We start from the raw sequence: 64,343 nt of genomic DNA, 5'->3' as shown, positions 1-64,343 counted from the left end.
TTGCATAGAAGCATCAAAAATTGTCTTGCCTTAGTTTGATGGCAACTGACTTCAGAGTGGGAACTAGAGATTTTACTCCAATGGAAAAAGCACTCATTGAAGGTATTGCACCATGTCTCAGTCCATGGAAGGGCTAATGCCATATGCAAAAGGCAGGAAACTTGAAAGTATGCAATGTGGTGCAGAGTAAAAGAATATCAGAAAAAATTGAGTGCAGTTTTATTTGCAAGGTGCTCTGCTTACAGGCAGGTTGCAATTGTTGCAAAGTCATTTACACATAAGTATGACCATGATCCCATAAGGGGGAAAAAGTTGAAGTAGATTTGGTCTCTGAATTAAAGGTTTCAAATTAACTGTTTAGAACAGCAACAATACGATTTACTTTGAGGGAATTTAGTTTATAAGGAAATTGCGTCTTCCCATACCTATTGGCAGTATAGTCAATGGACCACATTGTGGAAACAGTCTCAACTACTGTGTAGCATTTTGTTTTTAAACTCAGAAATAATGCTAATGTGAACAGAAACCAAAGTTTTAGATTTCATTGATTAATTGTTACTATGTTGTCTTTTTTACATTTAAAATAAATGTCCTGATATGTGGACATAATTATTCTGAGCAGCTACATCATGTGAAAATAATTTTATATTTGGGATTGGGAGCTAATGATTGCAAAAATCAAAGAGGATTTAATAATACATTCCATGGTAGAGCTCAGGTCTTAGGAGGTTAAAGCTGTTTAGCAGAACATTAAGCTGAAGATTTCCTGAAAATAACATAAATTCCTTTTGCATTTAGAAATGGAGGAGCTGTAGAATTGAAGAGAGAATGCCAGTTGGTGTGTGTGTGAGGCTAATCCTCATAGAAGACTGGACTGCATTTAAGACTCCTGAGTCCCAGAGTCACCTTTCCCACGTGCTGTTCCTATAGGCGGAACCTGGGAAGGCTGATACGTACCACGCCCCTGGTTTCAATAACACGCTATCCGTTAACACCGCAAGGTGGAACTAGCATGCCCAGGAAGCAGAAGCGTTCTCCGTTGATTCTCTGCCGGTCTGCTTCATCAAGTGCTGAAAAAAAAACAACTTTGCCAAGCTAGCTAAAGTGAACTGTGCACCAGCAGATCTCCATCGGACTGGTACGGCTTCCCATGCCATAATGCTCCCCAGGAGGATGAGCAAAAGCAGCCATAGCAAGTTATCATCACCCAGCCATTTTCCCAAGGAAGAAGAACCTGGACCAGCCACAGCAAGCTGCTGCATTCCAGATCTCTACGAACCTGATGGGATTCAAATGATAAACCCTGAAATAAGAACAAAAAGTCATTCTAGTGCCATCATACACCGCAAGACCTCTAGAATGCTCTGTTCCAATTTGTCCCAATAAAGATTCATAACCACATTAATAAAGTGAGGAAACTTACCCAAAGCAGCCAGCAGGAGGTCTTCAGTGATAGAGCTTGCTGCAGGCAGCAGTTCAACAATGCACAGCCCATTCTGACTCATGGTGCCTATTTTTTTTACAGGTTTCCAAATTCATTCGAAGCCATCTAGTTTGACAGAGGAGTTAATTCTGATGACAACTGTATATGGTTTGTCAGGGTTGCAACAAAAACAGCTGAACTAGAAGCTAAAATATGAAGCTCCACCATGCAATGTATTCTGGGTATTGCTGAGGTGCATCTTAAAGTCCATTTTTGATGTTCAGAACAGTGTTAATACATATTTTTGGCACCTAGCAAGAGCTCAGCAATGCAAGTAGAAGCAGAACTGTGATTTCTGTCTTGAAAACAGTTTCAAGATTAATAAAACAAAACATGGGTAAAATATAAAACTTTTAAAACTAAATTCAAGCCTCTTCAGAGCAGCATCTGTTCAGTGCTTCCATTCCAAAAAATTATTTAAAAATGTTAAAGGACAGAAAATTAGTTTAAAATTGACTTTTAAAGCCAATTCCTGGTGAGAAGAGCAGCATCAAGGCAAAACTCCTTCATTCAACAGAAACTAGCCTAACTACCGTAACTATGACCTAGTGATGTTATGTGATGAGCCGAGGCTTCGAGGCGTGTGTCGAGTAACGGAGGGGGCGTTTCCGTAAAGCGCGTATCGAGGCTTGCTTCATTTAGGGGAGGAGCTGAAAACGATGACGTCCGAAGCCTCGCTGCCCGGCTGTACCACGTAACTGCTTCGGGAAGTGGCTCAGATTTTGTCGCGGGGTTTATAAACCCCACAGGCTCCATTCAAAATGTGGGTTGTTGTAGGCGAGTTGCGGTCAGTTGAGAGTGGATAGAGTTTTGATAGTTTGGATAGCAGAGTTTGGATAATGGTTATTTAGTTTGAGACAGTTAGTTTGGTGTTTGGAGAGTTTAGGAGAGAGATAGATAGATAGGACATTTAGGAGCGCGAGGACAGGATAGGAGTAGGATGGAGCCAGCGAGAGGTAAGGTGAACTGAACATTTGCAGATGCATTAGGTTTGCTTATGAGGAACTGTATTTTTCACTGTTTCTTATTTTCTGTAAAGGTGAGGTGTTTATTGTGCACCAAGGAGTTGGGGTACAATAATAACACCTCATCCATGCTAAGACACTACCGTGCCTTGCATGAGAATAGGGAGGAAACTGGAGCTTCACCCAGCCAAGGTATTTCATTACTATACTATACTATAATCATCGGTCACTGTACCCCAATCTGTACAAACTTACACTTATTTATTTATGCACCCCGGCATTATCTGTGCCATGTGAGCGTGTCTTTTCAAAGGCTGGAGAAGTAGTGTCAAAAAAGAGAAATCGTTTGAAACCTAAAACTGTGGAGAAATTGTTGTTTCTTAATAAAAATGAATGAAATCATCCAAGTTACACAAGCATTAGCCTATTCACTACCCCCTCCCTACTTCCACAAGCACTTTCACTGTCCTCTGCCTGATTAAGCTCATGCCATTTTTCTAGAGTCACAGAAAAACATTATTACACAACATGCCATATCACATGACACTATTTTGGGAATAATTACACACAGAGAATACATTCAAACAATATTTTATTGTTCAAACAATATTTTATTGTACACCTTTTGTGAAGTCATTCCCAAGACCCATAATAGACAAAAATTCAATGCATCACATGTGTTAAGATACAGCGGGCTGTGATTGTACACCTGGCCACTAGGTGGTTTCGTGTGCACATGAAGCCTCAAGAAATGAACCCTTTCTCGAACCATTTGGCTCAAGTGGTACAATGCCTCATGAGGCTTCATCTCACCATCACTACTATTACCCTAGTTTTTAAAGCTGTAACAAGATGACCTTTTGCGGTTTGATCTTACAGTGAGGATGAAGCTTTGAGGCAGAGTCAGGTGGAGAACAGCAGTGGTTTATTCTTCACACACAAAATCAACAATACTTCACAGGTGAAACTGCAGCCTTAAATAGTCTCAGCTGTGACGGAGCAAACCACCTTTAATTGAGAAGGGAATCTCAATTCATCAATCTCCTATTTAAATAAAATAAATTTTATTAAATACAACATTTCCATTTACTTTTTAGAAATATTTTCTGTTTTATCACTACACCATAATTAAAGACCACAAAACCCATAAACAATCCCCCGGCCCCTTCTCTTTTCAATGGCCTCTCCCAGAAGCTATATATGGTGTCTGGACCCCCAGTGCAGAATTTGTACAAACACCCTGGAGAGGACACAGAAAAGACAGGTGAGTTAGGGTTAGGGTAATTTATACTAGTACTTTATACTAGTATTCCACACTCTACAGATTATGCACATTTGATCAGTTTTTTTTACCAGCCAGTAGCTTGTTGCTCTGAGTAACAATTATCCTCTCCTCACAGGCAACCAACCTGACTTCTCAATGAGAAGCAGCTGTGCAGAGCCCAGAATAAAAGGCTACATTCTAATTACTAAAATACTCAATAAATATAATTAAAACTTGTGTGCAAATTAGTATTGTTGTGCAAATTATGCTTTAAGTGCAATGCTAAATAAAGTGCAAAATAATTTTAAAGTGCTATACAGTGATATATATAAAAATAGTCCACAAGAGCTGAGCTGATTTATTTTAAAAAATGGAGCTCAAAAACAAATAAAAATGTATTTAAATCTGGTTATGTTGAGGTAAGAGGCCACTGAGGATGGGACTTAGTTCCAGCTCGATAGGACATTCCTAGTCAGAGTTTAGGTTGAAAAATGAATGGGAGTCTATGCCAGCTAGATGAAAGGAGTGGGCTAGGGCAACCAAATATGGTGGGCACCTGCAGAGAGTGACACAAGGAATTTAAAATTTGCCATAGTTTCAACAGGTTGGTCATCAATGAAACTGGAATCACTTTCAGGTCTTGTTTATCTTATTTAATTAGCTCTATTTCCTTAAGAAAATGAAAAGGTATGTTCTTTTGTGAGGGAATTTATATTTTACTGTTCCAATAATGCCAGAATTAATAATAAATAATAAAGAGTTTGGGGTTTTCTGATTTCGTAATGTCATTAGATTAGTTGTGTTACCACACCCACGCCACTAGAGGCAGTAACAGGCCCGAAAGGATGTGACTAAAGAGCAGATTTAGAAGTACACAGAAAGCTACGAAATGTGAGCTGAGCTGAAGTAAATAAGAGAGAAGTTTAAATGCATGCTGAGTGAAAATCCTTCCTAAAGGTGAAGATATATCACAGATTTAAAAAGAAAATAAAAATGGAAGGCCGCGGATAATATAGGAAATAGCGCCCCCTTCACTTCCGGATTGCAATGGTGCCATTTCCAAATAAGGTATGAGACTGACATTGGTCCGTCCCGCCCCTTCCTGTTTGTTGCAGCGAGGTGGCCTGGCCCTGTTTAGGTTGTGGGCGGAGCAACATCTGCGGCTGCGCGGAGTCGTAGCTTCAGTCGTCCAAGGAATATGACTGGCGGGAAGAGTTGCAGGAGCAACAAGGACTCGGAGCCCAGCATGGACGTGGACGTGGATTCCAGCCGGACGGAGAGCGAGCGGGGAGACCTGGACAGCAGCGTTCCCGTTGCGTGCTCGTCCAACGGCAGCGGCGGGGAGGAGGACGAGGGGGAGGGCCTGGGGAGGCCCCGAGAAGCCGGGGGCTCGAGTGACCAGCTCACACCGGAGGAAGGCGCAGAGATAGGCATCGGCAAGGAGCAAGAAGTGTCGGTGGAAATTGGAGAGACGTATTTGTGTCAAAGAACCGATAAAACATGGCGTAAGTGAAAACACGGCTTAATCTTTCCCTGATTTAGTTTTGCTGAAAACTTTTCATTGTTTGACACAGAAATATGTAAAACGAGAATAATGTATATTTAAGTTATACGAAGCTAGAGGTGTTTATGCTTTCATAGAAACATCGCTCTGAACAATAAGGTTATTTCAAATATATAACGGTTTCGATTTTAGTTGGTGACGAATAAAAATGTCTTTTGAAATAAATTGTTTTTGTTTATGAGGCTGAAGTTGGCGTCCGATTCGTAGTCTAACTGACGAGCTATTCCGCTGCTTCTAATAAATCTGGACCATAAAGCTGCAAAAAAAAATTAAATGGTGCTTAGTTATAGAGTTAGGGGTTACTGAATTAAATAACAATACCTAATAACTATTTACAAGTGTAAATGTACCATCAATTAAATGTATATACATCATTAAATAGTACATTTCACCAATAAATTAAATGTATCAAGAAATTTTGGAATATGCAAATAAATAATTACATATCCCTTGACATAATTAAATCTACCTATTTAAATATAAAAGGTTCCTTTTTAAAGGAAAGCTTTATTTATTTCAGTTATGGAGTGTGTTCAGGTGTGTCTGCCTGTGGGGAGTGTCTAATGTTCTCTGATGTTGCTCCTGCATTGAGGCAGAGCTGACTGACCGTGTTGCTGTTGTAGACATGGCCGAGGTGATCCAGTCCCGCCTCAACGAGCAGGAGGCCCGGGAGGAGTTCTATGTCCACTATGTAGGATGTGAGTATCTGAGCAGAACCAGCACCATCACCTGTCCTTCAGATGGACTGAGGGTTTGACGTTTGGACTGCAGTTAACCGGCGCTTGGATGAATGGGTGGGGAAAAACCGGCTGGCACTCACCAAGACGGTGAAGGACGCCGTGAGGAAAAACTCAGAGGTTGGAGGAGTCGGAGACCTCGGCGATCAGCCCGAAAGGAAGATCACGCGCAACCAGAAGAGGAAGCATGATGAGATTAACCACGTGCAGAAGGTGGCGCCTCCTGCTGTCTGCAGAGATGCCAGTATCGGTTTCACCTAACACAAATTTTCTCCTCCACCCAGACCTACGCCGAGATGGACCCGACTACAGCTGCTCTGGAGAAGGAGCATGAGGCGGTGCGTACCTCCCACTACCTGTGCTGCCCCGATAAGCTGCTAGGGTGGAGGTCTCCTCCTCACTCCTCCGTCTCCTCAGATCACCAAGGTGAAGTACGTGGATAAGATCCAGATTGGGAACTTTGAGATCGACGCCTGGTACTTCTCTCCGTTCCCAGAGGATTATGGGAAGCAGCCCAAGCTCTGGATCTGTGAATTCTGCCTGAAGTACATGAAGTACGAGAAAACGTTCAGACACCACCTGGTGAGTCCAGTCGTTGCTTTGACCCTGGTCACATGACCCTGTTGGGATCAAAGTAAGTTCAGCCTGGAGAAGCTGCAGTTTCATCAGCACAGCTGAGCTTTGATCTCTTCCTCAGTCTCACTGCCAGTGGAGGCAGCCTCCAGGGAAGGAGATCTACCGCAGGAGCAACATCTCCGTCTACGAGGTGGACGGCCGGGACCACAAGGTGAGCTCGCCCTCTGGTGGTCGTCCTGGGGACGGCGGTGTCTTACTGGACTGTTGTCCTCAGATCTACTGCCAGAACCTATGCCTGCTGGCCAAGCTGTTCCTGGACCATAAGACGCTTTACTTTGACGTGGAGCCGTTCATCTTCTACATCCTGACCGAAGTCACCAAGCAGGGAGCGCACATCGTCGGCTACTTCTCCAAGGTACGCCGCTGCAGCAAACGGATGATTAATGAATAAAATCTGAATTATGATGTGAAATCGCCAACAGTCTGCCGGTTTAGGATTCAGCACGCCAACATGAAGGCTCTGCAGGGGTTCTGGTACCAATGGGTCCAGTGGTTCTGCTCAGATCTTTGAATGATTAAGACACCATTATGGTAATGATCAGGTCTGATTGTTTTGTTTCTGCAGGAAAAAGAGTCTCCAGATGGGAACAACGTGGCGTGTATTCTGACGCTGCCGCCGTACCAACGCAGAGGCTACGGGAAGTTCCTCATAGCTTTCAGTGAGTCAGGGGTCAAGGGTCAGGGCTGGCTTTAGGGTTCTGTCTACCTGAACCGTTGGTGCTACAGAGCCTCCCTAATAGTGAAATATATTAACAATTTAACTTCTTTACCTGAGAAATGTAAAGTTTATAGTTCTGAAGGTTTTATGGATCATAAATTAATTTCATAGCGAACAACAAAACCAACCAGGAGATGGAGACTACTGACCTGATGCTAGCACTGCTACTGTTAGCGCTGCTGCATTTAACTGGAGTACTGTCTCCAACCATGTGCTTTGGGTCAAAGGTCGTCGTAGCATTAATGACATCAGGTCAACCTGCTGCTGAACTGCTCCACTCTGGAAGGAAATGAAGATAAACATGAAACATTGATGTTGAGGTTCAGCTTCTCCCATCACAGAACCCACCTTTGGTTTTGGGTCCATTCAGGGCCGGGTAGGACTCTACCCTCTGGTTCTGATTGGTTCAGGTTCTGGTTTTACAGGCTACGAGCTGTCCAAGCTGGAGAACGCCGTCGGCTCACCTGAGAAGCCGCTGTCGGATCTGGGCAAGCTGAGCTACCGGAGCTACTGGTCCTGGGTTCTGCTGGAGATCCTGCGGGACTTCAGGGGGACGCTGTCCATCAAGGACCTCAGGTTGGTACCGCTCCGGGAGGGGGGTCCGAGACGCGGCCCGGGGACCGTCTTTGTGCATACGGAGACTTTCAGAAAGTTAGCACACCCCTCAAAGATGAGACGATCACATGACCGCCTGTTTGCTGCAATCGAATGTTTACATGTAAATAGTTTCCGTTCTGGTCCGAGCGACCCAGGTCCCAGCAGAACCAGAACCGGCTGACCCGCTGCTGTCTTCCAGCCAGATGACCAGCATCACTCAGAGTGACATCATCAGCACGCTGCAGTCGCTCAACATGGTGAAGTACTGGAAGGGGCAACATGTCATCTGCGTCACACCCAAACTGGTGGAGGAGCACCTGAAGAGCGCCCAGTACAAGAAGCCTCCCATCACAGGTGAGCTGGGGGGGGACCGAGACAGCCCCCTGTAGGAAGACTACCCTCTGACCTTCACAATAAGAGCATGGACAGTGTCTGCTGGGAGAAACGCATAGAAACATCTAGATATGTTTCTACGCATTTCTAGACCTGATGGTGTCCAGCAGGAGGACACCTTGTCCTCTCTGTCTGTCCAGCAGAGACATGGACAGACAGTAAAATGTCTTCAACGGTTTCCTGTCTCTGATGTCCTCTGTCTCTGTCCACAGTGGACACCATGTGTCTCAAGTGGGCGCCTCCCAAGAACAAACAGGCCAAGCTGTCGAAGAAGTGAGGAAGAGGAGCTGCTCGTCTTCATCTCCCAGACTGTAAATAAATGTTATTAATCTGTTAATATTTTCATAAAATAAATGTTCTCAAGTTAAACTCGGTTCTGGTTCCTTCAAGCTTCAGAATAAAAGTTCTTTCTTCATTTATTGATGCATTTCAGATGAAATCTTAATGTTTGTTTTCTTCACATTAATTATTATAAAGTGGAAGTAAGAAAACTTTCCAGTTTTTTTGGAACTGGAACTTTTTTCAGTTCCAGTTCCAATATGGGTGTTTTGCTGTTCGGTTACAGCAAAACACCCAGAACTGGACCTCCAGAACCGGACCCTGGGAGACCGCCCTCCGGTGATGGAGCAGTGGAGTCGGCCATTTTGGATCCCAACATGGAGGCCCTGGAGGGATTCGAACAGGCAGCGGCATTAACCCCTTCCTCACCAGGCAGATTTCTGGTTTAAAACTTAAACATTAAAATTTTTTCAAGTTCATTTCCAAATCTGCTGTTTGTCGTTAATACCTGTTAATGTCCAGCAGGGGGCGCTCTAGACTGTACCTGAGCTTCCTGCTGTTCTCAGTCCTTCAAAAGTATTTTAGCACCTTTTTCATAGTTCTGGGAATAAATACATAAAATGTGAAGGAAAATGATTCCTGGTTTTAAATAATAGAATCTGAAAAGTGTGGTGTGCATTTGGATTCAGCCATGATTCTGCAGCTGCTCTGAATACTGAAATGAAGCTGTGGGAGGTCAGAGGTCAGGGTTTGATCTTCTGGGTCATAAATTATGTAGGGAGTTAAAACATTAACATGATGGTTCAGATATTATTCTGGTTTTATAATGAACTGGTTTCAGCATAAACCAGTCGGCTTAAAACCAGTTGTGTGATCTGGGTTGATTTGGTTTCTGAAGAATGTTTCCACTAGATAAAGGTTAAAGGTTAAAATCCAGAGTAAACAGACTCAGAATTAGTTTATTCAGAATAATTACATGTTTACAGGAATTGTGACCCAGTTAAAGGTTCTGTGAACTCAGCGCCACAGCAAAGTCACAAGTTTACATACACCAACCGGGGAAAACCCAGATGATGATGTCATGACTCTGAAAGCCTCTGATTGGTTCAATTACAAAATCTGCAGCTGCTGCTTCCTCATGTGACATCATGGAAAACATGATACATCATCCCACAGATCAGAACCAGAACCCTCGAAGCCGGTCCGGGTCCAGAAGCCCAAAGGTTACCAGTCACCTGCTACTGGTTACCAGTTACTGGTTAACTGGTTTCTATTTGAATCCGTTTCAGCTATAGCTCCTTGTTCCCAAGAGAAAAGAGGTTTTTAATCTTAATGGTTTTTTGAATCCTGTAATATTAATTAAAGCCCGGTCCTCCAGCGCCTCCTGCTGGTCCAGAAGAGCAGATAAAACCTGGAGCGGGTCGTTTCCAGAGGATCACGATGTGGACTCTTTTTTTTTCTTTTCTTTTTTAATTCAAACTTTCTTTTTCTAATGAGTTATTTGATGTCATCTTTTTTCATTTTGAATGAGCTGGATAATTTATTCTCCCTTTAATCGGGATTTACTTTAATAGTTTAAATTCCTCTAATTCATAATTCTGCCAGGAGAAATGAGCCAAAGATGCTTAAAGGAAATAAAGTTTTACTGAGTAAACTTCTGACTTTATTAGACGTAATTATTTCTCTACAGGTGGAAACGCCTGATTTTAGCCAATGAAAGTTGATTTTATGTAATGATGTGACATGCAGTGACGTCAGTAACTGCATGTTAATTTGTAACGCGTTTCTGACGTCGGATCACTTTTTTCAGTAACGAGTAATCTAACGCGTTGCTATTTCAAATCCAGTAGTCAGACTACAGTTACTTATCAACTATCTTCTTTTGTTATTTAATCGTATTTCCTCTACTACAGAAATGTAAACAATGGAGGGAGATGCGCATTTTGTTGGTGGAAAAACTGGAACTATTTTGAGTTTCTGTCGCCAAGTCCGATTATTATAAGCGGCTTTGGGCTTCATTTTTTAAAAGTCGTTTGCAAATTTAATGAGTGGCGGGTTGCGCCTTTTTGGGCTCGTTTTTGAACGTGAAGTTTCTCATTTGGGCTTGGAAATAAGCAGAGACTCACAATAAATCCCAGAATTTGTCCGTCATTAAGGTAGTTTTAGTCAGTCTCTCCCTGTCCATCATTTCCAGGATGATCCGTCCCGCTGTGTCTTTGTTAATGTCAAGTTAATGTTTTACCTCTTCACGTTGCGCTCCAGAAAACTGCAAACATCGAGACCAATATGAACAGCGCAATAAACGTGAAAACAGCCACGAATAAACGTGTCCGTAGTTTCCAATAATTATAATGGAAACTTAACGTCATTCTAATTATTAATATTAAGATAAGTGTCACAAATCTGTGCAGTCATCTGAGTGGAGCAGAACCTGGGGGCTGGGGGGCGGGGGGGTGTTAAAATCCTTCTTAGAGTTTTCCAGACAACAGTGGACCACACAAATTACTCACGTTTATTATTTTTCTACAATCTCCTCTTCAGTTCAACCTTATCAGTGGAGACACATTGTTGATGTTGACATTATAAAATAACTTACAAAAAAGTATTGGCAAAGATCAAGCTGATGAAAGTAACTAAAAAGTTACTTTTAGTGTAACTTAGTTACTTTCCAAATCAAGTAGTCAGTAATATAACTAAGTTACTTTTTCCAGGAGTAATCAGTAGTCCGATTAAAGTTACTTTTTCAAAGTAACTATGCCATCACTGGTGACATGACGGTGAAGTTTGGTCGAAAATGATCCTGTGAGCTAAAAAGCCTTTTCAGATGATGACCTGTTATTTTTGCACAAACACTTGCTGTGATTGGAGATATAATCAGCTTTATTCAGCTGGTTGGTTCAGTCGGTCACTGGCTTCCATTCAGATCAGATCATCTGGATGAATCATCAGAAAAATACTTTTGCTTTAAGAGCTTCAGCTCAAACATGGAAAGATGTTTGATTTCTTGCCAGGAACCAGAGAAGTCGGGTCTTGATCCTCTTTTCAGAACCGTTTTTTATAGTTGGTTACTAAACTGGGCCCAGAGCTGGAAACTCAGATGCTCGGCTTTTCTTTCATGAATCGTCTTCAGACGTTTTCACACAGAGCAGGAAAATAAACATGGAACTAGAACAGGAGAGGGAATCTGTCAGTCAGGAGGTTTAATGATTGTTTCTTCATGCTCTGTGTGTGTGTGTGTGTGGGTGTGTAATAAGCAAGATGTTTACACTCCTCTCAGTGAATGACGTTGTGGTTCTGCAGCATCAAAATGCTGCGTCACTCTGACTGACCCTCAGAAGCTAAAATTCACACTTGTTTGTCTTTTGGAAGATGAACTTCTGAGCGAGTCTTTTGCTTTTAGCAGGTTTTCAGTTAGGTTTATTTTTCCTTTACTTCTAACATCTTCATGAAGCTGCCACCACCATGTTCTGGGTTCCTCCAGTGAACTTGTTAGGCCTGGTGGTCAGCCATTTACCCCTCATTGTTCTGAGATAAAATGTTTTTAAGTTGACTGAAAATTTTAAAATATCACTTGATAATTATGTGTAATCAGAAGATAAATACCTGAAAACCAACTATAAAGTCTTAAGACAGGCACAGATTAAAAGAGCTAAAATAAAGGTTGTATTTCTCTGGGAGAAACTCTGGATGTTCAGCGTTTTATACAATGAATCCCTCTGCTGCGTTCAGCTGGTCTGAGATCAGACTGATGAAGTTATTCACATTTAGATTCTCCTACGTTGATCCTCCTTCTGGTGTGTAAATAAAGCACTGTTTACCCTGTCAATAAATACCATATAGGCCAACATGTAGTCTGGAGCTGAAGTACGACTGCAGACAGGAAGTGGCTGGGAGGAGGGACAGGTGAGGGCGTGTTGTTGGCCAGGTGTTCTTAAAGGTGCAGCAGAGCAGCGGACGCCAACTTCTAGACATGGCGCTCTACAAGGCGATCTGCGTGGCGGCGCTGCTGACTCTGTTTACTCAAGGTAGGAATCTCACCTGCATCGACTCCACCAGTCAGCTTCATCTGTGACATGTCAGAAAACAGTTTTTAAGCGTCTTCAAAGGATTTTCCTGGTTATAAATAAGTTAAAGTTTGTTCCCACTGAATGAATTTTCCATCCATGAACATGTAGAGAAACAATTTTCTGGTTTCTAAATTAGGTTGAAGCTAAATTCTTGATTTGGTGTAAAAATGTAGTTTTTAACTCTTTGCATAACAGAATTTCTCTGAAATTGCATCAAAAGTCCCTGAAAGAATCTGAAAAAAGTTTCTCTGGACAAAAACTAAACTAAAAATAATCTGTTGGTAATAATATTATTAAACTGCTTGAATTTTCTTTATGTTCAGTTTTTTGTTGCTGCTTTACTGTCTATTTTATTTGCACTTTTGATATTAATTGTATATTGAAATGTTTTACTTGCTTAAATTTTTGTTCTTTGCTTTATAAATAAAGTCAGATTGGCTGCTTTTATTTTAACATGAATGTGAAGATTAATCATATTTATAAATGTACAGAGATTGATTTAGACAGAATATGAAAGTTTCTGCTGTTTTTGACATTTAAAGCCGAAGGAGAAACTCCAAGTATTTAGTGAACATTTGTCTCCATGACCACCAGATATGAAGCTTATTATGCTCTAAATAGGGTGTAGGGTAAGTTTGTTTAAACCGAATTATTACCAAGACCACATGAGAGACCAGCTGACGGACCCAAACCAGTTCTGTTGGTCTGTCAGGAACTGATTTCTATTTATAAACCAAGTGACTAAAACAAATGTTTTTCCTAGAACAGGTTGTTCCTCCCATAAAGAAACATTCCAGAGATTTATCTTTAGTCCAACAGGTTGATCCTTCAAAGATGCTGCAACTGCACAAAATGCCAGGATGGAAAGACATCAACAATAAAAAAGATGATTAAAGATTAATTAATGGTTAATTATATGCTCATTAATCTGGGATTGATCGCAGCAGTTAATGTTAAAATACATAGTTTACTTGAATATTCAGCACCACAATCAGCCTCAGCTGAGATCATTCTTTCACTTCACTTGAAATTAATGATTAATTGGATCCATTATTTTATTATTATTAGTTTATTTTCTAAAGATTGAACTAAAATTAAATTGATTCTAAAGACCATCACTATGGCTAAAAAGCAAAATTTCAATGCAAAAAGAAATTGGATTAAAGGTATCACTTTTATCAGAAGTATTGTTGGAGAAGGAGCCACCATGAGGGTCTGATTAGCCAATAGGAAGAGAGCTTGGATAAATCTATAGCATTCTAGTCAGAAGAACAGATCATGAAATATTTATGTTTATAACATTGGTTAGAGTGAAATCAAACTGTCGCTGTAGATAAAAGTGAGGGACCAGGTGGTTCTGACCCGTGGACCGGCCGATCCACCTGCTGTCTGTCTGCAGACTGTCCTGGATCCGAGCGTTGGAGTCATGTCTGAACCTCGCTGAGGTCCAGTCGTTAGTGCCTAGAGGGACAGAAAGAGCGTGGAGAGGACCCGGCCCTGGGGCCCGCTGGTCCTGATGGTTTTGGTTCCCAGACTCACTTGCTGCTAGTTTGAAGTTACTTGGTGGATCTTAAGGTTCTATTCACTGCAGGGGAATCTCCAGACATCTGAGGTCCATCATCCTCCACAAAGGAAAGCATCTCAGATATCCCACCAGATTCAGCTCAAGGTCAAAGGTCAAAGCATGAAGCTCAGAGGAATGACCAAAGTCTCTACAGGTCTTAGTTAGAGGGTTAAAGGTCAAAGTTAATCCATCCAATGTCTCGACCTTCTGACGTGTTTGCTAGTTGAAAACGTCCTGAGCGTTCAGCAGCACATCATTCTTCCACCGTGTTGAAGAAACTGAACTGCCTGACTGGGTCGGGTAACGGGCCATGACCCAGTCCAATGTTCGGATGGGTCTTTGGTTCAGTTCCTAATATTTCTGTAGGAACAAGAATTAAGTAAAAAAATAACTCCCTGTGTGTTTAACTTGCTGTTGTTTTTCATTTTTCAGAATCTTCTTCTCAGTTATCAGGTAGGAGAAATCTTCTCTGAGTTCCTCCATCATAACTTTCCTGTCTGGGTCTTCTTGGTGTTTCCTGATCGATTCCTTCAAGTGAAACCAGATTCAAACTCTGACATTCATGCAGAGGCGACTAAGTGAAGACCATCAATACTTTCACGTTAAACGTGACAAACCAAGAAAACACTAGAGATAAATAGTATTTGGCACCAAAGCTGTTGATGTACTGAGTGACTTAAGTATTACTGTGTAGCTCAGACAAAATATTACATGATCTTTAGGTTCTTGTGAATAAAAAAATATCACATCAATATTAAATAACAAATTCAGGCAGAAGAAACTAATCTCAGTTCATCACAACTGAGATTACTTTGAACCCAGTGCTTCCAGTAAACTTCTGCTACATCACTGGTTTGGACACCCTGGTTCTTCATTCAGTGCAGTAACTCCAGGTTGGTGGAGGAGTCAGAGATTGGACTCAAGCAGAAGTAAAAAAGTACATTACAGTAAATCTACTCCATTTATTTTAAAAAGTTGCTTGTGAACGTACAGTCACCTGGCTCTGCATTCATGTCAGGTTGTCAGGACATTTCAGTCGATTTGTGACTGTCCTGGTCTGCAGATCCTCCAGAAGTGATGAGATGTCCATGTGTCCTCAGATTGTGGTCAACCAGCACTAAACACCAAGATCGTTGGAGGAGCAGTGGCTTCTATAGGGTCGTGGCCCTGGCAGGTCAGTCTGCACGGCTCCTCGGGCCACTTCTGTGGAGGATCTCTGATCAACAACCTGTGGGTTCTGACTGCAGCTCACTGCGTCCCGAAGTAAGCAATCTAATCCATCTGATGTGAGCAGGAGTCTTCTGTCTGAAGAAAACAACTTTACTATTCAAACTGGTTTCCCGGGTTAGCTGTCGGTGACTACATGCTGAATCAACGTTATTGTTTCGACCATAATTGACACTATATCAATGTTGATTTAACCATCATCTGATTGTGGAGCTACATGCACATTTGTGTTGATACCAAACTAACTGTTAGCTGCTTAAAACAGATAGTTTTATGGGGAAAATCACGTTTCTATGAGTGAAATAGACTGATAAATAGATTAATAGAACATTTTAATGTGTATTTTTTGCCATCTTGGAAATATGACAAAGTTCACAGAGTGAGCTGTCTGTTGCAAAAATACAGAATAAATCCGTTTTCAAAAGTAAAGTTTGGGAATAATTTTGTTTCCCTGAACATGAGGGATTATACTGAATTTTCAACAAGTCATAACAAAACACATTTCTCTAACAAATATCTCCAACAAAAATACCTTTACTGTACATTTAAAAGTTAGCAGCAGGATGCTAAATAGTGACCAGTCGGCCATTTTGGATGTGACGTTATGACCCAGGACCGTTCTGTCCCAACTCTGACCCCTGACCTCTGATGTGACTTTGACTGAGTCCCACTTCATAGGGGGCGCTGAGAACTGGACCGGTCATTGATTCAACCTTTATCACATGTTGGAATTTCAGTTGTTAGAAATCGACCACAAAACAATATTGATTTAATGAATCTCGTCAACATTGGTTACTTGGCTAGAATTGGATGATTGTTTGATTCAACATCAATCGTCGACCTCAACCAAAACTCAACCTTTCTGACCACAATTCAATGTTGAATTACCATTGCTTGCTATCTGGTTTGTTTTTGAAACTGCTGACTTTTCTCTCTCTGAACATGATGGGAACTACAACTCTCCCGTCTCTAACGACAACGACATCGCCCTGATAAAGCTCTCCTCAGCCGTAACGTTCAACAACTACATCTCGCCGGTCTGCCTGGCAACAGCGGGCAGCACCTTCTACAGCGGCGTCGACTCCTGGATCACCGGCTGGGGCAACATTGGATCTGATGGTGAGATTTTAAATGGCTGATTAACGCCATAGTAGTCTCTCCTCTGAGTACTCGGTTAAAGTGCACCTGTGTTTCCTTGGCAAGATTTCCTGTGCGTTTGTTTTTCACACCCTAATGGAGGACATTCCTCACTAATAAAACTTAATGCTGTCTTTCCTGTTTACCAAACTGATAGTTCGAACCGTATTTCTTCCCTGGTTTGGAAACTTTTTCAAGGACTGAACCTTTAAACACTGTGGTAAAGCTAGCCGCCTCTTTGAAAATGACAGTAAAGCACACACTCGATTTTCACGTGCGTGACGGCACAAGACGTTTACGTGCTACTTTCACAATAAAAGCTAACATCCGGTTCATGTTTGATCTACTGCAAGTAGATTTCCAGCGGCTTCATGTTTAGACTTTGTATTTATGTAGCTGCAAAAAGAAATAATGTCTGGGAAATAATTGGGGACATTAAGCAACGCTGAAAAACTCTCTGTTTCCAGCGACTTCCCTCACTTCTGGGTGAGAGAGAGACACCTCTGGATCAAAACCAGCAAATGTCAACCACATCTGATGTTTAATTTCTTAAAGCAGATCAAACATGAACCGGATCGCCTTGAGCTGTGGTGCCGGTGCATATCGTGTGCAGGCCGCCTTTTCAAAGAGGTGGCTAGCTTTCCCGTAGTCTTTAAATTGTTGTACTCTAAATCTGTGTCTCCTCAGTTCCTCTTCCATCTCCTCAAAACCTCATGGAGGTGAAGATACCGGTTGTGGGCAACAGACAGTGTAAATGTAGCGGCTATGGAACGGCCGCCATCACTGACAACATGATCTGTGCGGGATTACTGCAGGGAGGAAAGGATTCCTGTCAGGTGATTGATGATCTTTGCTTGTTAGAATCTGGTTTCATCCAGCAGATCATCTAACATGTTTCTCATTTTAAAGGGAGACTCAGGAGGTCCGATGGTGAGCAAACAAAATGGCCGCTGGATTCAGTCAGGAATTGTGAGTTTTGGCACTGGCTGTGCTCAGCCAAATTACCCAGGAGTCTATGCCAGAGTCTCCCAGTATGAGAGCTGGATCAAAGCCCAGATCACCACCAACCAGCCGGGCTTCATCACCTACACATCAACCGGAACCAACAGCGACCTCAGCGTCTCCTGCACTGGCGTGCCACCAATCACAACCCCCACACCAAGTAATTCGTCCTCTATCCACAAAATTTCAGCTAACTCATCTTAACATGTACAGGTTTTGTAAAAATCTGCTTATCATTCATGTTCAGGAAGTTGTGTGAGTTATAATTAAAGACATTATCTAAAATGTGCTTTAATATCCCAGCGATATACTGCGGCCAGGCCCCACTGAACTCTCGCATTCTGGGCGGTAGTTCTGTGGCGACTGCTGGTGAGTGGCCGTCCATGGCGAGTCTGCAGAAGAACGGACAGCATGTGTGTGGAGGAACTCTGGTGTCCATGGACTACGTTCTGAGCAACGCTGCCTGCTTCTCAGCGTGAGTCATGAAAGATCCCACGGGTAGTTTTACTCTGATACAGTGATGGGCCGGTCTGGTACCGCTGTTTGTTCTGATGGGCCGATCTGGTACAGGTGTGTTTGCATTGGTTCTCATGTCCAGAACTCAGCCTGCTGAGAGCTGTGGTTCCATTTGGGCCAGCCAGAAAATTATTGAAAAAAGTGTTTCAACAGTTAAACAGTTTAACAAAGACCAACTGCTCTGACAACTTTCAGTCTGGTTTCCATGGTTATCACAGTACTGAGACAGACCTAGTCAAAGAGTTGATCAATGACATATAAACATAGACTGCAAAAGAACCACAGAGCTGGTTCTGTTGGATCAGAGGCATTAACCAGCTCACCTTAACATGAACACCTCACATGATAAAGATTTGTAAAAAATCTGCTTATCATTCATGTTCAGGAAGTTGTGTGAGTTATAATCAGAGATGAACAAACAGCACCCTGTAGTGGCAAGAGAAGAAGTCCAGCTTCTTTCTGATGAAGCTTCTGGATTTTATTTTTCTGGATGTCAGAAGCTACACCTGCATGTTTTCTACATTCCCTTTAGATTTACAAGGTGCTAGTATAAATCCAATGTTTTTAATTTTCAGTCCTAAGTCAGTTGATCTTCTTGCCTTAGAGCTCCTATTGTGTCTGAGTGGACGGTGGTTTTGGGTCGTCTGAAGCAGAATGGGTCCAACCCGTTTGAGTCATCGTTCAATGTGTCAAATATCACCATGAGCAACCTGACAGGGTCCAACATCGCATTGGTTCAGCTTTCCACGCGCCCCACCCTGAGCAACTACATCCAGCCCATCTGCCTGGGCGGCGGCAGAACCTTCCCGGTCGGATCCAGCTGTTGGGTTGCTGGCTGGAGTTCTGGGCGAGGAGGAGGTGAGGCTGCGAGTCTGCCAGATTCAAACACTAGATTTCTAGCGCGCTCATCTGAAATGACATTTTATGTCCCACAACTTCAGTCGAGGAGCTTCTGCAGGAGCTTCAGACGTCGGTGCTAACCTGTGAAAATGTTTCCTCCACGGAGAACATCTGCACCACAGAGTTCACTCTGGAGAAGGTAAGTGGCAGCTTGACCTCTGACCTGTTGACCTGCAGGGACACGGAGTGTCCACAGGGACAAAACGTCCCTCAGGGAACAAAGACTTCATCTCTTTGAAGGTTATATAAGGTCAAAGTTCAAGGTCAACCCTGCGCAAGTTTACCTCATGGACGTGACTCGACCAACAGATCAGGTTCACATCCAAAAACATAGAAGGATCTCCAGCAGAACCAGAACAACCAGAACCAGGCTGATTGTGGGTTATTTTCCGTCCTGCGTCACGTTGTTCTTGGCTCGAGTCTCCAGACTCTGTGCTGTGGGGGGACAGTGTGAATGTCTGCTCACTGTGATGTTTGTAGCTGGTTCTGAATATGGTTCTGATGGACTGTCTCCCTCTGCTCCTCAGGGTGACCTTGGCGGTCCGCTCATGTGCCGGCAGGACGGTTCTTGGTTCCAGGCTGCCGTGGTTCTGACCTTGAACTCCTCTACCAGCCAAACTCGAGCCAACACAAATGTCTTCGTCAAACTCAGTAACTTCAACGACTTCCTGACTCGGATACTCGGGAACTTCTTGACTCCAGCACCCTCCACCCTCCCTATTGCCAGCGGACACCCCCAGGCTCACTTCCTCTTCCTCTTCCTCCACCTCCTCATCCTCCTCTTGTGTCTGCAGCTCTTCTAATAGAAAGGCCGTTTGGTGGCTCTCCCTCATGGGAGCCTAAAATCTGACCGGATCTTTCCCTTTCTACATTTAAACGGGTTCTCTGAGCGGTTTCTCTGAGCGGTTTCTCTGAGCGGGTTCTCTGTGCGGGTTCTCTGTGGTTCTTTGGGTTGAAGGTGGAAGCAGGTGCTGGTTGATGAATCAAGTCTTTCTGAGGATTTATTGGCTGATCCTTCAGGTTTTCCTTCCAAGAAAACAGAATTAAATGTGTCCTGATCAAAAGTTCTCCAGATTTGCTGAAGGTTCCTCAAAGTCTTTCTTGGTTTCACCTGGAGGCCGTCTGGAATCTCTGGTTCTGTTTGTGACCCGGTCCATCTGGAGCTGATTGAAGGAGCCAGAATGAAGAATTTCAACAGCTGCTGATATTCTTGCCTGAAACCAAACAGATCCGATTGTTTTATTGTTTAGAAGTCTTTATCTCAGAAACCTGAAACCACCAAGCATTTTCTCAATCAGCATGTGCATTAATAACAATAGTAATGATATAATCATAATAATTATTATTATTCTGTGTTGATTCTTTGTCTTCACAGGAAAAATGTTTTAAATTAACTGATTGATTTTATGTCTGTTTCATATTACAGTTGTTTACATAATTATCTATAAAATCAAAATAAATATATGTTGAGTATTTACTGTGTAACGTCCCCAAACACCGGGGCGTGGACCGGCAAATGTCCGTGTGCTGCTCAGTAATGGGTCGCAGACGGCTCAGATTCTCTGATTCAATAAATAATTTCCTATTTGTTCAAATTGTTTTTTCTTTCTTTGAAGCCAGAAACCTTCAGGATTTGCTAGAATTGACCTTTGAACTGTTCTGTGTTCAGAACTTCTCCACCAGTCAGTTGGAGTTCTGACCCGTTCCTCCTGACAGAACCTTGAAGCTCCACCCACTAATGTCCTCTGGACCCAGAACCATTGGGGGTCGGAGGTCAGGGGTCAGGACTTGGACACAGTAGAACATTTCTGCATTGAACGCATTTGAAAATGTCATTATACTGGATGGAAAATGTGAAATAAATTCATTTCCGTCCAGTGAGTGGACCGCCTGTGGCAGAGTTTCTGGAAGATCGCCATCATTCGCAGAAAGTTTTTCTTTATTCCTACGGCAGATTGTACAGCTGCTCTGCTGCCGATCAGCTGATCACATCCAATGACACTTCGCAGGTTTGGACCACAGCATTCCTATCGTCATGGCGACCCACAGATTATTTCATGGCATCTGCTGGTTTCTTTTTCTCCACACACAGTGATTAGTGGAAGGGTTTATTTTTATTCAAGGATTTCTTTATCCTCATACCGGCCTTGATGGTACAAAATTCAGCCTCAGTCCTTCATGATGAGGAGCGCCTTCCTCCTGCATCGTGCTGCGTGGAGGTCAGAGGTGGAGGAAAGGCAGCTCCCCACAGTCCTCTGTGCAGCCTTGACCCTACCTCTGCAGAGTCGTCCTCTCAGCAGCAGTGCAGCTGCTGCGCCACACGGTGATGCAGGAGCAGAGAACGCTCTCCACCTCCTCAGGACTGAGAAATAGATGAAAACTGGAATGTTGGTTCCGAATAAACGTATTTTTATGTCATGATTCTTATGCTTTGTTCTATTATTTGTCATTTAATGTTGATTTATTTTTATTTTATTTTTTTGGTGGTTTTATGTCTGTAAAAAGCGCGTTATTAATAAACTTTACTTACTAAACTGGCTGCTGTAAAATGATGAACCTGCAATGAGCCTGTTACACCACCAGGTGGCACTGTGAGGCTCACTAGCCGGTATTTCACCAGTAGGAACTGTGACCCTTTCGGCTTTCCATTCCAGACACCTACACCTTACACATCTCTGTGATTTGGATGTAAAAGCTGAACGGAGAAACAATCAATATGATCCTGATCTATAAATCTCTACTCTGCTTGGCTCCAGCAAACTTTCGCTCTCTCTTCCATAGATCTGTTATTCTTTACGCTCTAATAACATTTTTCTTTTGCATGTTCCACGTGTTTGAACTGAAAAGGCGAAACAAGCATTCAGTGTGAAGCTGCTTCAGTAATCAGCTCCAGTCTGAACTCAACATGTCAGAACTGATTTCATTGGATTTATTTCTTCTCCTAAACAGACAATGGGATTCTATTAAACAGTGTCACTGCTTTTAAATTGTTTATATTGTTTTACACTTGTGCATATGAATTAATTAGTTTTATTTTGTAACCAGGTTGCTGTTTATTGCAGACTTCCTGCCCAGGTCCCTGTTGAAAATGAGGTCCAGATCTCAAAATAAAATAAAATAAAATAATAAAATACTGGCCGCTGTATTACAGGAGCCACTGAATTTCCCCACTGAGGAACAGTAAAGGTCAAAGGTTATTTCTTTTATCTCCAGAGCGAGGTTGCCAGATCTAACTGACAGTTTCCAGCTAAAACAAAGCAGAAAATCTGGCAATGTGACAACATGGCAATGTGGCAATGTGACAATGTGGCAGCGTGGCAATGTGGCAATGTGACAACATGGCAATGTGGCAACATGGCAATGTGACAACATGGCAATGTGGCAACATGGCAATGTGGCAGCGTGGCAATGTGGCAATGTGACAACATGGCAATGTGACAACGTGGCAACATGGCAATGTGGCAGCGTGGCAATGTGACAACATGGCAATGTGACAACGTGGCAATGTGGCAACGTGGCAATGTGACAACGTGGCAATGTGACAACATGGCAATGTGGCAACATGGCAATGTGACAACATGGCAATGTGACAATGTGGCAGCGTGGCAATGTGGCAATGTGACAACATGGCAATGTGGCAACATGGCAATGTGGCAACGTGGCAATGTGACAACGTGGCAATGTGACAACATGGCAATGTGGCAACATGGCAATGTGGCAATGTGACAACATGGCAATGTGGCAACATGGCAATGTGGCAGCGTGGCAATGTGACAACATGGCAATGTGACAATGTGGCAACATGGCAATGTGACAACATGGCAATGTGGCAACATGGCAATGTGGCAGCGTGGCAATGTGACAACGTGGCAATGTGACAACGTGGCAATGTGACAACATGGCAATGTGGCAACATGGCAATGTGGCAGCGTGGCAATGTGACAACATGGCAATGTGGCAACATGTGGCAATGTGGCAACGTGGCAATGTGACAACGTGGCAATGTGAAAATGCGGCAACGTGGCAATGTGGCAGCGTGGCAATGTGACAACGTGGCAATGTGGCAACATGGCAATGTGACAACATGGCAATGTGACAATGTGGCAATGTGACAACATGGCTCTCCCTCTAATGCTCACGCTGAACTCCAGCAGGCCTCCAGATGCTCCAGCCTCGTGATTGGCTGATTTAAACTTGTTGATCATTTATCAGGCGACCCGTCTGATCCGTCTGTCAGATCTGATTTGAGCCGCCTGACATCATCGACGCTGAAACAATGAGTGGTTTTTTATGAGACGCTGTCCGACCTGTCTGGTCGACTGGCTCTGGCAGGAAACTGACAGATCTGGAAACTTCCAGGATGAATCACAGCGAATAAATGCAGCACCAGCAGTTTGTTGATGAAAACCTGAGAACGTTTAGCTTTCTTCCTGTTTACAGGAATTGTTTTTCTTCCAGTTATGTCTAAACTTTACAGAAAAGGTGAAAAAATGATCTTCAGTTCCTGTCTTGTGACCTGCAGACAGTTTCATTTAACACATGATTGAACCTTTTGTGTTGAGAGCATTTCCTGCTCCTCGTCCAGCCAGTTTTCAGGCAGTTTCTCTTCCTTACTGTAAGCTGCTGGCACCTGATCTGTCTGGATTATCTAGCTCAGCTCTGACGCATTCGGGGGAAACTGTGGCATCATCGTTAAAAACTGTCCAGAAATACACACTGGCAACAAAAATCAGCATCAGACGTCATTTTTATGGTTCATAATAAAACATTAAACCTTTCAAAGGGTTAACAGATAGTAGAACTGCAGAACACAGTCAGCTCTCATCCCTGCATGAAAAGAAAGGAACCAGAACCAGAACCTTTGCTGCCTGGTTTGGGTCCACTTATGATGTCATCATCAGAACATCAGTGACCGTGTGGAGCAGCAGTGGCCAAACGTTGTGGCTCAGGGGCCACATTGACTTTTAAAATTGGACTGCCAGGTACCAGATGCATACATATCAAACATAAGCATTAAAAAGCATTACAGTTTTAATACTTACATTCACAGTGTTGTTGATCTCCCTTTTTTGCCAATGCATCAAAGTCAGAACAGATGTGAGGTTTTCATCACTCAGCTGAGCTCTGTGAGGTGTTTTTGTTCATCACACTAAAAGTCTGTTCACACACGTAAGTAGAGCCAAACACCACCAGCATCTTCTGGACATTTGGACATTTGGCTGCACTTAATGAAGCTTAAACCCATCCAGTTTAAGGGAGTTGAACTTCTTTAAGAAAAAGTCACACTGGAGATTGTTGAGAAAAAATGATTATTTTTAGTGCTTAATACAGTTAATCTTACGGCATGTGTAAAAGGTATATTGAACATTCTTATTTGAATAAATTTCTTAATTTTGAACAGGTTTGTGGTAAGTATTCAAAATACAGGAACCAAATGTAGATCAAGGGGATCTCTCAGTGAAGCTCCTGCTGAGTTATTAGGGGCAAGAGGCCATAAAATTAGCATCTCCTGGAGGGCAGTATCACTTGAGCCTGGAGGAGAGAAGCCTGTTTGTTTCACTGAAGATCAAAAGTTTTCCAGAACCAACATCTGGGATGGTGTAAAACTAAATACAACATAGAATGTTAAAACCACTAACATTTAATTTCTAAAACATTTTTCTAAGTACTAATAGAAGATTTTTAACTAAAAGGGGTTTTGGAAGATGATTGTGTAACAATGCTTAGGATTGAATGTTATGTTTCATAGGTTAGAAAAAGGAATTACACCTCATTTTGTTCTGTTGATTTTATGTGTTATTTTTTGGTTTAAGGCAAAGATTTGAATCTTTTGAGATGTTGAGTGCAGATGAGCAAAACTGGGTTTTGTGAAGGTAACCTTTCCTTGAACCAAATTACTGGATTTAGCTTTGTTAAGGAAAGATAACGGGAGACACTCCGAATTCCACAGGTATCTGTGAAGTCTTGTTTTATGCTTTTATTTGCCCAAATGGCCCTAGAATCCAGAAAAACCAGGATGCAGCTGCTTGCTCCATTGTTCTACCAAGGAGCAAATGGCCTTTGATCTTTGGCGTAAATTAGGGGGAGTTCTAAGTTTTTCTGAGTGTTTAGGGTAGCTTCTGGTTGGTCAAGCAGAAGTACGCCTTAATTGAATATATTAAAAAGGAAAGACACACCTTCAGTATAAAAGTTCGTGCACAGGAATGATAAGGCAGACAGCTGTTCCTATTTTGCCTTTTTGCATCAGCTCTCTCCAAAGACACGTCTTTGCCTTTTCTATCTCTATCTTTTTGTCTTTTTTCATCTCTGTTGTTCTGCAGTTTTGTTGTTAATTCATACGTTGTTTTGTATTTGGATTAAACTCTGTAATTCTGTGACGTCAACACGCATTGTTGTTTTCCTTGTGACCACACGTCGCCCGCTGAGAGGACCTGGGATTCAGAGGAAGAGAGAGAGCCAAACTTTTTCCAAATTTAATTAATTTTAAAATACTCTTCCTTAACAAGATCAATCGGTTGCAACTGCAACCCGTTTCAGGGTCTTGTGTGAAGGGAAACTAGCTGCCTTTCGTCCTTGCGTTGACTGGTTGTTAGCATAATTAGCATGTCCAATCCAGGGTAAACGTGATGGCTGATGTTGTTTTCTTTAAAAACAGCAACCGTTCCTTGACAGATAAGGCATACGGCTTTTGACCGGACTTCAGTGAAAAAGTATTTAGTTGTCCATTCCTTATTGAACACTCGACACTCACTGTCAACTTTTCGTCTCTTTGACCCACTCATTGTTGCAGAATTCACAGCAGCAGCAGAGTAATAACAGAGAGAAGTCCGAGCTCCACAAAATCAAGTCATGTATCACGGCGCCTAAAGCGCCCCCTGGTGGAGCGCCAGGCATTACAGGACTAGACCAAAGGAATAAGTCATGATTATAATATGATTTGATTTGGGCAATTCTGTACCAGTCTTCGGCGAGCCAGATTAAAAAGACCAACAGGCCGGATGTGGCACGAGGCCGTAGTTTGCCCACCCCTTTGTGACGGTGCGGTGAGAGGTTGGAGAAGGAGTTAGCAATGGCAGCTAGCTACTCTAACCAAAACAGCAGGACGCACTGTTGAAGTTTTCCACACGTTCACTTTATTGTCACTTCGTCCATGTAAAGCCAGATCTCCACGGTACTAACATTACAGTCTCATACATGAGAAAAGAAACTATAGTTTACCGCTCTGCACCTCATCATCACCGATGATCTCTACACAAGAAGAGTTCTTACTCTGTACAATCGTACAACAAAAGAAAAAGGGAATATGCGCCCCCTTGTGGTGATACCTACTCATGACGAGGAACTAAGCAGTATAATAACTGTTACATAGTGTGCCCATGGGTTCCGATCCGCCTGCTGGATGGACCAGAACCAGACTTTTGCTCCCGGTGACATCGTCACTAAGCGCCATGACAACAGAGAAGTCACTAGTTTACATACCCTGATGTGACCGGTGAACTTCTGCGTTGTGTGTGTTATGTGGTGATCAGACAAACCACAAAACTCCGAGTCAGGGTTTGGAGGCTCTCCGTTTATTTAACCTGTCAATCGGGAGATATTAGCGTTAGCACATAGCATGTGCTCCAGTTCTCCAACCCTACCTATGCAAAATAATAGTATTAACATGCATCAAATGTTATAAAGGCGTAATAGCAACTCAAATGAAAATATCCAAACACCTATCATTAGGTGAATAACGGAAAAATAAACATTTGAACAATATAAATTAAAGGATTACAACGGATTAAAGAAAACATTTTATGGAAATAGACAACTAACAGTATAGACCCAGTTACACTGAGGTCACCGCACAGTGAAAACAAAGTGATGACATCAAGGCTTTTGATGCTTCTGATTGGTTAATTTACAACATCTCAGATAAATGGCCGAACACCTGCAGACGTGAGCAACAGCTGAAAATCCGAGCAGATATCAGGAGGAAAACTTTGGACCTCCACCAGTTCATTTCCTCTTTGGGTCCAGAAGGCTCCACGTTTCTCTGTCTTTTAGCTTTAAGTATGAATACTGGAGGGTTTATGATGTGCTGCAGAGCAAACAGGTTCTGGCAGCTAACAACTATCTCCTCTCCCTCAGCTGCTGTTACAGTGAAATGCTGAACCATTTTTCTAATAATGGGGAGGAAATAAAATTCATTCTTATTTTTTTCTCTATTTTGCCTTTTCATATTGATATTGTTTAAATACAAGGTTTCCTTTTCTTGGGCTGCACAGTGGTGCAGTTGGTAGAGCTGTTGCCTTGCAGCAAGAAGGTCCTGGGTTCGATTCCCGGCCCGGGGTCTTTCTGCATGGAGTTTGCATGTTCTCCCTGTGCATGGTGGGTTCTCCGGTTCTGGCTTCCTCCCACAGTCCAAAACATGACTTTATTTATCTCTAAATTCTCCTAGGTGTGATGTGTGTGTGAATGGTTGTGTGTCCTGTCTGTTTTCTGTGTTGCCCTTTTACAGACTGGCGACCTGTCCTGGTGGCTGTGAAAACCCCGCCTCACCCGAATATCTGCTGGGGATAACCAGCAACCTCCCAATGGGATTTGATGGACAACATGATTCAGATTTTAATGTGGGGTGGTTTTAAAGGCTTTCTTGAAGATGATAAGAAATTATAGACTTTTCCAAGATTTTGTCCACCCTCTACAGTAGCTGCCTCTGGGATTTACGCCCATGGGTCCTGGCCGCTTCAATCCGCCTTAATCTGCAGAGTTAAAGAGCTAAATGTAATGGTAGCATGGTGTCGTGGCTGCCATGTTGCCACAGAGAAAAGTCTATCAACGACTGGGACTGAAAGGCCTATGAGGCAGTTTATCAAGATTCAAAGTAACAAAATAAACTCCAGTCTGATTTTTTGTTGTTTACCAAGATCTTCTTCCTATTGAACAGTGAAAGGAAATAAAATGTTTTTCATGTCTTTTGGCAACATTTAAAGACATTTAACTGGAGGGTTTATGTTTGTGCTGCAGAGCAAAATCCAGCAACAACTGATCTCTGTCCTAGAGCTAATAGGTTCTGTGTGAGTGAGGAAGTCTGACCCATTTTTCTAATAATGGGGAGGACAAAATTCATTCCAGCTCTATTTTGCCTTGGAAGATATTGTTTAAAGAACATCGGATCCAGGTCAGTTTAATCATTATTAAGGGACTGGAAACTAGTCTAGAGTTTAGCAGAACAAATCCAGCAGATCCAAATGGAACCAAAACAGGAACTGTTTGGTCCGATTTCAGGTCAGACAGAAATAAAAGCTGGAGTGGATGTGAATGGCATGTGTGTCCTGTCTGTTTTCTGTGTTGCTCTGCAACAGACTGGTCAGAACCCGTTTCTGTGGGTTGAGATGGGGATAGGCTTAAAGTTTTTAAAACTGATGAGTGCGGCAGATCAAACGCTGAGGAATGTCGTCGGGTCGGATTTATTCCACTTCTTGCTTCTCTTTTGTCTGCAGGTGTTTCCACTCGTCACTCAGCTTATTTCTAGAATCTATTATTGTTTGTCTGGTATTATTTCAGCAACGCTCAATTAAATATTATTCTCTTAAAAGCGGCGCCATATGAGGATTTTAGAAAGTAGAATTTATCTTTAATTCTGATAAAGAACCAGAAGTGGACCGACAGAGCAGAGCTGCTTCCTTGATCCAATATTTGGACTCTGGAATATGAGTCAGAGTGAGACCTCCTTGAGAGGATTACTGGTCTGTGATGTAACTCAGGTTTAGGTTTCTTCATGGAGACCCGTTTACCGACAGCTGGAGCCAGTTTTCCCGGCCAGAACCCTTCAGGAAACTAAATCCAGTCATCTGATATGTTTGTCTTCATTTCTGGATGAAAAAACAATCAGAATCATTTTCCTGCTGGTGGAACAGGAAGCAGATGAAGTCCATATAAAGTTCTGGAGAGGAAACCTTTGAGTCCCAACCGGCCTGACAGTCAGATCCAATAAATCAGAAGAATCGTCCTGAAGAACTGTTTCCAGGAATAAAACCCCAACCGACATGAAATAGGTTTTGATTTATCTGATATATTCTACTTTCCTGTCATCATTTAGAAACTGTAAGCACAAAATCACAGAAATAGAAATAAAAGCTGGAAAACGTCCAAAAGTGAAATAAACATCCATCCATCCATTTTCTGTTCACCCTAATGGGGTCAGGAGGGTTGCTGGTTCCTCTCCAGCTACGTTTTGGGCGAGAGGCGGGGTCACGGGGTCACCCTGGACAGGTCACCAGTCTGTCGCAGGGCAACACAGAGACACACAAACATTCACACACACACTCACACCTATTAACCAATTAACCCGACAGTCATGTTTTTGGACTGTGGGAGGAAGCCGGAGAGAACCCACCATGCACAGGGAGAACATGCAAACTCCATGCACAAAGATCCCGGGCCGGGAATCGAACCCAGGACCTTCTTGCTGCAATGCAACAGCTCTACCAACTGCACCACTGTGCAGCCCGTCAAATAAACATTCAATAATAATTTGATTTATTAAGCAATCTGTAGATGGGCCAGCATCCAACTGTCTCCAGGTCCAGTGAGAAAGACCCATTGGACCCGCTGGTTCTGTTCTGACCCAGCAGCAGAACCAGTCTGGTTCTAATCTCCCCTCAGATCCAGACGGATTTGGAACATTTGAATTCATGTAAAATACACAGGATTTCATGTATATATATATATATATATATACACACGCAATGGTGATAAGTGTCAGATGGCGTGGCCTCAGCCAGGTGGAGAGTGGGCGTGGCCTCAGCCAGGTGGAGAGTGGGCGTGGCCTCAGCCAGGTGGCCTCAGCCAGGTGGAGAGTGGGCGTGGCCTCAGCCAGGTATATGCTGGAGCAGCAGGTGGAAGAGGCAGATGGTTTCTGAGCGATGGGTCTCTACCAGCTGATCGGTGCGGCGATTCTGCTGACTCTGATGACTCCAGGTAGGAATCTGCTGATCATCATCACCTACAGGGTCAAAGGTCATGATGCCAAACTGATTCAGATATGAAACACTGAGATGTTCAGGGTGAATCAGATCTTTATTTTCTTGCTTATTTATATTACAGAAGCTAAAACAAATTACTGTGATCATTTTAACTTTAAAGTGTTTTTATTAAAGTTAATATCAGGTCTAATTTGGGCTGCATCTGATTATTAGGAGGAACATTTTGATCAGAAGAAAGAATATAAGGTTAGATCTTCAAAATCCAAACATAGTGAGCTTAATATCAGGTCCAAACTCTCATGTTGAAAATAATTACATATAAAGATGCAACAAAAGGAAACTTAATACATGTGATTATTGACTAATAGTTGATACTCTGTAAGATTCATTCCTTTTCAGGTTTTATTCTTGATCTCTGGACAGAAACAAACATGCTAACTTTTCTTGCGGGCAAGTTTAGATTTGATCATAACAGTAAATAATAGCATCATAAAAAGCAATTCAGACAATAACAGTAAGGAGAAAATCTCCAGAGAAACTAGTGAAAAAATATAATTTCACGGCTTCATTAATCGATTTATCAAAGTTGAAGAAGCGGCTAAAACTCAAATCCAGATCATTCAGATCAAACCAAACCATCTGAAATGCCCCACTGGATGGAGATAGAAATATAGAAATAGAAACATCCTTCACTTTTTCCAACCATGGGGGATTTCTGTGTGACTCACAAACAGATTAAGGTTTTAGTGAGATGAATGAACAGGCAGATCCAGATGCCAACAGTTACGTATTTTAAAGACTGAAATTTAAAATCTGGTTGGGGACCAGAGCTTGATTGGTCCACAGTTTACTGGTCCCATTCTGGTTCCAGTCCTGAAGAATAGCCCTTCAATCCAGAGTTTCTCCCTCAGCGTCTTCCTGGTTCCAGCACCAAAACTGATTCTCCTGCTCTCAGACAATCTGCTGCCGTCTAACGCCCCGTTTACACAACAATGATCCAAAGAAAATCCAATTTTTGTTCCGTTTCTATTACATTCACATCAAGACATTCTAATTACAATCTTTGTTTACACAGTAACGGTACGCATCGAAAATGTGTAATGCTCTCGCCACGCCACTAGTCGGTGCTAGGTTCTTTGAAACTAAGTGCGCATATGTTTAAAAAAAAAGTTCTACTTGAAAGCCCGACAATTCGGGTTCCCCCATCGGGTACCGTTCCCCCAGATATTGGGGAAACGGATTATGTGTGTCTGATTAGGATGCAGATGGAAAAAAGTGGGATAACTTCGCTGAAACAGGTTGTTCGAGTTTTTATGGCGTCCATTGTTCTCTAGATAAGAGCACTGAAGAAGCAGGTGTGTGTTTTTGTATTTTGCCACCTGGGCGGTGCGGAGCGGTGAACCGTATTTGATGGGGGAACGCAAACTGTAGTAAAAGCAGCGCTGTCAGAAGTTTCTTCTTCTGTGGTTTAGGAAGCAGCCATGTTTTGCTAGAGATTCCCTGACAGAAAAGATCCATTTCCTCTGTTTACCAGAAAACGGACACCGGTACGTTTCAGAACCAGTGCACTCTGGAACCCGTTTTCAATCCGTGCCGTTTTAGAGGAAACATTCGGTGGTTTCATGTAAATGTGCAGAACAAACCCAACAGAACCCTTCCGCTGTCACCAGAAACTGTTGTCGTGTAAACAGGGCCTTAGATTTAGAACGAACTTAGAATCCAGAAAAAATAATTCCGAGAAAGGAACATTTAGCTTTTATTATCACTTAGAAACGGAGGAGTAGTCGTTACTTTTACAAATTTAGGGTGTACTTAGAAAGTCCAGAGAATACTTACTTATACTTATCCAGCAACCCAGAACAGGAGCACCAACAAGCTTTAGATCAGGGCTGTCAGACTCCAGTCCTCCAGTCGTTGTCTTGCATGTTTTAGATGTGCCACAGGTACAAAACACTGGAATGAAATGGTTTAATCACCTCCTTGTGTAGATTGGTTCTCCAGAACCTTAACGACCCGATTATTCTGTTCAGGTGCTGCAGCAGAGGCTCATCTAAAAGTTGCAGGGCAGCAACTTGGAGTTTGACACCTGTGCTTTAGGTCAACATTAGATTCTTTTTCTTCTTTTGCTCTTCTTTTGTATTGCCTTGTTCCTGAAAATGTGCTACAGAAATAAAATGACCTTTAGGGGAGACTCTCCACAGACCTGGTGGGGGGGACAAGAAGTAAAAAGATGGCTGATTAAAGTCTGAAGTTAAACCAGCAGAGGTACAAACTAAGGATCAGACAGAACTGAAACCTTAGCCAGAGGTCATAGGTTAAATCAGCTAGAGCTGCGTTCACAGTCGTTTCTGAATGCTGACAGTGTTAGAAACTCTTACCGCGTTTCTAACATTTGACTCCAGAGACTCCTGAATGAAAAAAACATTTATAAACACAGACTCTACTTCTAGTTTTTATTCTGTTTACTCAACAAAGATTTCTGGACTGGAACTACTTCCTGTGGTCCAGTTTGATCGAATTTGGGTCTGGTCGGTCCTGGGATCTTCTCCAGAATCTGTCGGACTCTGACAGGGTTTAAACCCAATTGGTTAAAAAAGCACAGATTATTAAAACACGATCGGTGAATATTAAAAGCTTGTAGACTGAAGGCTTTGTGTGGAGGGAGTGGTTTGTTTGTCCAAACAGTCAGTGAATGCATCTCCACCATAAAGCCGCACTGATTCTAACAAAAGACACAAACAGTACGTTATGTTCACTGTCTGTCATCAGGGTTAGAGACTGAAAGTATGCTGGAAAATGTGTGCTTACATTTCTTTGAGACGAAGCAGCCAAACCGGTCTGAGACGCTGCGCTCCAACTCTAGCAGTGGGTTGTCCAAGGAGAACAGCAGCGCCCCCTACCTCTGACTACCAGCAGGTTCAGGTGCTTCTGATGGAAAAAATCTCAAACTGAAAAAATTGATCTAGCGGTTGGAAGGAACAGAAAATATTCCCATTTACTTTCATTATTTACTTTGGGTGGATTTGAGGTCGGCACAAAGATGTTAGTGGTGTTGCCATAGCAACATGACTTGCTAATGAGCAAATCTTGTGAGGATTCGGGTTTTCTGTGTTTTAGTAGACATCCTGTCAGGTTCCCGTCGACATCCTGTCGCAGATGTCAGTACTCCTGTGCTTTTGCAGCGCTACCGGTGTGTCTGAGTTCCTAGCCTGGTTATTCACCTGAATTTCTGTACTCGCCTGTGATCCTCGTTAAATCAAATATTTCTTTACTATAACCTGGGTCCACTGCGTCATCCTCACCACCACCAGCAAACAATTCAATAAATCTATTCCAGTGTGTTTTAAAGTCTGTGGGGTCTCTGGACTCGAGTGTTTCCAGGTATTAGGAAAAAACTTCATTTATAAACTCACATCTGGCCACAGCTGCTGTTCTGATAACAAAACGTTCCTATTGAGAACGTCTTCATGACTTACAACATCGCTGAGCTCTATTGGTTAATCCACAACATGCTTCTGTTTTAAAGCAGCTCCTAAAGCGCATTGCTTCCTGTGACATCATAGAAAGGAATCAGCCCAGATATCAGAACCTGTTGGTTCATTCCTGGTCCAGACACCAGAAAGTTATAACAGCGACATGATGGAAACGTCCAGTCATCACAGCTCTGCAGGGAATGGACCTCAGAACCAGAGTTCTACCTCTAATAGTTTGTTTTCTGTTTTTCAGAGTCGGAGTCGCAGCTCTCTGGTAAGTCCATCTGTTTATGTTTTCCATATTGTGATGTTTTAGTCAGGCCCTGAATGCAAAGTAGATCCAGCTAAAAGCATCCACATGACTGGAGGGGAGATGTAGGAAGCTTAGAGCAGAGTAAATGTAGATGTCCATGTGTCCTCAGATTGTGGCCAACCAGCACTAAACACCAGGATTGTTGGAGGAGCGGTGGCTCCTGAAGGGTCGTGGCCCTGGCAGGTCAGTCTGCAGCTCTCATCTCACTTCTGTGGAGGATCTCTGATCAGCAGCGAATGGGTTCTGACTGCAGCTCACTGCATTATCAGGTGAGCACAGAAAGCAAAGCGGTTGATTAGTTTGATGGATGAGAGATCTGACAACCAGTAGATCAAGTTTAACTAGATTAGCTCAAACAGTCTTTTGTGTTTGTTTCTTCTGGCAATTCTTCCAGGGACATAGGTTCGGCAAGTCTGGTTCTGGGTCTTCAGAGTCTGACGGGAACCAACCCAAACAAAGTCACCCGGACAGTAGCACAGGTTATCCGTCACCCTAGTTTCAGAATTTCTACTCTGGACAACGACATCGCCCTGATAAAGCTCTCCTCAGCTGTAACGTTCAACAACTACATCTCACCGGTCTGCCTGCCGGCGGCGGGCAGCACCTTCTACAGCGGCGTCGACTCCTGGATTACTGGTTGGGGCAACATTGGATCTGCTGGTAGGTCTCACTACAGAACAGAGCTACTCTGTTCAACTTATGGTTAAGCTGGAGGATATTATAAAATAATCAGATGTGCCATGAAAGAACAAGCAGAAGCAGAGCTGGCTGGATCCTGTAGAGCACATTTCAAATCAATATTTGTCAAAACATTAGAAGGTGCTGTCGTCCTCCTTTTGTACAGCTTCATCTGAATATCTGAGTAAAACTCTTGACTATTCCAACACTTGGCAAAAAATTGAACAGTGGTGATCCTAACTGACCTCAAGCAGGGAACATTTAGAGTGATTTATTGTCACACAGACAGAAATAATTTTTTTTTAGTCTTTTTAAACAGTGATGGTCACTTCATAGTACCAGTGGTGGGCTGTCAGGGCCAGCAGGGCCTTCTCTACTAGCCCTAGAAAATTGAAAAGAAAAAGTGTAAAATGTTTTATTCATGCTTAATTTTATCTATAATTAAATTTTTATTCTGCAAACTAGTTGCTTATTAGTATTATTGAGGTTTCACTTTAATTTCCTACTTTAAGAAGTGCCTTAAACGCATCTGGCGAGCAGCTCCGCCTCAAGACCTGCTGTACTAATCCTGCTACCCTTTGGTCAGAAACGCCGAGCAACAGGCCACAATTGGTATGACTGGCAGAATAATCAGCCAATCAGAGCTGACATACAGTGACGGTCCGTCCCGCAGGCCCGGATGTAAGTAGAGAGCTTCCTGCTTTCCCATCGCTGTAGTGAACTTGGGTTTACAAAATGGCTCCGCTTCCGTTTACTAGTTGCTGTCTTATCAAAATCACCTTTTTAAAGACGCTCTTTCACGGATAAAAAAATAAATAACTAAAAATGAAAAAGCCACACCAAGCCTGGATTCACTAACAGACCAGTAAGAACTTTGTGAGGCATTTTAACCCTCTGAGGTCGACGCCCGCCCTGTGGCGGGCATGACGTCATGCATTTAAAAGACTTCTGTATAAAGAAAAGACGCCGTGCGAAGTGTGCATTTCATTTCTGTTGGACAGTAGAGACTTCAAACTTTGTAAAAGTTGTGGTTTTATATTGATTTTGTTTTATATTTACTTCCAAATAAAACCAGGAATATGATCGATCATGTTAGCCATAGCATAGTGCGCATTTTACGCACGTTGAGTGCAATCGGGAGTTGTTTTACGACCAAAAAGTGAACGAATGCAACACGAAAGCCATTTTTTCGAGTCCATGCGTCATATTGAGGTCAAAGTTCAGATCTGCCATAACTGACTGACACCTCAGGTTTGCAACCAGCTTGTGACTGAAAAACCAGTAACCTCCTCCCAGATGACATGAACTTGTTAGTTCCTCTGTCCATTGTAGTAGCTGATATATTGTGAAAATCAGCTTGAAATGAAGCACTAATGGAGTCATGTTTCCATAGAAACAAGGCGCCACCAGGCTTTGTTTGTGAGACTTGCGGTCACGTGGGTCGGTTGTGGGCGGAGCTTGGTCCATTGAAGGCCCTGACTGAAACTCCACGGCATGGCACTGCCGGTGCCTTTAGGTTTACTTTTTCATGCTTCATGTTTAATAACCCCAAAGTGAATCTGTGTCTCTTCAGTTTCTCTTCCATCTCCTCAAAACCTCATGGAGGTGAAGATACCGGTTGTGGGCAACAGACAGTGTAAATGTAGCGGCTATGGAACGGCCGCCATCACTGACAACATGATCTGTGCGGGATTACTGGAGGGAGGAAAGGATTCCTGTCAGGTGATTGATGATCTTTGCTTGTTAGAATCTGGTTTCATCCAGCAGATCATCTAACATGTTTCTCATTTTAAAGGGAGACTCAGGAGGTCCGATGGTGAGCAAACAAAATGGCCGCTGGATTCAGTCAGGAATTGTGAGTTTTGGCATTGGCTGTGCTCAGCCAAATTACCCAGGAGTCTATGCCAGAGTCTCCCAGTATGAGAGCTGGATCAAAGCCCAGATCACCACCAACCAGCCGGGCTTCATCACCTACACATCAACCGGAACCAACAGCGACCTCAGCGTCTCCTGCACTGGCGTGCCACCAATTGTATCCCCAACCACTCCTACTACTACCACCAGTACCACTACTACCACTCCTACTCCTGCTACCACTAAAGCTAATATTACCACTGCAACAAGCACTACAAAGCCAACAACAAAACCACTGACTACTTCGGCCTCAGCAGCAGTAAACCTCACAACAACTAACGTCATCAAACCAACAACAACAGCTACAAGTACCTCAGCACCATCTCCTACAACGACCACAACAACCACATCCGCATCTAGGCGTAAGTACTGATCACGCATAGACTGGAAAAGTTTGTGTTCAAACTTAGACTTGGAAAAACTGAGTATGAACCCATTTGATGAACCCCAGAGTTTTATTGACTGTTTGACCGCTCCCTCTCCAGCTGTAGCCTGTGGCGAAGCCCCGTTAAACTCCGGTTCTCCAGATGGAAGCTTGTCATCAGAAGGCGAGTGGCCGTGGATGGCGAGTTTGCTGAAAAGAGGAACGCATGTCTGCGGAGGGACGCTGGTGTCGGAGGACAAGGTTCTGACCAATGCCGACTGCATTCCAGAGTGAGCTCCAGTAGAGGACACTGTTCAGCCTGATCTCACTAGTTGTACCATGATTTTGGGTCAATTGTGGTTTATTTATCACTGTTTAAAAATCAGTTTGAAAACCTCAAATGTAAAGCCAACCCATTTTTTCTATGAATAATTAGAGAAGTGCTTCTTAACCGGCTGTATTTCAGCAGTTCTTCATCTTGACTCCATTCTCTCCATCAGAGACTTTGTTGCGTCTGAATACACCGTGGTGTTGGGTCGTCTGCGGCAGAACGGATCAAACCCTTCTGAGCAGTTTGTTGCTGTGGGAAGCGTCACTCGGAGCAACCTAACAGGTTCCAACATCGCATTGCTTCAGTTGTCAGCCAAACCCAAACTAACAGACTACGTCTGGCCAATCTGCCTGGACAACGGAAGAACTTTCCCAGAAGGATCCACCTGCTGGGCTGCTGGCTGGAGCTCTGTGAATGGAGGAGGTGAATCAAACACACAGCAATGTTAACATTAACAATCAGACATAAAAATATGGTTGTTAAACTAAAGTTTCCTCTCTGTCATGTAGCTGATAAAGTTCTTCTGAAGTTCCAGACCGAGGTTTTAAGTTGTGGGATTGATTCAGGAAGCAACACCTTGTGTACTGGAGTGTTTACACAGGAACAGGTGAAAAACCTCACATTAGTATTACACATGCAGACAAAACTTTTGAGCTCTGTTTGTTCACAAATACAAATTAGTAAACTACAACTATAACTGATTGCTTTTTAGTTTGGCCAGTTAAACAACTCTCCCTCTCTCCCAGATTAAATCTGGTATTTAATCACCCAGATTTAACTGGGTGTTAGATTTAGCCTCCCAGATTAAATCCAACCCAGAAGCTGTTAGAGCTGCTGAGGGGCCCCTAAGTCAGATTCTGCCCCAGGCCTCATGCAGCCTTGGACCGGCCCTGCAGGATGAGTTTAATCTGCTGCACTGAGCAGAGATGAGCAACAAACTGAGATTTAATTCAATGCTGCTAATGTGGCTTTAACAGCTGTAACATTTCTGTCTGTTGAGTTTTAATAAGAGTCACAGAAACTGTTTTAGTCGCTCCAGTTTATGGGACGAGTTTCTCTGATCTCTGCGCTCATTAACTCTGTCTGGCTAAGTGGACAAAGCATTTGATACGCTTTGATGCTTCGTGTGACCGGAAAAATAATAATAGAAATAAAAATAAAATAATATAAAACCAGCATGAAGCTCCTCACCGGCTGAACCTGCATGATGAGGTTAGCGCTGGTTGGCTAACCGCTAACGCTCCGACCAACCAGGAACACAGACATGAGCTTTACAGGGCAGACAGCGCCACACGCTGGGCAGCGAGGTGAGATGGAAAAGCCCCACATCATTCTTTGTTCACTAAGATAAATCATCCTCAACGCTCCTCTGAAAGCCACTAAAGTTATTCCTGCTGTTCATAGAGCTGCACAACCAGAGCGAACACGGCGGCTTTGAACTCTGACCTTGATGAGGAGTTCTCTACAGAAACATGATTCCTCACAGGATGTTGATGTAGATACCCATACAGGTCAGCCTCGGTCCACTCTGAGTGGACGGAGGAGCGCGATCCCTGCTGAGGTAAACTTAAAAGACGGAGCAGCCGCAGCGCGCTGAGGCGCCGGCCTGTGATTGGTCCGCTCTGCCGGATTTAAATGATAATCAATTCTAAACTTCTTTTAGAAATAAATTTGCTCTGCCAGTGAATCGCTCAGAGCAACAGAGACGCTTTCTATCCTGATTAAAAAATTTTTAAAAAATAAAAACTTAGGGTTAGGGTAGGCTTTTTTTGGATTATGAATTTTTCAAAAAACAAAAATAAGCAATGCTTGGCCTGGGGGAAACCCTGATGTAAAAGATCTACCCCTGTGTCATCTCAGGGCAATCTAAAGACCTTTTATTCCTCAATAAGATCAATCTAAAGAGAAACATTAAGGTTCTTATAAGGAACCAAGGAAGAATTTGCAGGACACCAAAGTTTAATCAATGTGTGGCAAAAGTCCCGGTCACAGAAGCAGCAGCAGTCAGGAAGGTGTTACTGGCTTTCAGAAAGTAAATGTGTCTAATGACCTCTGACCTCTGGTATTTTCATTCAGGGTTATTCTGGCGACCCGCTCATGTGTCAGCAGGGAGGATCTTGGTTCCAGGTGGTCGTGCTCTCGTCAGCTGACATCTCTACCAGATATAAGCGCCAGGCTCCTTTTATGTCCTTCGAGAAACTGGACCGCTTCCAGGGCTTCCTGATTCGCTCTCTGGGGTCGTTTCTGACTCCAGTTATCAGAAACGCCAACAGCACCACCACCATCGCTGCAACCGTCGCCATGACGACAAGCAGAGCGACCCAGATCCCCTTTGCCTCGGTGCTCTGCCTGCACCTCCTGGCGGCGTGCCTCCACCTCCTCTCATAGACGTCCACCTCCACCTTTACATGATGGCACACAAATGAATGTAAGCTGCTGCTCGGGGGGCGCTGAGAGTGCAACCAGTCTGGTTCTGGTTCTGGAGGAGCGCCATCAGCCTCTCCATCCTCAGGAAGGATGTTTTTGCCGAGTCATGTTTGGTTAGTTTGATGCAGCAGCGTTGATCCAGAACCTGCTAGCAGATGTCAGCCAGACTGAACTACCTCACCGCGCTGCGGCGGACACCTGAAGCTACGAGCTTCCTAATGTTTACATGAACGTTTGCACTGAACTGATTGCAAGAAGCGAGCCTGATCTGATCAAATCAACGGCTCTTTACTTACTCCCATGCTTTGATTGCACTTTACTGTAACCCTGTATTCAGAAATAAATTTGTTTTTCTCTAAACTGTGAAAACGTGTTGCTTGCTGTTCCTGTGGTTGGTTGCGTCTGCTGAAGTAAAGGTGGCGCGACCTGAACGGTCCTTCTCTTTATGACTCGCTTCAAGTTGCATGGCTTCTTGTAGTACAGAAACATCAGATTGAGAGAGCAAAACATTTCCCACCTGAGCTGCAGCTCCCCCAGAGCCACCAGGCTGCTTCTCTTATGGATTCTCCCGTCCTCCAACCTTCTTGTTCCTTCCCCTCTGCTGCATTAAAAGCTTTATAAACAAGGAATTGATAAAAATTCAATGTTATGTTCAGATTTCAGAACAAATTAAGTTTTACCATAACACTTAAATTTGTTCAGGATTCACAGCCCACCCAAAAAACGGAGCACACAGTCTGAAGAGTGAAAACATTCAATTATATTCAAAAACAAAGCACTGATGTATAAAAACAGAACTGGTCAAACCAGCCCTTCTTTTTGCTTTTAGAATAAAAACAGTTTTTAGCTCCTTTCATAAGGGCCACAGTGAAGAGGCCAAAGGGCCATGTGTGGCCCAAGAGCCACAGGTTGAACACCGCTGGTCCTGGTAGGAACAGATAAAGCTCCTTTGCTTTTTTTTCACAATCAGTAACCAGATGGGCAACATAACAGACGGAGGGGTGTGAAGACTTTAACAGAGGAGGGTCCGGACCGGCCGGGTTCCTGGAACGGTTCCCACTGTCGCCGTGTGCTTCATGTCAAACCCCAGAGAGTGGAGCGGCAGCACCATCTGGTGGTCAGACTGGTGCTGCGTCCAAACACACCGGCTCAGAAAACGGGTCAGAACCACAAATGGGTCAGGTCGGTTTCGTTCAGCAGAACCGGGCCGGCTCCATGTCGTTCCTCTGAGCGAGTCAGAACCGGTCCTCAGTTCTACTTGATCCGGATCTCGAAGCAGAGGCAGTTGCAGGAGTCGCACTCTGGAGGCTGGCAGGTGCAGGCGCAGTCCATGCTGAAGCACTGAGGTCAGAGGTCAGAGGTCAGACTGACCACAGAGCACACTGGAGGGCCAGATATGGCCTCCGCATCCATCCATCCATCCATCCATCCATCCATCCATCCATCCATCCATCCATCCCATCCATCCATCCATCCATCCATCCATCCATCCGTCTCACCGGAGCGTTGGAACATGAGTCTGGCAGGAAGGCGCTGACGCCAGGCAGACGGCAGTCGCACATCTCAGCGAGTCTGAAGCATTGGTCGCAGACGGAGACACTGGGACAGCAGGGACAGCTGGGACAAGGAGGACAGAGGTCCTAAGGGGACATCACACACAGAGAGCAGGGTTAGCATTTAGTCCCAGGGACCTCATGTTAAAGCAGCGTATGCACAAGAAATATTTTACACACAAGTCGGCATGTATAAAGATGAACTTTTTGTCAAAGTTTGTATAAATATACACACTTTTTTTCTTGCGTGAAAATGTGCGGCTGTAACACAAACATTTTTTGAGGACAATAAGAAACTAGATGGCGCCAAAACTCACCTAAACACACGGAAACCTGACTACAGTGTTTATCACGACTTTAATATTTTATCATTTAAATGATGAAACTGAACCCGTTTATCCTCAGACAATAAGCCAACAGAAAATACAGAAAATAGAAATAAAGGATGTGAAAACCTCAGTCCAACGTCAATAATCATGTTGCTCAGTTTGAGTCTCATAAAGATGAAACTCCTGGTCTGAATGAATCTATTTATTGTCCCTAAAGAGAAACCAAGGCTGATCAGACAGTTTGATTATTGATCAGGTGTGGAGACAATCACAGGTCCATCAGTAGCTGCATCCAGGTGAGCCGCTACCTGAGGAGAACATGGAGCCATTGATCAGAGATCAGATTGATCAGATTGATCTGCTGGTTTATCAGCGTTTAGATTCATCCAGACTGATCATCCTGGAGCTCTGAGCAGAACTTACAGCTGGTACCGGTACCGGTACCGGTCCAAGCTGCGGCCGCCCGCTCTGTGAAATCATCTGGACTCTGTAATTGTAACTTCATCCTGGGTTCAGGATGAAGATTTAAATCCCGGCTGAACGCTCTGCTGCTCTGGAAGATCTTTATGGTTTATTTGGAGATCTTCTTATTTTTGTGAGGTGACCTTATGTGTCCTGAAAGCACCTTTTAAATAAAATATAAAGTTATTATCCTTCTAAATATTTATTCTGCTACGAACAAGGACGTTGCCATGGTTACCTCCTCACGTGGCGACAGACTTCCTGGTATTTATACTAATTTACATGAAGATGTTTTGATGGAGGCGACAGGCGGAGCAGCAGCTGCTGTTTCCTGTAAGTTAGGATGAATAAAGGAACGGTGTGCAGCCACGTGAGCACGGCTTTATGCATCCGGGGTTTTCTTTTCTAAATTTGTTTTTCAAGTAAAAACTGCTCAGTGTTTAATACATGAGCCCTCAGGTGTCCAGGGTGGTCAGGTGTCTAGTTAAAGTCTGATCATTCTTCGTTAGCGCTGCACCGTCTGAGTCACGCTCTGCCTCCTGATCAGACCAGCTGGATTGGCTTCAGACCAAAGGTTGCCATGGAAACACCAGGACAGAGGAGTGCGGAAGACAGATGACTGCGGCACTTTTCAGGCTTTTACTTTTAAAACTGTCAAAAACCAAAAATTATTTTCTGGTTCCTCAGATGAAAACCCAACAGAACCTTACGAAGCCGTTGGTTGTTCAGAGTGTAAATACTATAGCAGGACCCCATCAGAACCAACCCTGATCTAACGCGTCATCAGAACCAACCTTGAGGCAGTAGCGGATCCACAGTCCGACCCCCAAAACCATCATGTAGAGACTGACGGCGATCAGCATCACTGCAGGGAGAGGGAGGGCGAGGCCCCAGGGCGGCAGCACCTGCAGGGCGGCATCAAACACATCTGTTAGTATAAACCAGGGGTGGGCAGTCCCGGTTCTGGAGGTCCGATGTTCTGCAGCTCTTAGAGTCTCCCTGGTCCAACAACCTGAATCCAACAGCTGAATCTCCTCCTCAGTGCAGTCGGGTTCTCCTGCTAATGATCTCATTATTGGACTCAGGTGTGTTGAAGTAGAGAAACATCTAAAGCAGGGGTCACCAACACGGGGCCCGCGGGCCCCCAGTCGCCCAAGGTGACCTGGTCAGTCGCCCGCAGAGCAACTTCTAAAAATAGCCATTGTCATTAGGGAGCACTGCCAAAGAAATTATTTAATTTAATCTTTTTACATTGAATTAAGATTTGTTTATATTTAGAATTTTTTTTAAAGTTAATTATAAAATTTTTTTTAAATAAATTGCTTTATGCATAAAACTCTTTTCTATGGTTAAAGTTCAGAACTGTGCAGACGCCTGCAGGGTTTTATCGGAGGGCAGCAGCGCCTGCAGGCTCCTCCCTCAGTGCTTCTCAATTCCAGTCCTCAGGCCTCCTGCTCTGCATGTTTTAGATGTACCTCTACTCCAGAGCAGCTGATTCAAATGATTGCATGACGTCTTCTGCAGCCACCAAGTACTGCAGGAGCCTGTTAATCACCCACATATTCAAACACCAAAAACATGCAGGGTAGGGAGGCGTGAGGACCGGAATTGAGAAACACTGGCCTACCTTAAGATTTTCCTTGAAGTGAAAAAAGAAAAGAATAATTTCTAACATTTTTATTATGAACCCTCTTTACTATTAACAAAATTGTGGAGAAAATAAAGATCTTGTACGTAGTTCACGTCTGAGTCTGTGGGGGTCAAAGGTCACGCCAAAGCTTAAATCTTATTGGTCAGTTTGCTTTTGTTTATTTGGTGTTTTTTTTCTGTAATCTAAAACTGAATGATCAGAGTTTGAACCTCCTGTAGTTCTAAGAGCCGTTTGGATCCCAGTGGACCTTTTTACCGGGTCGGTTCTGTTGGGTCGCCGGTTTATGAGCTTCTTTGATGTTTCCTGACCTGCAGAGCTGATGGGTCACCAGTTAACTGACCTCTGCTGCTCTTCCTGAGCGTGGAACTAAAACTGAGGGTTAAACCATTTAATCTAGTGGAAACGTTCCCCAATGAATCAAACATTGTTGCTTCACCTTCTGCTCCTCTGGACTCTGACACCACCTGGACCTGGAATCTACATCCTCCTCTGGACGTGGATCTACTGGGTTTATAGGCTTCACTTCCATGTCTTTATTATTTAACATCGTTTGTGTAAAAATAAAATAAAACAAAGTGTGTTCTGCTTCAGTGGTTTAGTTTTACCTTCTGATCTGTCGGACATTTTTTATTTCAACATCTCCTGGTTTCAGCCAACAGGCGACCCGTCAGCTTATGGGTTCATGAAACCAAAAAAAGTTCATAAACCGACGACCCAACAGAACCGCACACTGTAAAAACTCAGGATCTTAGAACAACAGGAGATTCAAACTCCACTCATCATTTTTAGCCAACAGAAAAAGCAAACTGACCAATAAGATTCAGGCTCTGGCTGACCTTTGACCCCCACAGACTCACACTGATGTGCTACATACAAAATGTTTTGGCACAAAATAACTTTCTCTTCTCTCCACAGTTTAGTTAATAGTAAAGAGGGTTGGATAATAAAATAATAATAACTTTTCTGTTTGTATCTAAAGGAAAATCTCTCAGTGCCTCCAGATGTTCAGCTGCAGCTGCAACAATCCAGACTCTCAGTCACTTTGGACAATTTAGAATCAGACAGAAAATCTCCAACAGGGAATCAAACTTACAACTCTGAACTAAGAACTTCTGATCACATGATAGTAATGAACCATATCTGCCATGGTAAATTATTACTGATAACTATTGTCAGTAATCCCTAACATTAATATGATCATATATACATATATTATTATTGTTATAAAGGCTGAGACAACAATATTTATGTCTGAATCAAACCAGCAGCCCTTCATGTTGCTCTGGACCCGGGAAGCAGCTCCCAGTCTCTAAAAGGTCAGTGACCCCTGATCTAAAAGTTGCAGCAGACTGGCCCTCTGGATCTCTGGCCCTCCAGGCTTGGAGTTGCCCTCCCCTGGTCTAGATGTTTCCTTTCTAAATACTGACCTGCATGCTGCGTCTTCTCCTGCGTCTGGAGCAGAACCTTCAACAGATTCCCGAGCCTGAAACAGCAATCACCGCCAGATCATCAATGTTCGATTATTTATCACAATCGATGATGCATTCAGGGACATGTTTTTCCTGTTTTAGATGTTTTACCTTAAATTCTGTGAAATAACCCTTTAATCGACCTCCCAAACAGAGGCCAACTTCAACTCCAGACTCCGGAGTCTATTAGCATGAAAAGCTCATCTAGAACCCTACAAGGAACCGGACCTGGTCCACATGAACAGAACCGAACCGTTCTGGCAACAATTTAGACTCAGCGCTCATTGAGTGAAACTCTTCAAGTTTAACAGAAACCAAATAAAGTCGCTTTTCTTCTTCCTCATCCTGAAATATCGAAGAAAAGCAGGAAGAGCGAAAACAAACGAGCTATGGCGGCATCAGAAGGGTTACCATGGAGACCGATGGATGCCTGCGAGGGACCAAAGAAGAGAGATCGAAATTTCATCATTTTTGCCCTTTTCCTTTGAAGAAACATGACGGGGTTTTGAATGATTTTTAATTTTAATGGGACAATTTTTACTCATAAGTGCAAATATTCTAAAATGTTACCAGATTTTAAGTGTTGGAAACAATTTACTATGTGAGAGTCCATGAAGGAAAAGAAAGTTCAATTGACTTGTCAGATAATTCATAAATGTAATTCATAAATTATTCCCCTTTAATTTATTTTGTTTTTAAAGCATAAACTTGTAATAAATTTATTAGGTTTGTAAAAAGAAAAAAAAAAAGATTTTGTTTAAACTGTTATTTGAAAGGAAACCATATGCTGGTTCTGAACACAGTCAGACCAGAACCAGTCGTTAAGCAGACTCTGCTCTCTGGAGCTTAATTGGGGTCAGGAGGTCAACAGGCTCCAGAACCAGAACCTTCTGATAACACAGTCCTGCCAGGATTGAATCCCATTTTTACAGCTGGAAAGAAACGGACTCAGTACACGAGTCTGGTTCTGCTGAGGCCCGTTTGTCAGGTACAGAACCAGTTTCCATCAGGTCTGTAAATGTTTATTTGATCTGTTTAATCGAAATTAACTTCAGTGTTTTAACTGGGTCCAGAAAAGTTCTGATTAGATGAGGAAAACTATTGAAATAAACCCAGATAGGATCTTCCTGGTTCTGATAAGTTACAGGAAGCTTGTAGAGCAGATCGGGTTTTCCCTCCAGATTGATCAGAACCATCCACACAGAATCGGCTGTAAAAGCTTTATTGAAACCTTCCATCTCAGTCAGCATGGCTTTAATACTTCTGCATAAATTATTGCATTTGAGGACATGAAGCTCATCCAGAAGCACATTTAGTCAAGATCGAACCGGAAAGCGGGTCAGCACCAGAACCGCTCCATCACAGTGAACCGGCTTGGATCGCTACAGCTAAACCATTTGCTGCAAACTAAAACCTTTCGGTCAATCAGATGGCTCCGACCCGACCCCCCAGGACAACACTCCACCCAGCAAATGGAGACTCATCGTTTTATTGAAACACCTTAAAGTACAAAACAAAAACGTTACATGAAGCAGCGCCTCCTTGTGGCACCTAAAAGAAAAACCAGAGGGACATGGAAGGAGGAAGTGTGTGAGGGAGGGTCATCGCCACTCATCCCTGATGTGTGGAGCTGCAGCCTGTGTCTTTGTGAGAGCAAGGCTGCCCCCTGGTGTCGCAGGGCGGTAGTGGAGGTACAGAGTCCCATGTTCTTCAGAGGTAATTTGCACGCTGGCTAAAAGGAGTTGGTGGGATCGCAGAGGAGGAGGAGAGGGAGGAAGGGCAACAGCAGCACATAGAGGAGAGGGTCAGGGTCGCGATGGCCGTCCAGGAGAGAGGGGGGGGCCGCCGGCCGCGTCTAGAAGCCGTGGACTTTGAGCTGCTCCTCCTTGGCCAGATCAATCTGCAGAGAGAGAGAGAGCTATGAAGACCTGAGGTAAACTAACCTTCACAGAGGGACTAACTCCATGGAGGAACCAACTACCTCAATCAGGAACTGGCAGATATTCTTGCGCTGATCTCCCTGAAGTTGGATCACTTCACCATACTCCGGATGCTCAATCACTGTCCCATTGCAGGCGAACTTCTGTTAACAGAAACATTCTGCAGGTTGGCTCACTGCACCACCAGGTAAATGTTCAGGGGAGATATGGCTGCAGCTCAGGGTGCTCCAGATGTGCTGCCACATGTTACCTTCTTGAAGGCCTTGACTAGCTTCTTCTTGTCATAGTCGGCAGAGATGCCCTGGACAGTGGTGAGGGTCTTCCTGCCGTTCCTCTGCTGGATTCTTATGTGGATGTAGTCCTCAGTCCCGGCTGGGAGGCGGTCATCACCCTTAGTTGCATCAGCAAAGGGGTCTGAAAGAGTAAGACGATCAGAACCGGGTCTGGACCAGATCCAAGTTCCAGAACAATAACAGACATATTCGTTTTTATGAGGGGGATCATATTTCAAACTTACTCCGCAGAATCTATATATTTATATAATAACTGACCGGGGGATCAGAGCGGTCTCGGTTAGGGAAGCTAACAGCCAACAGCCTCAGTAGCGGGGACCGTTAGCTTCTTTAGGCCCAGTAATGGCGGATGTTGGTCTGAAGGCCTCAATCCCCATAGAGAATAAAACCCGACAACAAAACGTTTTTAGAGTTCTACTCTTTAACAACAAACCGCTCATATCAACTTAATAAAGACAGAATTAAAAGAAACCGGTTCAAAAAAAAACAAAATCCTCCCGCCCTTCCCCCACCTACTGCGTCGACAGAAAATCACTCACCAAAAGTTTGGAGGTTCTGGATAGCGGACATACGATAAGATTTGCTTTCCTTTCGGATAATAACTTGGTTCTGTGGCGGTTCGGCTGCTGACTGTCTCTTTTCTCTCCTGTTCTGGTTGTTTTAGTGGGTTCTGCTCGCTGGGACGCCCGGTCGGCTCGTTCTCACCAGCTCTCACAAAATGGAGACAAGAGCTGCGAAAACAAGGCTTTATAGACACGCCCCGAAACTGACGTCAACGCGTAACTGTCGTGCCCCGCCCCGAGACGGTTTCCCCACATTACTGGAAAGATGACGTCATTTTCTGTGAACGTAAAGTCATCGTCACAACAAGGAGACAAAAACATACCTATTGACTACTATAAGTATAAATTACTGTAACTATTGATTACTATTACTTCTGAGTACTATTACTACTGAAAACTATGAAGATTACTACATATAATGATCACAATAACTATTGAATTACTGATTAGTCAAAGTACTGCTAGTAATACTTGACATATTTACAGAAATACATCTCATTGGAATATTTATGCTTAAAATAATATTCTAATGTTACTAGTTATGGTACTTATGACTATTTGAAAGGAAGTGAATCTTCAGGATTCATTCATTTCAAAGAGCGGTATCATTTATAAAATATATACATTCATCTAAGACCAAGCCATTTATGTAAAAAAATATATAATTGTTTTTGTGGTTGAAGTAATTTTTAAAAAGTACAGTCATCTGTATTAAGTAAAAATAAAACCACAGGATGTTCTTGCAGATAAAAACATATATATATTTTATAAGATATGAAATTTCAAAACATAAATGTAATATACTCAAGGAGTGTTTTTACAAGTTCTGAGTGTAATGTTAAATTTTAATGCTATTTGTAATGCAGAAACAAAGAAAAATGTAACAAATAGAGGAAAAAAGTGGACTTGACTTACTTTGAACAAAATACCTCTTGTATTAAAAAATTATTAATTAATTAATTAAGGCAACGCACTAACAGTAAACAACCCTTAACAATGAACATTTTGGGTCCTATTTCCGCCCCTCTGCTAACCCTTTGCTGCATGTGACATTTTCAGTTATTAGGCAGAATTATGGCAATGTGTTTTTTCACTTTTCTTTAAACTTTAAAGACAATAGTATGACAAGGCACTCATCCATCCATTTTCTGTTCTGTTCAGGAGGGTTGCTGGTTCCGGGCGAGAGGCGGGGTCACGGGGTCACCCTGGACAGGTCACCAGTCTGTCTCAGGGCAACACAGAGACACACAACCATTCACACACACACTCACACCAATTAACCAATTAACCTGACAGTCATGTTTTTGGACTGTGGGAGGAACCCGGAGAACCCGGAGAGAACCCACCATGCACAGGGAGAACATGCAAACTCCATGCAGAAAGACCCCGGGCCGGGAATCGAACCCAGGACCTTCTTGCTGCAAGGCAGCAGCTCTACCCACTGCACCACTGTGCAGCCCGTCAAATAAACATTCAATAATAATTTGATTTATTAAGCAATCTGTAGATGGGCCAGCATCCAACTGTCTCCAGGTCCAGACCCACTGGACCCACTGGTTCTGTTCTGACCCAGCAGCAGAACCAGTCTGGTTCTAATCTCCCCTCAGATCCAGACGGATTTGGAACATTTGAATTCATGTAAAATACACAGGATTTCAACAGCTCTACCAACTGCACCACTGCAGCCCGACAAGGCACTCATCACAAAATAGTCTGATATGATAAACTGAGCAGTAAAAAGAAGAGTCACAAACTAACTGTGAGGAAAGTAAAACAAAATATTAATAAAAGAGGAACTTCAAATCTTAAATAACATATTGGTATGAATATTGGGCTTTTGTGATGTTGCAAAGTTTAAACACTCTTAAATAAAATGATTTCACTTTAAATATGGACGTGATTTTTAGAAAGCAGTATTTATGAATTAAATTTCACCAGAGGATTAAATATATCATAAGTTAATTCTTCATCTTTGTTAGACTCAGTTTTATTATATTAAAAATTAAAGATGGAACAGACTTCTTGTGCAAGATCCACTTCTGAAACCTTGAAAAAATGTTTATTCTCTCAAAATGCAGAAATTAATTCTTATTTTGAATTATTTTTTTTTAAACATTCTTTTTCAGGGGTTGAGTATGGTTTTTCAGCCTTGTGTAGAGAACGACTCGCATACGAGACCACAATATCTCGGCCTTCTTCATCTTTTTGCATCAAAGCAGCGCCCAGTCCTAGATCACAGGCATCAACATGAACATAAAGGGCCTAGCAAAGTCTGGGAATCTTAACACAGGGGCTGATGTGATTCGGTCTTTCAAAACATTCATGGCTTGCTGACATTTGTCATCCCAGTGAAAAATAGTGTCTTTCTGTGTGAGCTTATGGAGTGGGTCAGCATGCCGGGCATAATCCTTGACGAAGCGCCGATAATAACCAGTGAGTCCCAGGAACTGTCTGACCTGTCATGGAAAAATTACTATAAGGTCACATTTGCTGGTCATGTCATATGAAATGCTTATGAACTATCACCAAAAGAACTATTTGGGTTTCATGTAGAAGATTAGAAGTTGTTTTTCCACTACTGCGTCAGAACCAGGACTATCTCTCCCTTTGTTTAATTCTTTATTGTTGGTATAAAACTCATGTGTTTCTCTGCCTGACAGAGCTTAGCGAGCTTTTCATCCAGACCTGCTTCATTACTGATTGTCCTACAGGATCTCTGTATTGTGCACAATATAAGAATAAACCTGATTGAGTGATTTTACCTGAACAGTGCTTGGAAATAGAATTTTTTCCACGACAATTTGGTGCCGAAACCCGGGATCCTTGACTGGACCAACTGGACTAACCAACTGACTAAACACCAGCCTCAAACCTGGATTAGGATTTAAGAGAGACGAGGGCTGTTGGTCGGCTCCATGGATCCAGCGCTGGGATCAACGAACTCAAAACCACTGTTATCAGGTGGGATACTCACTCAGGATAACAAATTAATTTTACAAATTATAAATTATTAAATCTAAAATAGTGAAGGATCCGATAAACCTTTCACCCTGGGGAATAGAGATTGGCGTGTTAAGAAAAAAAACGTTGAATTAAAGTCCCACGAGAGAATAAATAAATAAATAAAAAAATAAATAAAACAAACAAAAAATAATAAAAACATAAGTGTGGGGTGAATGTCCCCTTGACAGCCGGTTTTCAGACCGAGGGAATAATAAAGGGAACCACTAGTTTCTAGGCTGAAGGTCCTAGTTAAAGCCCTTATCGGTGAATAAGGCAGGTATTTTCTTCAGTTGTAGTTTTTTAACAGAGGAACGAAACCTTTAGAGAATCCTAAAGACCTTTATCGGAAATAAAGGCCCCTCTTAAAGGAGTAAGAGGCAGAGCGACCACAAAGCTGATTTGTTGGATTCTGTGAAGACGTTTGCAGTCTAAAGAGGAAATCCCACCCAATTCAGGAAGAATGGGTCTACGTGGTTCCAGAACGAAATCTCCTCCTCAGGGTGAATTATTTGACTATTTGATAATGAAATATATATATATATGAAAAGAGTGTGCTTGATGTGAATGAATGAATGTGAAATGATTTTAAATGTGTAATTTTCCCTGCAAAGTGAATTAGAAGCAGAGGAAAACAAATAAGGAAAGAAAATGCTGAACATAAATATTTAGTGGATAAATTACTGATCTTAATATTTATAACAAAATTTGTTTTGTTTGTTTTTTTTCTCTCTTTGAACAAAAAAATGATTTTATTTCTTAAAAGTATCAATCAATAAACTTATTTATAAGGGACCCTTTCTTACTAAAGGCATACTGAATGGAGATTAAATGACTAAAACTATATGATCATGCAAAAGGTTAAAATATGATTCATAAATACATACTTTATGTATAGAAAAAACAAGGAAGGTAACAAAACAAGCCCTAATCAACTTCTACTTGCTTCTCTTTCTCTCTGTCTGAGCCTCACTGCAGTGGACCTGACCTCTGACCTCAACTCCTCAAACCTGTCCTCCCATGGACCGGATGCTGTCCCTTCTACAAAACCAACTGATGAAAGTGACCGAGAGAATCAAGAAGATGAAGAAGACAAAGAAAACCTCCATCACATTCAGGGGACGACTGTCAGGTTTCCTGTTTGGACTGAAAACTGAGAGCAACTGAGCTTTAAAATCCTCCACTGGTCTGAATCAGTGTGGAGAAGGAAAAGATAAATACGCTTCTGAGCTGTGAGAGAAGAAGACTGAACTGTTTGATGCTTTTTCATCTTTGGACAACATGGACATTGACTGAGGGACGATCTGGACAACCCAAAGATCCAACATGAGAACCAATTGGACTGACAGGAAGCCGGAGGAGAGAGAGACGGGGGAGGATTTCGCTGCAGCGACGCCAACAGCAGGAGTGGAAAAGGAGTGAAAAAATAGACATTTAAGATAAGTTATACACACACACACAGCTATAACACACACACTGCCACTGCAACGAAGACTGCTTGCTACTAACCCTGTACACATTTAAAAATGAGTGAGAAACGAATGACTTCAATAGAGTTTTGTTCCCCTGTTATCTCTGAGTCCTGAACAGAAGAACCAAAGAACCTTTAGGGGTCCATGAGCCATAGATTGAGAAACTGTGAAGGGAAACTGTAATAACTGTACTTCTGTAACAAAATTATGCCATTGAAATATAACAAATAAGATGTTGGGGAACATTTTAAGCAAAACTATGGTTCTGAAAGAAAAGTTTTAAAATAAATAAATCATTTAAAAGCTGAACTGTTGCAGACACAGACAGTAAATATAATGTTATCAATGAGAATTACAAACTGGTCCTATATAAAATACCCGTGTCCCTTGACTTTCCTTTCTTTTTTGAAATTCTATGCTGAGTTACATAAAATATAACTAATTTTTTTCTTTTGTGTTAAGAATTACAGATCCTTGTTACTGCAGTGTTTTCACCACTTGTGGTGTTGGTTAGTTCAGCTGAATGAGTCTGTAGGAAAGAGCTATGCAGGATAAGGGCATGTGTCATTGAAATGCCTCGCACTGATATTCACAGGAGGTACACATGGTGTTGAGGTGACCACAGGAGCTGCTGGACACTGTTGTGCAGAAGGTCCACCAGACTCAGGAATTAACCTTATCTAGATGGTTCAGCATTTTCTGTTGCCGGGACAACGTGTTTTGAAGGACATCCCTCAGCTGCTTGACATCATCTTTTAATTCTGGTACCTGACAGAGGTCTGGAGCTCTCTGCTGCGGCGTATAAATTGAAGAGAGTCAATATCCATGTCAGAGTCAAAAACAGAAAAATCTGGTTCAAATGCCATTTTTGTTTCTTTAACCTTTACGGTAGAGTCCAAAAAAATTATTCAATATTCACACCAAAAACACTCGGGACAGTGAACAAAATCGTTTGTGTTCTTTAATGTTCAGTTCGTTGTACTTTTATTTCTATGTCAGCACTGGCAGTAGGACTCATAGGCCAGAAAATGTCCAAATATAAAATATGATATCTTCTTAATCAGAGAAACAAACGAGCCCACAGGATGTCTTGCTCTCGCTGCCACTGCTGTGTTATTTGTGCAGCACAGTCTGTCCGTATCCTTCCGCAGGTCAACGAGTCAAAATCCACAAAATAGTCCGTATGACTGAACTCCACTGAACATCAATCCACAAAACTCACCCAGTCCTTAGCAATTGTGAGTTCATTTAGTTAACATGCGTTAGTCTTATCGTTTACACATAACCTCTTCAGCAGACTAGCAGACGCGATGAAGTTTTCTAACTCCAGACAGCGAAGAGTGTGTAGAGGGAGCTCGCAGGCAGGTGGTTGGACGGTTGTGAGCGCGGCAAAACGAAAACGTATATTGGAGTTGGAAAAGGCAGATTTGGCATAAGCTGGTATGTGAATGGTTTGGATGGAAATGGAGACAGGAAATGAAGAAGATATGGAATATGAAGGGTGGACGCCAGTGGGGAGAGGAAGAGGGAGAGGACGGGAAAGACAAAAAATAAACGAAGGAAAAAGTATTAGTGATATTCAAGGAAATAAAAGAGAACTGGAAGGAAGTAGCTCTGAAGAAGAAAGGATAGTGAGAAGGAAAGTTGTGAGGGAGGAAGTTAAAATAATATTAAAACTAAAAAATGAAGAAGAACAGAATAACATCAGCCCCATTGTGGTGTCAAGAGAAGTAAAAAAGAAAATCGGAGATGTTGAAATGGTGAAGATATTGAGAGATGGAAATTTATTGGTAGTTTGTAAAAATGAAGAACAAAAAAATAAGGCTTTAAATGTGGATAATATATGTAAAAAAACTGTGATGGAAAAAAAAATAGTAGGCGAAAAAAAAAATACTAGAGGAGTGATTTATGGGATCCCTCTAGAGCAGTGGTCCCCAACCACCAATTGGTACCGGGCCGCGCAAGAAATAATTAAATATGTCCGTTCTATGTATAAATCGTACACCGCTAGCTCACAACGCTAGTGAAGTCTTGTTGTATGCTTTTATTTGCCCAAATGGCCTTAGAGCCAGAAGACTAGGATGCAGCTGCTTGCTCCATTGTTCTTCCAGAGAGCAAATGGCCTTTGATCTCTGGCGTGAAATTAAGGGAAGGTCTAAGTTCCTCTGAGTGTCCAGGGGAGCTCCTGATTGGTCGAACCAGGGGTACGCCTTAATTGAATACATTAAAAAGTTAGGAAACACCTCCATTATAAAAGTTTGTACACAGTAACAATAGATTCAGATCGCTGTTATTTCCTGCCGTTTTGGCATCAGCCTTCTCCAAAGACATGTCTTTGCTTTTTCTTTCTCTGTCTCTGTCTTTGTTTTAATTCTTTTGTCTCAGGTAATGAATGTATGTCTCTGTAACTCTGCAGTTTTCTTGTTAACTCATACGTTGCTTGTTGTGAGATTAAACGCTGTAACTCTGTGACGTCATCACGCATGTTACTCCTGATTGGCACACACGCTGCTTGCTGGAAGAACCCGGGAAATAGGAAGGAAATAGAGAGAGCCAAGCTTTTTCCAGATTAAGCTAACTTACTATTTCTTCCTTTAACACCACAAAACATCAAAATAGGATATCTCAGTTTTCAGGTCAGACCATATATCCCTCCACCACTTCGTTGCTTCAAATGCCAAAGGTATGGACACATAGCAGCAGTTTGTAAAGGGAAGCAGAGATGCCCAAAATGTGGTGAAGATCACAAAATAGAGGAATGTAAAGAAGAAGCACAAGAAAAATGTTGTAACTGTGGAGGGCAACATAGAGTTACGTATGGAGGATGTGAGGTGAGGAAGAAGACAAAAGAAATCATTCAGATTAAAACAATTAAAAACATTAGTTATGCAGAAGCTGTTAAAAATGTGAAGGAACAGACAACAAGAAAGAGTGAACAAACAGTGAACCAAATCCCACAGCAAAGCAAAGTGCAGTTAGAAGAAAATATCACAGTGTCAGTAGAAAAATTAATATTATTTATAGCATATGTTATCAACTGCACTGACCAAGCCAAGCATAAAACTGAGAAAATGAAAATAATAGTGAGAGGAGCAGAAAAATATTTGGGGTTTAAAGAGGGATCATGGGAGAACATAACCCTAACCCTAACCCAAAGCAATAAAATTGATCATCCAACTTGGGAAATTTTAGGTCCATGTTGGGAAAAAGAAAAGAAAGAAATGAGGAGTTTTGGATGGAATATTGGAAATAAAATAAAAGAATTCAAGATTGATAGTTTAGAAATAAGTCAAACACCAATGTCAATAATACCGCCATGGATTTTACCAGCAAATGTAGACATGTCAATAATGGAAAAGAAACAAGATAAATCTTACATGGTAGATAAATATTCAGTACAGATACATTTAAACAATTATTATCAATATATTCAAATTTATACAAATGCGTCAAAGATAAATGGGAAGATAGGAGTAACTTTTGTGGTGCCAGAATTCGATGTAAAAATAGGAAAACGGAGCACAGATGGGTTATCAGTATACACAGGAGAAATGTTGGCAATATTGTTAGTTTTACAATGGATAGAAGAAATAAAACCATTAAAAACAGTGATATGTTCAGATTCAAGCTCAGCATTGTTAAGTTTAAAAAATATTCAATCAGATAGTACGATGGAAATATTTTATACATTGTATAGAATACAGAATATGGGGCTGATAGTTGTATTTGTATGGATTCCAGCACATATTGGGGTAGAAGGAAATGAGAGGGCAGATAATATGGCAAAAAGGGCAATTCATAATAATATTAGTTTTAAAGTTAAAACAAGTAAATCTGAGGGAAAGAGTATGGTTAAAGAAAAACTGATGGAAAAATGGAAAAAAAGGTGGGATGAAGAAAAAACAGGAAGATGGTTTTATAAAATACAGAAGATAGTAGGAGAGAAAAGAAATGGAAGAAGAAATAGAAAGGAGGGAAGGGTGATAACAAGATTAAGATTAGGGCATACAGGACTTAATTATACACTTTTTAAAATACAAAAGCATAATAATGGAAAATGTGATTATTGTGACAGATATGAAACGATAGAACATGTTATGTTAGAATGCCATAAGTATGAAAGAGAAAGAAGATGTATGAGAAGAGAGTTTGAATGTATTAAGGAAAAGATTAATTTGATAGATATTTTGAGGAAGAATTCGGGGAGTAAACATATACAAATAATTATGGGATATTTAAAGAAAACTAAATTATTTCAAAGAATATGATTAAAATAGGTGTGTGTGTGTGTGTGTGTGAATGGGTGCATGATCTAGGGGTGGGGGGGTTATAAAGATATGTATAAAAATGGATGAGAGTATGTAGGTATATATAAATAGGAAATTCATTTAGTTAAATTATATATTAAAGGTAGGAGTAGGAAGATACAAATACTTATATAAGTTGATAGTCCATTTCGAACCACACTCCATACCAGTAGGTGGCGGTAATGCTGCTTAAAGTTTGTTGCCAATCGCCAATAAAATCAAGAAGAAGACGCAGAGCTCTCAGGAATTAAATCCGACCAGGACAGCTCATCACGACGTCCAGCGATATGCGGGCAATGAACGCTTCCAGCAAACTTTAACACTGATCACGACGTATTCCGCTCAGAAACTGTATCCACCCCGTGAAACAGACATCCACAAGGAATTCGTTAGCAATCACCTCTAGTCCAAAGCTGAATCGGTATCCAGGAGGGAAAAGGTCCAAAATACGTTCGGGCGCCAATTGTGACGGTGTGGTTGGAGGCCGGAGAAGGAGTTAGTAATGGAGTTAGCCACTCTAACCCAAAACAGCAGGACGCACTGTTGAAGTTTTCCACACCTCTTTATTGTCACTCATGATCTTCTCTACGTACACGTGGAAGACTAGTTCTTACTCTGTACAATCGTACAAAAGAAAAAGGGAATAGGCGCCCCCTTGTGGTGATACCTACTCATAACAAGGAACTAAGCAGTATAATAACTGTTACAAAGTCATTACAGGGAACATTTCACACATAATTATGAATTTAATACATTCATTGTTTGTGGGAGTGGAATAGAAAGACATTTGGTTTCTATTTTCTTCAGAGATCATCATAATTTTTAAACGTTTTCTTCATAAAGGAAGAACATTGTTGTCAGAGTTCCTGATGAATTTCTGGTAGATTTTTGGTCTATAAAGTCACAAAATTAATAATCAGAGATTTTATGTTCTTTTGTTTGTCTGTTTTGGTTTTGTTTGAGTAATGACTGAATATGTAATCATGTCTGCAGAGTTGCAGAGGGAATTGCCTTTGCGACCACCCACCCACCCATCCATCCATTCACCCATCCATCCACCCATCCATCCACCCATCCATCCATCCACCCACCCACCCATCCATTCACCCATCCATCCATCCACCCATCCATCCACCCACTCATCCATCCATCCATTCACCCATCCATCCACCCATCCATCCATCCACCCATCCATCCATCCATCCATCCATCCACCCACCCATCCATCCACCCATCCATCCACCCATCCACCCACCCATCCATCCATCCATTCACCCATCCATCCACCCATCCATCCATCCATCCATCCATCCACCCATCCATCCACCCATCCATCCATCCATCCATCCATCCATCCACCCACCCACCCATCCATCCACCCATCCATCCACCCATCCATCCACCCACCCATCCATCCATCCATTCACCCACCCATCCATCCATCCATTCACCCATCCATCCACCCATCCATCCATCCATTCACCCATCCATCCACCCATCCATCCACCCATCCATCCATCCATCCATCCATCCATCCATCCATCCATCCATCCATCCATCCACCCACCCATCCACCCACCCACCCACCCACCCACCCATCCATCCACCCATCCATCCACCCATCCATCCATCCATCCACCCACCCACCCACCCATCCATCCATCCACCCATCCATCCACCCACCCATCCACCCACCCACCCACCCATCCATCCACCCATCCATCCACCCATCCATCCACCCACCCATCCATCCATCCATTCACCCATCCATCCACCCACCCATCCATCCATCCATTCACCCATCCATCCACCCATCCATCCACCCATCCATCCATCCACCCATCCATCCACCCATCCACCCATCCATCCACCCATCCATCCATCCACCCATCCATCCATCCATCCATCCATCCATAGGGTTAGAAACATCTGTGCAGAATATGGACTGGAACCCCCAAGATCAAAGTGGGAAACACCCCCAAAGGTGGTGGAGAATGACCGAGCTAAGATCCTGTGGGACTTCCAGATCCAGACAGACAAAATGGTGAGGGCGAACCAACCAGACATAGTCGTGGTGGATAAACAACAGAGGAAAGCCGTTGTGTTCCTGGGATCTGTTGTAGCCACTGCCCCAGTTTGGGGGTGACTGCCCCGAGGGTCCCGATGACCACAGGCACCACTGTGGTCTTCACCTTCCAGGCCCTCTCCAGTTCCTCCCTTAGGCCCTGGTATTTCTCCAGTTTCTCATGCTCCTTTTTCCTGATGTTGCAGTCACGTTGTATTGCAAACATCCACCACAACGGCTTTCCTCTGTTGTTTATTCACTACGACAATGTCTGGTTGGTTCGCCCTTTATAAAAAATATAATATATATATATATATATATATATATATATATATATATATATATATATATATATATATATATATATATATATATATATATAAGGAAAACGTGGCATCTTGTTAGTAAATTTACATTTATGAATATAAAATTTACCAAAAATAATAAAAAAATTTATTATAAAAGGAAAACACTTAGCATTCTTTCTGGAGAATCTAGAAAAACAAAGTAAGACATTTTCCCAACATAAGGAGAGATTCCTTAAAATCTGGTTATTAATAAACCTGCTGAAAGGACAGTGCCAAGGAAGATGCGTCACAGTTTCTGGAAGGCTATCGAAAAGCTATAATTAATATTGATCTTTTTTTAAATGTTACCATATAATGCTTGGCAGGTTAAGTTTTATGATGCAGATTAAATGACACTTCCGTCACCTTGTTTACAATTAAATATTTATGGGAGATCATCCAGTTTTTTAACGGCTCTAAAATATTATATATGGAGAAGAAATGATCATTTCTTGGAACGAACTGCACGTTCTCTTTCTTTCTCCTGTGAAAAGCAGTGGGATAGTTAAAGCATTATTAATGTTTTTAAACAACATTAACATTTGGACATAAAGCGTTTATTTAAAAACAGGAAGTTGTAGCTTCTTTATGATGTAGTTTGCGGCTGCAGTTGAAACGTCTCCACCTGGTGGTCACCTCGGGATTCATTTAAACTGGGTTCCTACTGGTTCGGCCGGAAGCGGCTAGCAGCATTAGCAGCGTTAGCTTCTCCAGCTGCGTGTTGGTCAGCTGACTGATCATGTGTCTCCCGGTCGGTCCGGTTCCCACCTCAGAGTATCTCCATTTCTCCTCGGACTACCCGCAGCAGGGAGGCATGAAGCTGGAGACCCAGTGAAAAACTGCTGGGTTCAAAAAGCGAGCCGAGCCTGGTTCTGGTTCTGGTTCTGGTGGTGAGTCATTTCCTCCTGCTGCTTATTATTATATATCTCTAGCCACATCCGCCTTAATCACGACAGAGAGCCGCTTTTCTGGTTATTAAAACGATGAAAGAGAAACATCCAGAGGTTTCCCATCTGGGTCATCTTAGCTGAACAGAACCTTCTGCTGTTCCGGGGGATTGGATCTCTCTGACTCTAATAGGGGTCAGAACATTTATTAATATCTCCCCAGGCAGACAGGATCTACGTTGGTTCAGGGACCAACTGCTGGTCTGTTCCTTTAATTGTGCTTTAACTAGACCTGATGATGAGAGCTGTGTCCATCAGAGCCGGTCCATTTATGGTTAAAGCATGTTTGCTCTTCATTCAGTGAAGGTAGCCAGTGGTCAGAGGATTCAGTAATCGTAGAAATACTTCAAGGGGTTATTTTTCAATAAAAGAAAAACTACGTTGTAGGAAAACTACTTCTTCCATGTAAATGGAAGTAGTTCCTGCCCACCTGCTCTCTACTGGAGAAGATGCTTCAGGTGGGAATCTGCCGCTTCTAGCTGGGCCTTCCTCCCATCACCATGACCAGTTTCTAAAGCTGTAGCTAGCAGCATCATAGCTGTAGCTAGCAGCATCATAGCTGTAGCTAGCAGCATCATAGCTGTAGCTAGCAGCATCATAGCTGCTTGTCTTTACTTCCTGTCCTCTGCAGGACGTTTTCCTAATTTGGGTTTGGAAGAACCTCCAGGATGGGTCCAGACGGGAAGAAGCTGCTGAACATCGTCATCCTCGGCTTCGGCTTCATGTTCATGTTCACAGCTTTCCAGACATGTGGAAACATTGAGGTGGGTTGGTTCTGGTTCTGGTTCTGGTTCTGGTTCTGGATCAGCAGCTGCAGCTCCTCCTCTTTGTGTTTGCAGCAAACGGTCATCAAGAGCTTTAACAGCACTGAGTTTCATGGAAGTGGCTATACAAGGTGAGGTTCTGGTCCTGGTTCTGGTTCTGTTCCCAGTTCTGGTTCTGATGGTCTCCTCCTCCCCAGCATGGCGATCATTTATGGCGTTTTCTCCGCCTCCAACCTGATGGCGCCCTCCGTGGTGACGCTCATCGGCCCGCAGGTCTCCATGTTCCTCAGCGGGATCCTGTACAGGTACCACTTCCTGCCACACACCTGAAGGTTCTGACCCAGTTCCGACCCGGTTCTGACCCGTCTCCTGTCTCCAGCGGCTACATTGCCATGTTCATCCACCCGCTCACCTGGACCTTCTACACGGCCTCCGTCCTGGTGGGCGTGGCCGCCGCAGGTACAGCTGACGCTCCTCTTCCTCTTCCTCCTCTTCCTCTTCCTCTAACCTCTCTCTCTCTCCAGTCTTGTGGACGGCTCAGGGAAACGTTTTGACGATCAATTCCACCGATCGATCCATCGGAAGGAACAGTGGCATTTTCTGGTCGCTGCTCCAGTTCAGGTAAATTGGGTCGTCCTGCAGAACCAGAACCAATGCTAGCGTTTAGCTGGCTGATGCTAGTGAGGGTCTGGTTACTAAGGAAACCACAGACAGAGTTTTACCAGAACTCTGAAGGAAAGTATTTACACCCCTTTCTCTTTCTACTCTGATCCGGTTCTGATCCGGTTCTGACCCAGGGAGTTGATGTTTCGGTGTGGGTCTTTCCAGCTGGAGCTTTGATCTCAGAGTTCCTCTTGTGGGTGTCGTCCTTTCTCCGAGTTTTCCAGTCAGTTTAGCAGTTTCCTGTTCTCAGGCCAATCAGAGGAAGCTGCTTCAGTTTCAGCTTCATACATTTAAAATACGGACAATAAAAACAACCGTCATCGTTCTTCGTACGGCAGATTTACCTAAGAGCGTTCGGCTCCTACAGGTCATCCTCTCCTCTCGCCTGCTGATATTCACTCTTCTATTTTTGCCAAAGATGAGATTTTTATTTCTATTGTTGTAATTATGCAGAGGACCTTTGAACCTCAGCTGAGTCTGTTATCAGTTTAGTGCAGAAGTTTCTGATCCGATCTCCTCTGGTTACAGCTTGTTCTTCGGGAACCTTTACATCTACTGCGCCTGGCACGGCCACGTCCACATCACAGGTAGGATGGAGGCGGCGGCAGGCGGCGCCCGACTGAAGCCGACCCACTCCGGCTCACTCTGTGTCTTTTAGACAAGGACCGTCGGACCGTCTTCATCTCTCTCACCGTCATCAGTTTGGTCGGCTGCTTCCTCTTCTTTCTGATCCGGAAACCCGACCCGGAGTCTTCCTCCGGTTCTGAAGCAACAGAGTCTCTACTACAGACTGAGTCTGGAGATGGATCCACAGACAGGTGAGGTTGTCAGTGGGCTGTATGAAATATTCACCCCCTGGATGGTTGGAATCGGTTTCCTCCTTGGCATTGAAGACTTTCTGAAGGAAATCCTGGCAGGGGGCAAATTCAGCCTGGTTTCCCGCCAGGCTGAATTTGCCCCCAACAGGCTGATGATGATTCGTGGTTCGAGGATCTGAGTCTCGTGTTTTCTGTCTCTGCAGTTCTTCCAGACCAGATCTCTGCACTCAGGCTCTGGACGCTTTTGGTACCATCAACATACTCTTCATCATCCTCCTCTTCCTCCTCTTCCTCCTGACCTCTGCTTCTGTTTCCAGTCCAGGCCTGCAGGATCTCCGTCACCAAGGAGATGCTGCTGCTGAGCGCCTCCATCGGATACACAGGTGGGTTCTGCTGTAGGACCGGTTCTGAGACTTTTAATGACCCAGTCGGAACCACCTGAAACCAGGTGGACTCAGTTTAATTTCAAGTTTCTAAAAGTTTAACAATCCTGCAGCTCAGTGAGGTTCTGGTTCTCCCAGATTAATGATTGGGCCTAAAGAAGTTCTGGTTCTGTTCCCTCTCAGGTCTGGAGCTCACCTTCTACAGCGGTGTGTATGGAACCTGCATCGGTGCCATGACCCGGTTCGGGTCCGATGCCAAGAGTCTGATTGGCATCTCAGGGATCTGCATCGGTCTAGGAGAGATCATAGGTAAGCAGCCGGTCCGGTCGGAGAGTCCGGTCCGGTCCAGGCTCTGCAGCGGAGCTGTTTATCCAGCTGTTTCCCTTTCCCTCCAGGAGGGGGCGTCTTTGGGATGCTAAACAAGAAAAATCGCTTTGGGCGGAACCCGGTGGTTCTGCTGGGCCTCATAACCCACTTTGTGGCGTTTTTCCTGATTTTCTTGAACATCGCCAGTGATGCTCCGCTGGCGCCGGAGGGAGGCACGGATCTAGAGGCCTTCATCACACCCAGGTAGGAACCACTGCCCCCTGCTGGTCATAATCATTCTATGCTTCCACTATCTAGCTACCAGAGGAAGCAAAGCCCACAGCCAACACATTTTCAAAAAGTTCAGCAAATAACCTGGTCTCTACTGGTTTCTGCTGGTCTCTGCTGGTCTCTGCTGGTCTCTACTGGTTTCTGCTGGTCTCTGCTGGTTTCTGCTGGTCTCTGCTGGTTTCTGCTGGTCTCTGTTGGTCTCTGCTGGTCTCTGCTGGTCTCTACTGGTCAGGTTAAAAAATTTGAACTGCTGAATTCCACCATCTTGCGTTGTTTTAAGCATTACTAACCTGTAGGGGATTGGATCAGGTTGGAGTATAAAGTAAACAAAACACAACTGAGAATCCTGTCAAACCGCATACTGGTTTGACAGGATTCCCAGTTAATCCTGTCAAACCAGTATGTGGTGTTCTGTGGAGTGGAGTTAGGCCTCCATATTGGGAAGGGATAGCTGGTGTAAAACAGCTGACCTCCAAGTGCTTTCTCTCCTTTACAGCTCAACATACTGGAACAGTTTGGCTTTTGAAAAACCAGTAAAAAGTTTCTGGACAAACGTAAAACTTTGTGTGTTGCAGTGTTGCCGTGGCGATGATCTGCAGCTTCCTGCTGGGCCTTGGCGACAGCTGCTTCAACACGCAGCTGCTCAGCATCATCGGTTTCCTGTTCCGGGACAACAGCGCCCCTGCCTTCGCAGTCTTCAAGTTCATCCAGGTTCTGGTTCCGGCCCAGGCCTCCAACTCTGTGGAACCGGACCGCCACTCACTCTTCTCCTTCTCTCTGCAGTCCATCATGGCAGCCGTGGCCTTCTTCTACAGCAACTTCCTGCTGCTGCACTGGCAGCTCCTCATCCTCGTCGTCTTCGGCTTCCTGGGCTCCGTGTCCTTCTTTGCTGCCGAGTGGCTCGCCGAGTCCAGGAGGAGGGACTCGGACTACGACAGCATCTGAAGCGTCCAGGAAGACGCCCAGATGGACGGACGCCAGGAGATGCTGTCCTCCCACATAAACTCCTTCTTTCTTTAAGCTCACCTTGCTGGATGGTGGAGGGAAAACCTGGAGCGGATCAGACCTGAGGAAGCTGCTGCTGTAGATGTCTGGAGAGACCGTGGATGTCCAGGTGGTCTAACCCTCTCTGCAGAACCTCGGACACCAGAACCAGAACATCTCAGTTTAAATGACACACTAATGCACAGGTGTCAAA

At 43.1% G+C, this 64,343-nt stretch overlaps 7 protein-coding genes across 11 annotated transcripts in view; 5 read left to right on the top strand and 2 right to left on the bottom strand.

The window, feature by feature from the left end:
- The first annotated feature begins 3,634 nt into the window (after positions 1 to 3,634).
- kat8 (K(lysine) acetyltransferase 8) lies at positions 3,635 to 9,115 on the top strand. 5 transcript variants are annotated; one of them, XM_044099936.1, is made up of 13 exons: positions 3,635 to 3,712; positions 4,828 to 5,217; positions 5,900 to 5,974; positions 6,048 to 6,226; positions 6,298 to 6,351; positions 6,431 to 6,595; positions 6,711 to 6,800; positions 6,864 to 7,004; positions 7,215 to 7,308; positions 7,793 to 7,943; positions 8,164 to 8,318; positions 8,570 to 8,668; positions 8,923 to 9,115. In XM_044099936.1, the coding sequence occupies exons 2-12, from the start codon at positions 4,911 to 4,913 to the stop codon at positions 8,632 to 8,634; spliced, it is 1,476 nt and encodes a 491-aa protein (XP_043955871.1). In that variant the 5' UTR covers positions 3,635 to 3,712; positions 4,828 to 4,910; the 3' UTR covers positions 8,635 to 8,668; positions 8,923 to 9,115. The 5 variants fall into 5 exon arrangements, with proteins under 5 accessions (XP_043955871.1, XP_043955872.1, XP_043955873.1 ...); XM_044099937.1 differs by having other exon boundaries at positions 8,917 to 9,115; XM_044099938.1 differs by lacking the exons at positions 8,570 to 8,668; positions 8,923 to 9,115 and having other exon boundaries at positions 8,120 to 8,306.
- A 3,483-nt stretch (positions 9,116 to 12,598) lies between these two features.
- On the top strand, positions 12,599 to 15,605 carry LOC122821688 (serine protease 33-like). The gene is made up of 3 exons (XM_044099810.1): positions 12,599 to 12,661; positions 14,700 to 14,720; positions 15,368 to 15,605. The coding sequence occupies exons 1-3, from the start codon at positions 12,607 to 12,609 to the stop codon at positions 15,532 to 15,534; spliced, it is 243 nt and encodes an 80-aa protein (XP_043955745.1). The 5' UTR covers positions 12,599 to 12,606; the 3' UTR covers positions 15,535 to 15,605.
- Positions 15,606 to 16,429: 824 nt separating this feature from the next.
- Positions 16,430 to 20,644, top strand: LOC122821687 (transmembrane protease serine 9-like; the record flags this gene model as incomplete). The annotated part of the gene is made up of 7 exons (XM_044099809.1): positions 16,430 to 16,613; positions 17,319 to 17,467; positions 17,541 to 17,793; positions 17,937 to 18,108; positions 18,754 to 19,007; positions 19,091 to 19,188; positions 19,577 to 20,644. Coding segments are annotated over 7 exons (1,386 nt in total), but the record flags the coding sequence as incomplete, so codon positions are not given.
- A 9,258-nt stretch (positions 20,645 to 29,902) lies between these two features.
- On the top strand, positions 29,903 to 39,891 carry LOC122821686 (transmembrane protease serine 9-like). Its single transcript, XM_044099808.1, has 10 exons — positions 29,903 to 30,017; positions 33,749 to 33,769; positions 33,918 to 34,077; positions 34,203 to 34,468; positions 36,060 to 36,208; positions 36,282 to 36,762; positions 36,886 to 37,054; positions 37,265 to 37,518; positions 37,605 to 37,702; positions 39,172 to 39,891. Exons 1-10 carry the CDS (start codon positions 29,963 to 29,965, stop codon positions 39,481 to 39,483), a joined length of 1,965 nt encoding a protein of 654 aa, XP_043955743.1. The 5' UTR covers positions 29,903 to 29,962; the 3' UTR covers positions 39,484 to 39,891.
- Positions 39,892 to 40,260: 369 nt separating this feature from the next.
- si:ch211-198p11.6 lies at positions 40,261 to 45,391 on the bottom strand. Its single transcript, XM_044099807.1, has 5 exons — positions 45,098 to 45,391; positions 44,945 to 45,000; positions 42,661 to 42,771; positions 41,022 to 41,162; positions 40,261 to 40,863 (listed from the first exon to the last, which is right to left on the bottom strand). The coding sequence occupies exons 2-5, from the start codon at positions 44,948 to 44,950 to the stop codon at positions 40,777 to 40,779; spliced, it is 345 nt and encodes a 114-aa protein (XP_043955742.1). The 5' UTR covers positions 44,951 to 45,000; positions 45,098 to 45,391; the 3' UTR covers positions 40,261 to 40,776.
- Positions 45,392 to 46,459: 1,068 nt separating this feature from the next.
- Positions 46,460 to 48,014, bottom strand: eif1 (eukaryotic translation initiation factor 1). Its single transcript, XM_044101266.1, has 4 exons — positions 47,759 to 48,014; positions 47,177 to 47,340; positions 46,968 to 47,069; positions 46,460 to 46,886 (listed from the first exon to the last, which is right to left on the bottom strand). Exons 1-4 carry the CDS (start codon positions 47,787 to 47,789, stop codon positions 46,842 to 46,844), a joined length of 342 nt encoding a protein of 113 aa, XP_043957201.1. The 5' UTR covers positions 47,790 to 48,014; the 3' UTR covers positions 46,460 to 46,841.
- An 11,612-nt stretch (positions 48,015 to 59,626) lies between these two features.
- The window catches only part of mfsd11 (major facilitator superfamily domain containing 11), a 5,886-nt gene continuing 1,169 nt past the window's right edge, over positions 59,627 to 64,343 (top strand). The window contains exons 1-14 of the mRNA XM_044101265.1: positions 59,627 to 59,863; positions 60,552 to 60,684; positions 60,760 to 60,815; positions 60,882 to 60,989; positions 61,064 to 61,143; positions 61,209 to 61,305; positions 61,876 to 61,934; positions 62,006 to 62,165; positions 62,369 to 62,412; positions 62,483 to 62,548; positions 62,732 to 62,857; positions 62,944 to 63,118; positions 63,721 to 63,856; positions 63,929 to 64,343. The exon at positions 63,929 to 64,343 is cut by the window's right edge and continues 1,169 nt beyond it. Of these exons, the coding sequence (XP_043957200.1) occupies positions 60,589 to 60,684; positions 60,760 to 60,815; positions 60,882 to 60,989; positions 61,064 to 61,143; positions 61,209 to 61,305; positions 61,876 to 61,934; positions 62,006 to 62,165; positions 62,369 to 62,412; positions 62,483 to 62,548; positions 62,732 to 62,857; positions 62,944 to 63,118; positions 63,721 to 63,856; positions 63,929 to 64,090 (1,365 nt within the window). The 5' untranslated portion in view covers positions 59,627 to 59,863; positions 60,552 to 60,588 and the 3' untranslated portion in view covers positions 64,091 to 64,343. The remainder of the gene's footprint in view (positions 59,864 to 60,551; positions 60,685 to 60,759; positions 60,816 to 60,881; positions 60,990 to 61,063; positions 61,144 to 61,208; positions 61,306 to 61,875; positions 61,935 to 62,005; positions 62,166 to 62,368; positions 62,413 to 62,482; positions 62,549 to 62,731; positions 62,858 to 62,943; positions 63,119 to 63,720; positions 63,857 to 63,928) is intronic.

Source organism: Gambusia affinis, linkage group LG19 (assembly GCF_019740435.1).
Source record: "Gambusia affinis linkage group LG19, SWU_Gaff_1.0, whole genome shotgun sequence".
Lineage (NCBI taxonomy): Eukaryota > Metazoa > Chordata > Actinopteri > Cyprinodontiformes > Poeciliidae > Gambusia > Gambusia affinis.
This window is presented reverse-complemented; position numbering and strand designations above follow the sequence as displayed.

Excerpts from the sequence above, each read along its gene's own strand:
- LOC122821686 (XM_044099808.1), top strand. The coding sequence starts at position 29,963 with ATGGGTCTCTACCAGCTGATCGGTGCGGCGATTCTGCTGACTCTGATG. Across the intron at positions 30,018-33,748 it reads GCTGACTCTGATGACTCCAG|AGTCGGAGTCGCAGCTCTCT; the intron begins GTAGGAATCTGC and ends TCTGTTTTTCAG. Across the intron at positions 36,209-36,281 it reads GAGGAAAGGATTCCTGTCAG|GGAGACTCAGGAGGTCCGAT; the intron begins GTGATTGATGAT and ends CTCATTTTAAAG.
- kat8 (XM_044099936.1), top strand. The coding sequence starts at position 4,911 with ATGACTGGCGGGAAGAGTTGCAGGAGCAACAAGGACTCGGAGCCCAGC. Across the intron at positions 7,309-7,792 it reads GAAGTTCCTCATAGCTTTCA|GCTACGAGCTGTCCAAGCTG; the intron begins GTGAGTCAGGGG and ends CTGGTTTTACAG. Across the intron at positions 8,319-8,569 it reads CAAGAAGCCTCCCATCACAG|TGGACACCATGTGTCTCAAG; the intron begins GTGAGCTGGGGG and ends CTCTGTCCACAG.
- si:ch211-198p11.6 (XM_044099807.1), bottom strand. Across the intron at positions 41,163-42,660 it reads GGATCCGCTACTGCCTCAAG|GACCTCTGTCCTCCTTGTCC; the intron begins GTTGGTTCTGAT and ends ATGTCCCCTTAG. Across the intron at positions 40,864-41,021 it reads ACTCATGTTCCAACGCTCCG|TGCTTCAGCATGGACTGCGC; the intron begins GTGAGACGGATG and ends CTCTGACCTCAG.
- LOC122821688 (XM_044099810.1), top strand. The coding sequence starts at position 12,607 with ATGGCGCTCTACAAGGCGATCTGCGTGGCGGCGCTGCTGACTCTGTTT. Across the intron at positions 12,662-14,699 it reads GCTGACTCTGTTTACTCAAG|AATCTTCTTCTCAGTTATCA; the intron begins GTAGGAATCTCA and ends TTCATTTTTCAG. Across the intron at positions 14,721-15,367 it reads ATCTTCTTCTCAGTTATCAG|ATTGTGGTCAACCAGCACTA; the intron begins GTAGGAGAAATC and ends ATGTGTCCTCAG.
- eif1 (XM_044101266.1), bottom strand. The coding sequence starts at position 47,789 with ATGTCCGCTATCCAGAACCTCCAAACTTTTG. Across the intron at positions 47,070-47,176 it reads TAGTCAAGGCCTTCAAGAAG|AAGTTCGCCTGCAATGGGAC; the intron begins GTAACATGTGGC and ends TTCTGTTAACAG. Across the intron at positions 46,887-46,967 it reads TCTGCCAGTTCCTGATTGAG|ATTGATCTGGCCAAGGAGGA; the intron begins GTAGTTGGTTCC and ends CTCTCTCTGCAG.